General features: G+C 45.1%; 1 protein-coding gene and 1 pseudogene across 1 annotated transcript; both read right to left on the bottom strand.

The window, feature by feature from the left end:
* Nucleotides 1-2,814: 2,814 nt before the first annotated feature.
* On the bottom strand, nt 2,815-4,024 carry LOC120935269 (annotated as a pseudogene).
* A 27,582-nt stretch (nt 4,025-31,606) lies between these two features.
* On the bottom strand, nt 31,607-70,169 carry LOC120936009 (3-galactosyl-N-acetylglucosaminide 4-alpha-L-fucosyltransferase FUT3-like). The gene is made up of 2 exons (XM_040348084.1): nt 70,070-70,169; nt 31,607-32,908 (listed from the first exon to the last, which is right to left on the bottom strand). The coding sequence occupies exon 2, from the start codon at nt 32,836-32,838 to the stop codon at nt 31,702-31,704; it is 1,137 nt and encodes a 378-aa protein (XP_040204018.1). The 5' UTR covers nt 32,839-32,908; nt 70,070-70,169; the 3' UTR covers nt 31,607-31,701.
* Between the last annotated feature and the right edge of the window lie 1,920 nt (nt 70,170-72,089).

The raw sequence follows: 72,089 nt of genomic DNA, 5'->3' as shown, positions 1-72,089 counted from the left end.
AGCCTTCAAAGCGCTGCTCATCCTCCTGCAGCATGTACGCAGCACTGTGGTCAGTTCGGGGGGACTCCTCAGGAGGACATGGCGGGGCTAGGGAAGGAGTGACTGATGCCATTGGGAAGAGGCCGCGTTGGCAGCTGCTTTGCCAGACAAAGTACCCTGAGCCTGGGTGAGAGAGGATGAGGACAGCTTGGTCATCCACTCTACCAAGTCTTCGGCATGTTGCGGCTCAACGCGGCCAGCTGTCGAAAATAAAGGACGAGCGTGTCCCGCGGCCACGTGCTGATAAGGATGCACTGTGTCCATGACCAGCACTGTTGCCTCTGGACGCAGAGCCTGCTTGCCCTTTTTTATCGGCTCGTGACTCTCTGCCTCTCCTTGTTGTCCTTCCAGACATACTAATGGCCTGCAGGGAGATGTAGCTGCACAAATACTGACAATACCTGCTGATCCCTGCCTGTGGTATTAATATGAGCAGATCTCTGCCTGTAGGAATTAAGATGAGAACACCAGCTTTACGTAGCTTTAGGTGCACACTGTGCAGAGGACACAGACAGTACACCACGTGAAAGTACTTGCAGAATGATCCCCTGCCTGTGGTATTAATATGAGCAGATCTCTGCCTCTAATATGAGAAACACCAGCTTTACGTGCACACTGTACAGAGGACACAGACAGTACACCACTTGAAAATATTGCAGCTAGTACAATCACCTGCCTGTCAGTATATTAGGAAGAGCGCATCTAGCTAAACTCAATACAGTGTATAAAAAATTATATATATATATATATATATATATATATATATATATATATATATTATATACACACACACACACACACACACACACACACACACAACACCTGGGATGCATATATATCCTCTACACACTAACTCTGACTAGCCTGCCTGCCTGCTCTATCTAACTGCAAAAAATTACACTCTCTGTCTCTCTCGTCGTCTCTGTAAACCACTGCAACACACTATACAAGGCTGCCAGGGAGGCGGCCTTATACAGTGTGGGGCGTGTACTAAACCCCCTGAGCCATAATTGGCCAAAGCCACCCTGGCTTTGGCCAATTATGGCTCTCCGTTTTTTGCAAGCTGTGATTGGCCAAGCATGCGGGTCATAGTGCATGCTTGGCCAATCATCAGCCAGCAATGCACTGCCATGCCGCAGTGAATTATGGGCCGTGAAACGCCACTCGAATTTGGCGCGAACGGGCCATAAGGTTTGTTATTCGATGAACGGTCGAACATACGATGTTCGACTCGAACACGAAGCTCATCCCTAATGACCACCTGGTATACTGCCACCTACTGGAGACTTGAGAAATGTGATTGTATATTCACTTTATACACTTATTTTTATTGCGTTTTAAAAAAAAACTACACTCCGGTAATGGCGTTCTTCCCCCCCCCCCCCTTTTGGCATTTACAGTGTAGTTATCAAATTTGTTTAGCTTTCAGTCCTAGGCAGTGCAGGGCCACAAAGGTCACCCTGGTGTTCCGCCACCATAGAGGGGCCCATAGAGGGGCCCCAAGGCAGCAGGAACAGAACCCACTGCAGAACATTTGAAAGGGTCCCGCTGCAGTTCACACTGGTGCCATGACCCTTAAAGTCGTGCAACTTGACTTGCTTGAGACCTTTGTGATTTAACATTGCAGTCTATTGCAATCAAAACCATTAAGACGGCACCTATTAAAACAAATGCATTTTGACTTGTCATGCGACAACGTACCACAAGTCGCATGACAGGTCACAGCAGTGTGAAATGGAGCTGATAAAGGGCGTCAGCGGGAAAAGGGCCCCAGGATCAGTGGTAAGGGCCCTGGCCTGGGGGGTTGCCACTTAATCAAGCCAAGCGCAAACACTTTAAAGGATTGCAACAATTTTTATTTTTTGTAGCATACAAAATATAGTACAAATAGATGCAAAAATGTTAAGGTGCTGCACCAAAAATGCATGGTATTTGGCAAACATACATTTTGCCGCAGAAAAATGACCGCAAAAGCAAGGCGTGTGGTTGTGCCATTAAGACTTAATGGTACCACTGCACACCTGCAAAAGGGCCGTGTGTGTTTTTGTGCATTGCAGCAGTGCACACAATTTCCTACAATCCAAAACTGCCCACGTAGGGTAGGGAGTAATCAATTGAAATTCAAGGAGGTCCGAATTGCGCTCTAAAAAACAAAGTAGGCCAATCACATCCACATTTCAAGTTAAAGCAAATAAAACCACCTTATATCAGATTTGACACACACACACACACACACACTTACATCAGGTGTCCCTCCACGCAGAGTTGCCCTGCCCCCCCTTTACTCACAGATCAAACTGCAAAAGCAGCTCCCCCTTCATCTCTCCAGTCATGATAAGTCACATGACAAGGGGAGAGAGGAAGGACAGACTTTCTTCACTCCCCTGAAGTGCCACACTGAGACTGAGGCAAGTTTTGCACCCCCATCCCTGCAATAAACCATTGTGCCCAGGGCAGCTGCCCCTCCTCCTGCCCATCCCTTGTCCCAGCCAGGGGCAGACTGACAACTCAATGGGCCCCCGGGCAATAGATTATGGGGTCACACACACACACACAGAAAAGGTACTGGAGAGGCGTGGCAGCTATAATCTTGGGATAAAAAATACAATTTTTTACATACTATTCCCGGTTTTACCGAGGCTGGCAACCCTGATGGGGGCCCCCGAATGGTCAATCTGCCCCTGGTCCCAGCCCTGTACCTCACCCACCTAATCCCACAACACCATCCAAAAAAGGTTTTAGACGCACTTCGTAAAAAAAAAAAAAAAAAAAAAAAAAAAACATTAGCCCATGATAAACTGACCCTTTCATGAATCTGGTTATCTGTTAGCTACAACACTTGATTTTGGATAGACAGGGATGCAATAAGCTTATTTGAACCATTCAGCAATACTTGGTATTGTCCTATAAAGAGGAGCCTCTTTCAATGCTCCACATATTTTGCAGTATGCGGACAGAAAACCAGTTTTGGAGAGCGTTGGCCGATATCTGAACCTCCAGTTAAAATACTTTTGGTATCTTTTCTCATCTTTATCCAAACCCAGAAGATATTCAGCCAGTAATTGGGGAGATGAAAAGTCATCAACATGAATAAAAGCGTCGGGTGGAATAAAACGCTCATATTTTTACGTGGAGGACCCATGACGATGGGCACAGTTCCTACCATCAGTGAATTTTTCCAGAACTTTTCCGTGATGTAATCCTCATGTACGGAATTCTCAAAGGCAAGGTAGAACTTATATGTGGCCAGAGTTTGCAAAGTCTCGTTCCGCGGAAGAGGCAAGCCGTTTTTTCCATAGATGTCGATTGGAATGTATTTCTTTAACTCCTCACAATATTGGGTTCTCCTGTACTTTGTCTTCCAGTTGCTCACCACCCAGGCCACCAACTTAGACTTTTGGGGGATTGTAAAATTTATTTTTCCATCAACTTTTTCTAGCCCTCCACTCGGAACATATATATCTGAATCAAGTCGGTAGGACATGGTGAGGTTTATTTTGTTGTCCATGAGGTTTAAATTTGGGCAGTTGGTTGGAGACTCCATGCTAAACCAGATCCAGTATTGGTCGGATGGTCTTGGCTCTGGAGGTAAAAGCTTTTCTGACTTGTATACATCCCGATGACTAACAACAACAGCGTCTGCTATGGAGTATGCATTTCGGTTCACGGTGTAGAAACAACCAGAGTTTTCATTTCTTGGACACCTATTTAGAGGAAACTGATAACCTAATGGCCACGTCCAAAGTAGGATGGTCATCAGGGACCTATTGAAGGTCTCCAATGTCTCAGTTGGCGTTGGTGACTTTGTCACAGTCAGTTGATTTGATGTCACCGAGAACTCTGTCACAGAGTCTGTCGTCACATTTGGCCTGTGTTTTATTTCAACATCTGTGACCGATTGTCTTTCTAGACGAAAATAAGCAAACGAAACGTAGGCAATGCCTCCCAGTAATAACATGCCGAAGTAGACCAAAGTCCATTTTGAGGATCGTTTTAGGAAATCCATATGGAAGTGAAGTGGGTTCTTGTATACGAATTTTACATGAGAGCTCACCTTAATATTTAGCTCTGTGTTCCTGGGGGACACAAAAATAAATACATATAAGTGGCATGTAGAAACACACACACACACACACACACACACACACACACTTTCGAGGATTACCTTTATGTGTGTCTCAATTGAAGTTTCTGTTTAGTGACAAACCAAAGAAGAAAAAAAAAAAAGTTGAGCTGGGGGATAAGAGCTTCCAGGTTCATTTGTTGGGGGGGGGGGGGGGGGTGAGCGATTTTTTTACCGATTGAATAGTTTGAAAATGATACCAAATGAAATAAACCATTTTGTTCAGAGATTCTGATGCATCTGAATCTCTGAATAACCAAAAATTCATCTGAATTTACATTTGGACCGAAACGAATTGCACGTGTCTAGCTGGCAGTAAGGAGGAGTAGGAGGATATGGGCCATGCGTCTGGGGAAATGCATCAATCCTTCCCAGACCTTGAGTATTGTACATTGATGGGGTGACATCGCCGACACTGGATTCTGACTCCTCTGAGGGCAATTTGTTGAAAATGGGCCTTCATACCGAAATGCCTGTGCAAGGACCCCAGGATTTATGAAAATAAAGAGGGACCATTTCTGGGTGGCAAAACTTACCAGCAAGAGTGATGGGGTGAGTATTACCGCGCTTACCAAGAGAGTGGGGGGAGGGGGAAAGAGAAGGGGTACAGCTGCTGCACTGAATGGTGTATCAAACCAGGAACAAATGAAGAATAAAAGGGGTAGTGCTGCGCTGTGAATAGGGGATAGGATAAATGTGCAGAGGAAGTGTGGCAAAAACCTTATAAATGAAAAAATAGAATCTAACTACTAATCATAATAGCAATAATAAGGAATGATACTGGTATACATAACAAATAGATATCATCAAAATAAACATGCTACAAAGAAGCTAAGGCTAGCTGACAAAATGTAGAGTAATACAGAGTGACATTTATAAGGTTTTTGCCACACTTCCTCTGCACATTTAAAACTTACCAGCAAGAGGCTGTCCTTTTGAGAGCGCCCCACAATGGGACTGGTCAGGTTTTTTATTTTTAAACCACTTAAGACCAGGACCAATATGCAGGTAAAAGGACCTTGCCCCTTTTTGCGATTCGGCAATGCGTCGCTTTGACAATTGCGCGGTTGTGCGACATGGCTCCCAAACAAAAAATTCCCCCTACAAATAGAGCTTTCTTTTGGTGGAATTTGATCACCTCTGAGGTTTTTATTTTTTCTGCTATAAACAAAAAGAGTGACAACTAAAATATTGCTTTTTTTTTACTTTTTGCTAAATATATATAAATAAAAAAAAAAAAAAAAAAAAAGTTTCCTCAGTTTAGGCTGATACATTCTACATATTTTTGTTAAAAGAGAAAAAAAAACCCGCAATAAGCGTTTATCGATTGTAAAGATAAAAAATAGCCTACACAGAAGCCAACTGATCGATGTATGGAGAATCTCAAATCCTGGACACAGAGACTATACTTTTTATTCACAGGTACACGGAAGTTACTCACGGATCGACTATTTTCTTGTAGACCACAGCATACTGGAGATGGTAGTCGAAACGAAAATTGGAGTAATCACAGTATCCGATCATGCTCCAATTAGTATATCCCTGAGAATCGCGGGAAATCAGAGGCCGAGCCAGATTTGGAGACTCAACGAGGGGTTACTGACGGAGGAAACCAGCTTAATAAGGGTAAAAAAAAAGATCTAGAAGAATTCTTTAGGATAAACGATACAGAGGGAATATCGACAGCAACTTTGTGGGATGCCCACAAAGCTGTAATTAGAGGGACCCTAATATCAGAAGGAGCCAGGAAAAAAAAGAAAAAACCTGTAAAAGGGAAAAAATTAATAACGGAGATATACGAATTGGAACGAAAACATAAAACAGCGGAAACGAAACGAGAACTATACCATGACTTGGTGAATAAAAGAAACGAACTTAAAGAACTTGTGGACCAGGAAACGAGAAGAGAGAGTTTAACCTTATTGCGAAGGAAAGATATATGTGGGGAAATAAATAAACACCTCGCTAGGATGGTACAGAAAAATAAATCAAGGAACTACATTGAGAAGATCAAAAACGAGAGAGGGAAGGAGGTACACACAACAAAAGACATTGCGGAAACCTTCAGAACATACTATGAAAAACTGTATGCAGTGGAGCAGACGACCCGACCAGAGGAGGAGAAAAGAGACAAGATCTCAGAATTCCTAGAAGAAGCCGGACTGACAAGAATAAATCAAAATAACAGGATACTGATGGATCGGCCTATTACAGTTAAAGAAATTCAAACAGCTTTGACCGGCCCTGGGCTTTTGCCTGGAGCACTGCCTGACGGCTTTACAGCCTTGTACTATAAAAAAATGTAAGGAGATCCTTCTCCCAGTACTTTGCAGATACTTTAATGGTCTTGGAAAAGATAACAGTTTAAGCAGAGAAGCCTCGGAGGCAACTATTACAGTTATACCCAAGGAAGGTAAAGATATAAAAAGCTGTTCAGGCTAAAGACCAATAGCTCTGCTAAACGCAGATATTAAATTGGTTTTCAAAAGTACTGGCAGAAAGAGTTAAATTAGAGATGGGTAAGCTGATCCACCCGATCAGACGGGTTTCATCAAAGGAAGAGAGGGAAGAGACAACGGTGTCAAAGCCTTGCTGATCCTCCAAAAAATAAAAGAAAATGAGTCCCCAGGTCTATTCCTGTCGATTGATGCAGAGAAGGCATTCGACAGGGTAGACTGGGGACTCATGATACAAATCTTGGAAAACATGGCTTCGGTCAGAGGATGTTAGAATGGATCAGGGCCCTCTATCGGTCTCCAACGGCCAAGATAAAAATAAATGGCAGTTTATCTGAACCCTTCGTGATGAAGAATGGTACAAGGCAGGGATGTCCCTTGTCCCCTCTCCTGTTTGTATTGTCTTTTGAACCTCTACTGGCCAGGGTCCGCAAAAATCCGAACATCGAAGGAGTCAAAGTCGAAAAAGAGGAACACAAGTTATCTGCATTCGCAGATGATGTCCTCTTTTATGTGGTGAACCCCATAACATCAATTCCCAAGTTGATGAACCTATGTGAGCAATACGGGGAAATCTCAAACTTTAAATTAAATCTCTCTAAAACAGAAATTCTGAATGTAAACATCAATAGGATAGAGGAAAGACTTTTGAGAACAGTTTTCCGATTCCCATGGGTGAAGGAACTCAAATACCTAGGGATTCGCCTGGCAAATACAACCAAGAAAATTTACGAGATCAATTATTTACCTCTATTGGATGAAATAAAGGCTGAAATCAAAAGGGTAAAAAACCGACCAATCTCATGGATTGGGAGAATAAATTTTTGTAAAATGGTCCTACTGCCTAAAATTGTATACAAATTTCAAATGATCCCCATGGCCCTACCAAAGCCTCTGCTCAATATGCTAAAAAAATTGACCATAACTATGTATGGAACTAGAAGAAACATAGAATCTCTCTACAGACTCTGAAACAACCAAAAAATAAGGGTGGACTCGCTGTACCGGACATAAAAAAATACTATGAAGCAGTTGTCATATCGCGGGTAGTGGAGTGGGCCAGGGCCAACAAAGAAAAAAGGTGGGTTAGTTTGGAGAATGCACTATCCAAGGTGAGATTAGACACAATAATATGGAACCCCCCCCCCCCCAATATAGAAAAATTAAGCACGAAAATACACGCGATAACAAAAAATGCACTTAGAATATGGGACACAGTAAACAAAAAAAGGGAGAGGAAATTCAACTCACCCCTTATAGCACTAAAAAACAATGAATACTTTGCACCAGGGAAAACACAAGTGGGAGGAAATTGGATAAAGGAAGATACGGCACAATTAAGAGACATAATTAAAGAAACATTTTTGGAACTAAAACAGAAAAAAAGCTTGATGGAAATTGACAAGATATGAAAATCTACATTGATCTACCTTGTATATTTACTAGGGTTAGAATGTAAAATTGAATATCTTAGACAGAACAGTAGGGTAGAGGTCTCCCATATTCTGTCTTTTCCCTGCAAATAAGCTTATGTTTCTAAATTCTATTTGGTATTACACATTGCAATATATTGCAACATATTCTCAACATATTCTCAATAACATGTTTTTCCCCTTCTCATGGCCGAACAAATGTCTCATGTAAAATAAGAGATGTTCCGCCTTAATGAGTTGATAAGAAGTCTATGTAAACAGTAAACAGTGTGTCTGGAAAAACCCTTCCATTCCTTTTTTTACTTGGTAATTACACCGCACATATAATCCATCTCTCTAACTATCAAAATAACCATTTCACATGATGCGCTAATTAGGTCAGGATGACCGAATGTCAGTTTTACTCATTATATATGTGTGATTTATGGAATCTGTGTAACCCAAACATTGGGCTTCGTGCCCTGTGTAGACTCTCATGTTATCAATTTCCTATAAAATGTCTGTATAAACCTTATGTATCATCACAACCCTCCCCAATGCTTTGGGAGGTGTTTGATCCTGTATACAGTGTATTCTGAAGTAAACTTACATTGAAGACGAATGCAATTGTCTGCTGTCAATGACTTACATTCAAAGACTGACTTATCAAAATCAATAAATGGAGGTATCAACAACTCAGTCGGTTTGTCCAGAAATTACCATCCTCATTGAGATCAGAGGAACAGCTAACAGAGATGGAAAAATTATGCTCAACGGAAAGCGCTAAAAGGTACCATCTCAAAGGTATATAGGATTCTATTGGAAAATGACGAGCGGGAGATACCACCATTTATTGAAAAATGGGAAAGGGAACTTAAAACACAGCACGACAGGACCCAACTAAAGAAAATGTTGAAACTGACACACTCCTCGGCAGTAGATAGCCGAACAGCGGAAATGAATTACAAATGTATTGCCAGATGGTATATAACCCCGAACAAACTAAGCAAATTTAAAGAGGGTCAATCAGAAAATTGTTGGAGGGGATGCGAGACCCCAGGAACTATGGCACACCTATGGTGGGAGTGTCCCAAAGTAAAGATATACTGGGAGAAGATATTGGAGTTTGTAGAAGAGATTACAAAAAAATAAAAATAATAAAAGACCCATGGACGGTGTTATTTCACGGAGGTGAAGTAGGGTTAAGAAGATATAAAGAATCAATGGTCCCAAATTTATTGAACGCAGCAAAGAGGCTAATTCCCTGAAAATGGCAAGAGACAGAATGCCCCATGACTTGGGAGTGGATCGACGCCGTCAAAGAGACATACACGATGGAAGAACTAAGGGAAGGGCTAGAGGGGAATAATAAGGGTCAAAGTAAGAAATGGGATGATTGGAGGGCTTTTAAGAGGTCATGGAGCTATGCTGAAAACCTGAGGGCCGACATAGGAGTTCCTGGAGGAATTCTATAAAGTGGCCAAATTTGGTGAGGGGGGGGAGGGGGAGAATATTAGGGGGGGGGAGGGTATTGGAAATTTAAATGGGAAGAAACAGGATAGCACACTTTGTAATCTTTCATAATTAAACTTAAAAAAACTCGAAATAAAATAACTTACTTTATGAAAAGAAAAAAAAAAAAAAAGTAATGAGTATAAAGGAGATAAAAGTACACCTTTACTAATGATGTAAAACCAAAATAGAGATGTTACGTGGGCTGGCAAAAACAAAAGCCGAGCGCTCTAAAGAAACTACGAGGTGGAACCTGAAGTAAAGGTAAAAAAAATAAAAACGAGTGCGCATGCGTGAGCGGCGGTGATGGACGCCTGATCCGTGCGCTCCGCTCCAGGCCCGGACAGCGGCGCCCCTAGCTCGGTTCACGGCCGCCGTTGCTAGTAACGGACGATACGAGCGGACTCCTCGGGCTATCGGGCACATTTTGACCCCTTCGGCGAACAAAACGGAGGAAGACTCGGGCAGTTATAGGAGAAGGAAAACTGTGAGGTAAAATCAAGATGGCCGCCATGCAGCAGCCTAAAGCCCTCACACACAGCCTGATTGAGAAGGGGACACACAGGCCAATGCAGCCCTTCCTCCCCCCCCAGCAGTTTTCCCCAGAGGCAGTGGGGAGTTCCCCTCAGAGGTGCTCTCTGTCTCAGGAGGCCATAGGCTTATTAAAATCGCCAGAGGGGGCTGAATCACCTCCCTTACAATTGGGAGCTAACATGCTGCTGACACAAAATCCCCTCAGCCATGACACGCAGCTACAGGGCTCTGCAGCTTCAATGGATGACCTATTCCTCAAATTCTCTATGCTTCTGGAGAGAGGACTGTCTCAAACTGCTGCAAAAATAACAGGTGATTTGAAGGCAGACTTTCACTCACTAGGCTCCAGAATTGAAGCTATTGAAAGCAAAATGGAGGAGACAGTTGCTGCTACTTCACAGAACTTCAGCCAATTACAAACACTACAAGACCAACTGGACATTGCTATGTCTCGTATCGATGACCTCGAGAACAGATCGAGAAGAGCGAATATTAGGATCCGTGGGCTCCCTGAGACCATTTTGAATGTGCCAGAAGCAGTGCAGGACCTTATAAAATATCTCGTCCCGTCTGTTGCCCCCCATCATTTGGAGCTGGATAGAGCCCATAGAGCCCTGGGACCTCCCAGGAAAGACGGTTTCCCTAGGGATATCATTGCCAAACCCCATCATTACTTCATAAAGGAAGAGGTCATGAGGCAAGCAAGATCTAATCAAAACATAATGTGCCAGGGACATCAGGTACAACTTTTCACCGATCTATCTCCATCCACCATCCAGAGACGTCGATCCTTGAAGCCCCTGCTCCTAGCTCTTACCCAGAAAGTGATCAAATATAAATGGTCCTTCCCTTTTGCAGTCAAGTTTGAATTCAAAGGCAAATCCTACGCTTTTTCCAATCTTCCAGACGGTGAGGCATTGCTCCTTCGCCTGAAGATCATTGCACAAGAAGCGGAAATGGACACGTCCAACACAGGACAGGGATCTAATAAACGAGCCATTCCCACTAGCCCTCCATCTCCATTATGGGTGAAGAACAAAAACAAGAAGGCTAAAGATGATGGAACTACCTGAAGTAGTACTTCTCCTGCTTGAATAGCAGGTTTTTGTTCACCGTTGTGCTAAACCTTGGCTGAGCTGAACAAACTGACTTGATTTGTCTCACTCGATTTCTTCCATTGTGTGGTGTTTCTTCTCTTCTAATTTTTTCTCTCCTAGTCTCTACTAAAATGTTGGATTCTAGGTTCAAGTGTGCTCTATACTCCCAGATATGCTAGACCGGTTGTCTTTTTTCTATGTCTCCCTCCTGGTTACTTTATATTGTCCCTTTTACTACAGCTGAACCCTTTGGGTATTGGGGAGGCTACTTTTTAGGCTTACTAGAGGATTATCTGGGTTTTGCTCAATTTTTTTTTTTTTTTTTTTTCCGCGGGGGAGGGCCCGCGAAGGCATTCGGGGGTTTCTCACTCTTACTCCCAGGTTATGGATGTATTGTATGTCGTGCACCGTTCCATTATTTTTATGTGATCATTCCTTTTTCATGGGCGCCCGGTCTGGGCCTGGTCCCTATGCGCCTCCTTCCAGCCTTCGGTCGACTTATGGTCCCCGAGGGATGGAATTAACTCCCCGATTAAACGAAGGAAGGTATTGGATCAATATAAATCTCTCCATTTTGATGTCATTATGTTACAGGAGACTCACTTTCCTATCCGATACAGCCCTACTTTTCTTCATCAGCATTTCCCCCAATTTTATTTAGCCAGTGCAGAAAACAAAACGAAAGGGGTGGCTATTCTTTTCTCCAAAAAATGTGCATTTGTTAAGACTTCCGACATCTCTGACCCGGATGGGCGGTTTTTACTTTTAAAAGGGAGGATAGGGGATCAAATATTCTCATTTGTATCTTATTACGCCCCGAATAGGGGACAAGCAAAATTTTTCAAGGAGATGCTTGAGGCCCTATCCCCTAATTTAGAAGGTACTATAGTATTTGGTGGTGATTCCAATATGGCCCTGGATCACGGATTAGACAAAACTAAACCGCCTGGGTCTAGACTAATACGTCCGTCGAGAGAAAGCCTCAAAATCGCCAGGCTTCTGCATAGCTTTGGCCTTGCGGATGCCTGGAGGGAACTCAACCCCTCTAAGAGAGACTACACTCACTTTTCCCACCCACATCTCACATATGCTCGCATTGATCACATTCTTACACCCTCCACCACCTTACCGGCTGTACTGTCTGCTTCCATACGGGACTCTGCTATATCAGACCACTCCATAGTTCTTATCACACTTAAACTAGGCCTCAGGGTAGGCTCGCGCACGTTATGGATATTGAATGAGTCGCTACTTTCTGAGCCGGCCAGAGTCAAGGAGATAGGATCTGCCCTATTAGACTATTTTAAGCTCAACGATACTGGAGAAGTGTCGGAGGAAACACTCTGGGCGGCCCACAAAGCCTATATCAGGGGTAAGCTTATACAGATCTCCTCGCGGGTTAAGAAGGAAAGATTAGCTGATATAGAGAAATTAGAAAAGGAATATTCTTCCCTCAAGGAAATGCATAAAAAGAATCCGACGGGAGTCCCTACTACCCTGCTTGATAATGCCAGGTTGGCTCTGAACCTAGCTCTGACAACCCGAGCAGAAAAATCACTTAGATGGGGTGCACACAAATTCTTCACCAAAGCTGACAGAATCGGACCCATGCTCGCATCCAAACTTTCCCCCAAAACCAAACTGATCTCCATGCCTAAAATTAAAATAGGGGGGGATCCTCCCACGACCAATCCCTCCAAGATTCTGGAAGCTTTTCATAGCTTTTATTCAAGCCTCTATGACTCTCATACACCGCCCTCGACGAACCTACATTCAAAATTTTTTGATGGCCTCCCCATCCCTTCTATCTCGAGGGCTCATAGGGAGATAATGGATTCCCCAATCACAGGGGATGAGGTGAGGGAGGTGATCAAGGGTCTCAGTAAGGGGTCAGCTCCGGGACCGGATGGTCTTTCCATCCCTTATTATAAATCCTTTGTAGATATACTCACACCCCATATGGTCAGATTCTTTAACTCCAAAACCATGGGCAGCCCTTTTGACCCCCAGATTAACACGGCTTTCATTTCAGTTATACCCAAACCTGACAAAAATCCAGAAGATGTCCATAATTACCGTCCAATTTCCCTTATTAACAATGACCTTAAGGTCCTCACAAAAATTTTAGCCAACAGACTGGCGGGGTTTATTGGACAGTATGTACACAGTAACCAAGTGGGATTCATACCGGGCAGACAAGGCCCAGATCAAATTAGACGGGCAATAGACTTAATATCGATCCTACAAACCAATTGGACGGGAGGGACCCCCCAGAAGGGGTTTTTATTGTCACTGGATCTCCAAAAGGCCTTCGATTCTGTTTCCTGGCCTTACATTTTCAACGTTCTCGAACGTTGGGGGTTTGGGTCCGGGTTTCTAGGTATAGTCAGAGCACTGTATGCACACCCTAGGGCGATTGTTCGGATAAATGGCCACTACTCCAAACCCATAGAAATTAAGAGAGGCACGAGACAGGGCTGCCCCCTGTCGCCATTATTATTTGCTATTGCGATAGAATCTCTCGCTATTGCCATAAGACAGAATCCCGATATATTAGGAGTCAAGTGCGGGGAACAGATCCATAAATGTGCGCTCTTCGCGGACGACATACTATTGTTCTTGACTTCTCCCATTACCACCCTCCCCAACCTATGTCGTACTCTAGACAACTTTTCTAAACTATCGGGCCTCTCGGTCAACTACTCCAAATCTCAAGCACTAAATATATCTCTAAGTCCCCAAGAAGTTCAGGGCCTCCAACATTCCTTTAAATTTATCTGGAGTGAGTCGACTATAAAATACCTAGGCATCACCTTAGCAGCCAAGACCGAGGCTCTCTATAACCTTAACTATCCCCCCCATATACAAAAAACTGGAAACTGACATGCTTAATTGGTCTAAATTAAACCTTTCCTGGATTGGTAGGATCAACTCGATCAAAATGACTCTGTTCCCCAAACTCCTATATTTCTTTCGCTCCCTTCCTATCCCAATCAGAAGGAATCACTTAAAATCGTTTCAAAGTAAACTACTTAAGTTCGTATGGGGCGCTTCGGGGTATCGTATACCCCAGGACACACTCTTTCGACATAAACGGAAAGGTGGGCTTGGTCTTCCCGATCTATACAACTACTTCCTCTCAGCTAGATTAGTACAGCTCTCATCTATATATGACAAACACAATATACCGGATTGGGTCAACATTGAGGAACAAGCAGTCCCCAACATACCACTGGACTGCCTTCTATGGATTCCTATTAAATCTCGCCCTTCTATCTTATCCCCAGTGTTGTCCCAATCTTTTGCCTTATGGGATCGCCTTAGACAAAACACCAACCTTACCTCGTCTATCCGTCCTTTAGCTCGTATTTTTAATAACCCTGATTTTCCTCCCGGAATGCGATCTGAGGAGTTTCAATGGTGGTTGGATAAAGGGCTGTATCGGATAGGACAGTATTTTACCCCTAGTGGTCCTATTTCCCTTTCTTTCTGTATTCACACCCTGAAACTACCTGAATCGGAGAAGGCCCACTTTCAGCAGATTTCACATTTCCTGCATGCCATTTGGAAATCAAAACCTCTACCCCCCTAACTTTACATCATATGAAATCTGGTGCGGCCAAGCCATGGAGCGAAGAGGTGGTATTTCGGCAATCTATGCGGCCCTCACTCATCCATCAACCAAAACACCCTATATGGAGGCCTGGGAGGCTGACTTCCGTATGGATATTAGCCAAGAATCCTGGCATAAAGCATTCTTTAGATCATTCCGGGGTATACAGGGAACGTCCTTGATGGAGGCTAGTGTTAAAGTCATTACTAGATGGTATCTCACACCCTCCAGATTAGCGGTCATGTACCTAGGTGGAAACCCGAATTGCTTTAGGGGTTGTCAGCTGAGAGGCACTATGGCTCATATATGGTGGGAGTGCCCTAGGATTCGCTCCTTCTGGAGAATCATCTTCAACATGATATTCACAGTGACCCGGATTCCTAGGTCTCCAGAGGTAGCTCTCCTGAATGCCCATATCCCTCTACTGGCCAAACCTACTCAAAAATGAATGCACTTTATTCTGCTTGGTGCCAAAATAGCCATTGCAAAATCCTGGAAGCAACCCAAGCCGATGGTATCGGTTGCTAAGCAAAAAATTTCATGGGTCATGACCCAAGAAAAGTTATCCAGCATTCTGGATGATTCTTTTGAGATGTTTCTTGAGACCTGGGGACCTTGGGCTGACTATATCGGTGTTCCTCTGGCACCCGTTTAAGTCACAGCTTGACTGCCGCCTAGCCCTATGTTAGACATTCTATATCCCCTCCCTTCCCTGACCTCTTTCCCTCTTCTTCTATCTATTTCCTAATCTATTACCTTTATGTGACTATCCCTTTGGTACTAGATCCTCTTGTTTTCTTTTTTTTAACCAAGCGATCTTTATAGGATTACGGTCGATGATACTGACACTTTAATGTCTTGTTAGACTCCTCTATTTATAGCAAATGTTGTAGGGGGAATTTCATAGTGGGTTTTTCGCATCCCGCTGCACTCCACTCGCCCGCACTAGTGAGAGTGGTGCGGGGGGGGATGGCGAGGAACGGGGGTCGGGGACCTTTCCCTTAGCACAGCAGGATCCCATACGGGGTGCTGAGGGTCTGGTCTCCGCGTTGCCCTCGAATCCGAGCCACAGTTTACTCAGAATGACCTTCTTGGGTCATGAGGATAGTTAATTTTACTACTTTATTTAGCCTACCAGACAGTCACTACTTCTTCTGTTTTTTCCTCAAAGAATTATTTTATTTAATTGTATTAAACGTTACAAGATTTATTAGCATTCGGCTATGTGATGATTCTAGGTGCCATATCTATTTTTGAAAAGTATATATGATGACTGTATTCCTATATGAAATATTTAATAAAAACTTATTGAAAGTAAAAAAATAAAAACATAGGAACAAGGTGCTTTAAGGGGGTATCCACCAAAGCACCCTCCCTCTTGTTAAGGCCATGTAGTCTGATATGGTTCGGGGCGGGGGGGCGCTCGCCACATCCCCTTTCCAAGGGTTTGGTATAGATTTTGGGGGTGACCCCATGCCATTTTTTTTTGACATTTTGGCATTGGATTCCCTTCTAAAATCCATACCAGACCTTAGGGGCTATAAAAAAAAAAATTCCAAGACAGGTCTTCTCCCACTCACTTAAAAGTCAGCAGCTACAAAAACTGTAGCTGCTGACTTAAATCACACACACCCCCTTACCTGTCCCACTGTCCAGCGATGCGGGTGCACGGAGCCCCGCTCCTCTCCAAAGGCACCAACATTCTAACTGGGCGCCCGGCTGCGGCTTCACAGCCAGGCATGCACTGCGCCAGCCGCGAATGGCCGGGCAATATTCTGGGACCTGTGACGCGAAGATTGCAGGGAGGCGGGGGAGGGACGAGGTGGATACCCACTCGCCCTCTTTTTATAAATATGACATGCAAAATGTGGCATTTCAGGGAGTCACCAGCACTTAAAGTGGAAGTTCCATTTTTGGTGGAATTCCGCTTTAAGGTCGCAGCAGCCGCCTGCTCCTTTACCGATTATTCCGAATGGAACAAAACAAATTCCAAAATCAAAACCGGTTAAAAAAAAAAAAAAAATCACTCCTGTTACCCTGCACTCTGTATGTAGCACACTCCTGAACTTTGTATTCTGTATGTATAAAACTTATTTATTGCCCTTTAAGACACTTTCACTCTTTGTGCAATTTAGCTTTGGGGTGCACACCCTAATGCAATTGGCCACACACACACACACCTATGCAAGCACATAAATCACACTGGGGGATGCCATTATAGCAACAAAACAACAACATTAAAAACTCAATTTCATTTGATGGACACCTACCATTAGGGACTGACCTAGTTTTAATACTCCTCTCCACCAGCACAGCAGAGCCCTTTCCATTTAGGGTCAAGCCATCTAGAGCATATAGGTTGCACCCAGATGAAAAGTTAGCCCTGTGCTCTAGAAACCCAAATCCCTCCTCCTTGTGCAGCGCCTGGTTACTTTTCAGAACCGGTGCTGGTATAAATTTAGAGTGGGTCAGAGAGTTACGCGACTCTGACCAGGTTAATCTGTCTAAAATATGGAGCCTCTGTCCCAGCTTTGGCTGTGCTGTGGGTTCATGCGGTCGTTTCTGGGGTGCTGGTCACACCCCAGGCCGACAGGTGGCAGCAGCGGAGCAAAGGGTTTGGATGCTTCTTCCCGGCAGCCTATCAGGAGGAGGCTTCCTCGCTGTGCATGCTGGGGAGGGGTAGTTATGGGGCAGACGCCATTTTCTTGGGTCTTCTTCCCGTGTGGCGTCCACCTTCAGGGTAGCCATTCCACGGCACCCCAGCAAATGGCCTTCCGGGCCGCGGTGTGCGTGCTACGAAGTGATCCTGGTGCCGGGACCACGTTGGCCCGAAGCATCGGATCTGCCGATGGGACAAAGTAAACGACTGGGTCCCCAATCCGCTGAGGTCCTGAGCTGTCCGTCCTGTTGGAGGAAGCTGTCCGGTGAAGAGTCTGCCTGGGGAGTGCCAAGAGGCTGGTGTTCCAATAGGGGCCTGACCATCCATGGGGGACCAGGAAAACCGGGAACTGAGGCTGGATGTTGGTCCCTCCTTCCCATCACAGGCCCCGCCCATAGCCCTGTCATCCCATCACATCCTGCCCCCACCCACAACTGTGTCCCTCCTTCACAACCCCCCCATAGCTCTGTCATTCCATAACCCCCCACAGCTGGGTCCCTCACATCACAGCACAGCCCCCCCACATCACCGCCTCCCATAGCTCTGACATTCCATCACTTCACCCCCCCCCCCCCCCCAAGCTGTGTCCCTCCTTCACATCACAGCCCCCCCCCCCAGCTGTGTCCCTCACATCACATCCCCCATAGCTCTGTCATTCCATTACATCTCCCCCCCCCACAGCGGTGTCCCTTACATCACAGACCCCCCCCCCACATCACCGCCTCCCGTAGCTCTGTCATTCCATCACTTCAGCCCCCCCCCCCCCCACAGCTGTGTCCCTCTTTCACATCACAGCCCCCCCCCCACAGCTGTGTCCCTCACATCACATCCCCCCATAGCTCTGTCATTCCATCACACATCCCCCCACAGCTGTGTCCCACCTTCACATCACAACACCCAATCACCACCTCCCATAGCTCTTTCATTCCATCACTTCATCCCCCCTCCCCAGCGGTTTCCCTCCTTTACATCCCCCCATAGCTCTGTCATTCCATTACAATCACCCGCCCCCCAAATGTGTCCCTCTTTCACATCAAATCCCCCCATAGCCCTGTCATTCCATTACATCCCCCCCACAGCTGTGTCCCTCCCTCACATTACATCCCCCCCACAGCTGTGTCCCTCCCTCACATTACATCCCCCCCACAGCTGTGTCCCTCCCTCACATTACATCCCCCCCCACAGCTGTGTCCCTCCCTCACATTACATCCCCCCCACAGCTGTGTCCCTCCCTCACATTACATCCCCCCCACAGCTGTGTCCCTCCCTCACATTACATCCCCCCCACAGCTGTGTCCCTCCCTCACATTACATCCCCCCACAGCTGTGTCCCTCCCTCACATTACATCCCCCCCACAGCTGTGTCCCTCCCTCACATTACATCCCCCCCACAGCTGTGTCCCTCCCTCACATTACATCCCCCCCACAGCTGTGTCCCTCCCTCACATCCCCCCCACAGCTGTGTCCCTCCCTCACATCCCCCCCACAGCTGTGTCCCTCCCTCACATCCCCCCCACAGCTGTGTCCCTCCCTCACATCCCCCCACAGCTGTGTCCCTCCCTCACATCCCCCCACAGCTGTGTCCCTCCCTCACATTACATCCCCCCACAGCTGTGTCCCTCCCTCACATTACATCCCCCCCACAGCTGTGTCCCTCCCTCACATTACATCCCCCCCACAGCTGTGTCCCTCCCTCACATTACATCCCCCCCCACAGCTGTGTCCCTCCCTCACATGACATCCCCCCCACAGCTGTGTCCCTCCCTCACATTACATCCCCCCCACAGCTGTGTCCCTCCCTCACACTACACCCCCCCACAGCTGTGTCCCAACTTCACATCACATCCCCCACCAACAGCTCTGTCATCCCATCAACCTTGCTAGCACTCATTATCCACAATTACAATGTTACTAACGGGAAACGTCACTTACAGGTTAGATGTTTTCTTCCCCTGCTTTCACCTCCTGCTTGTCCCATCTGCTCATGTTCCAGCCAGAACCATGGCAATCCCTACAGACAGATATATATTACCTGCAGCACCTGTCACCAATTAACTACGCCCCTTACTTAGCAGCCAGTACCATGGCAATCCCTACAGACAGTTATATATTACCTGCAGCACCTGTCACCAATTAACCACGCCCCTTACTTAGCAGACTGAAGAAAGGAAAATGTTATAAGTGACAAAAAGGTGTGTGTGTGTTTTTTTTTTACACTTTGTGAAAATTCTGTCTGTTATTTTCAACTTCATTTAACTCCTTGCCTACCGGGCACTTATACCCCCCTTCCTACCCAAGCCAAATTTTCAGCTTTCAGCGCTGTCACACTTTGAATGACAATCGCGCGGTCACGCAGCACTGTACCCAAATTACATTTTTATCATTGTTTTGAGACAGACAGAGCTTTCTTTTGGTGGTATTTACTCACTACTGGGTTTTTTATTTTTTGCTAAACATACAAAAAAAGACTGAAAATTTTGATTTTTTTTTTCAGTTTGTTAACAGGTCATTTGTCTCCTTCACTGATGGGTGCTGATAGATTGCACTGATGACGCGGCACTGGTATGACTGCACTGATAGGTGGCACTGATGAGGCAGCACTGAAAGGACATGACTGCACTGATAGGTGGTACTGATGGGCACTGATGAGGCAACACGGGTGGGCACTGATGAGGAGGCACTGATAGGTAGCACTGATGAGTCGGCACTGATGAGGCAGCACGGGTGGGCACTGATGAGGAGGCACTTATAAGACTGCACTGATAGGCAACTCGTCTAAATCTCCAATTACTGATGGTTTATAGTAACCGGAAGTGACGTGATTGGAGATCTCGACGAATTGGCCATTTTGACAGAACACCTGCACTAATGGGCACTGACGAAGCTGCACTGATGGGCACTGAGTGGCAATGGTGTACACCGATAGGGGGCACTGATAGACTGCACTGATGGTTACTGACGAGGCAGCACTGATGGGCACGGATGAGGGGGCACTAATAGGCGGCACCAATCGGCACTGATAGGTAGCAATGATAGGCAGCACTGATGGGGATTTATAGGAGGCACTGATAGGTGGCAATGATAGGCGGCACTGATGGGGATTAATAGGAGGCACTGATGGGCACTGATAGGTGGCAATGATAGGTACTGAGTGTCAATAGTGTAGACTGATATGCGGCACTGATAGGTGGAAATGATAGGTGGCACTGATAGACTGCACTGATGGACACTGATGAGGTGCCACTGATGGTTACTGATGAGGGGGCTCTGATGAGCATTGATGAGGCGGCTCCAAGGGGCACTAATGAGGAGGCACTGATAGGCGGTACCAATGGGCACTGATAGGTGGCAATGATAGGCGGCACTGATGGGGATTAATAGGAGGCACTGATGGGCACCGATAGGTGGCAATGATAGGTACTGAGTGTCAATAGTGTACACTGATATGCGGCACTGATAGGTGGAAATGATAGGTGGCACTGATAGACTGCACTGATGGACACTGATGAGGTGCCACTGATGGTTACTGATGAGGGGGCTCTGATGAGCATTGATGAGGCGGCTCCGAGGGGCACTAATGAGGAGGCACTGATAGGCGGTACCAATGGGCACTGATGGGGATTAATAGGAGGCACTGATAGGTGGCACTGATTGTCAATAGTGTACACTGATATGCGGCACTGATAGGTGGAAATGATAGGCAGCACTGATAGACACTGATGAGTTGCCACTGATAAGGCGGCACTAATGAGCATTGATGAGGCGGCACTGATATTTGGTACTGGGCACTGATGGGAATTAATGGGAGGCACTGAGGATCAGTGTATATGTCCACTTTCACATTGGCCGGTTACCAGCTCTCCTCATGTGCTGTCAGCATGAAGAGAGGACTGCCGATAACCGGCCAATCCTGTTTACACTGTGATCAGCTGTGATTGGACACAGCTGGTCACATGGTAAAGAGCCGCTGTGATTGGCTCTTTACCCCGATCTGTGATCAGCTGTATCCTTCAGACAGAGCGATCACTGAGAAGTGCAATCAAGGAAGAACGTCAAAAGACGGCCTCTTAGAAATGTGTGACTGCACTGTAGCCGTCACTGGGCTTTAGCATGGCTGTGAAGAGGCTTACTTTCTTTTTCATACTGTACCCAAGTTTCCTAACAATTTTTTCTAGATCTCCTTTTTTTTTATTTTTTTTGGTGTTATGTGAATTAAATACATCTTCAAGATTAACATTTCTTTGTTTGATAAAAAGGAGAAAACCTCCATGGTGGCTGCAAGTGTATTGTGAATAACAGTGACTGTGAATAGTGAAGGTGTAATTCCTGCACTACCAGTGAGTAAAAAAATAAAAAACACAAAATAAAATGCACTGCTCAACAAAATTCAAGGAACACTTTTGATTCAGAGCTCCTGGGATATTGATCTGGTCAGTTAAGTAGCAGAGGGGGAGGGTGTATACAGAGGGGAAGGGGTGTATACAGAGGGGGATGTTAATCAGTTTCAGCTGCTTTGCTGTAAATTGAAATTAACAACAGGCGCACTAGATGGGCAACAATGAGACGACCTCCAAAACAGGAATGTTTTTTCAGGTGGAGGTGTGACTTTTTTCCCCCCCTACTCATCGTTTCTGACTGTTTTTCACTAGTTTTGCATTTGGCTAGGGTCAGTCTCACTACCGGTAGCACGAGGCGATACTTGGACCCTATAAAGGTTGCACAGGCAGTCCAACTCCTCCAGGATGGCACATCAATACGTGTCATTGCCAGAAGGTTTGCCGTGTCTCCCAGCACAGTCTCAAGAGCATGGAGGAGATTCCAGGAGACAGGCAGTTACTCTAGGAGAGCTGGACAGAGCCATAGAAGGTCCTTAACCCCTCAGCAGGACCGGTATCTGCTCCTTTGTGCAAGGAGGAACAGGATGAGCACTGCCAGAGCCCTACAAAATGACCTCCAGCGGGTCACTGGTGTGAATGTCTCTGACCAAACAATCAGCAACAGACTTCATGGGGGTGGCCTGAGGGCCCGACGTCCTCTAGTGTGCTCTGTGCTCACTGCCAGACACTGTGGAGCTCGATTGGCATTTTCCATTGAACACCAGAATTGGCAGGTCCGCCACTGGTGCCCCATGCTTTTCACAGATGAGAGTAGGTTCACCCTGAGCATATGTGACAGACGTGAAAGGGTCTGGAGAAGACGTGGAGAACTTTATGCTGCCTGTAACATCGTTCAGCATGACCGGTTTGGTGGTGGGTCAGTGATGGTCTGGGGAGGCATATCCATGGAGGGATGCACAGACCTCTACAGGCTATACAATGGCACACTGACTGCCATTAGGTATCGGGATGAAATCCTTGGACCCATTGTCAGACCCTACGCTGGTGCAGTGGGTCCTGGGTTCCTCCTGGTACACGACAATGGCCGGCCTCATGTGGCGAGAGCATGCAGCCAGTTCCTGGAGGATGAAGGAATTGATACCATTGAATGGCCCCCACGCTCACCTGACCTAAATCCAAAAGAACACCTCTGGGACATTATGTTTTGGTCCATCCGGTGCCACCAGGTTGCACCTCAGTCTGATCAGGAGCTCAGTGATGCTCTGGTCCAGATCTGGGAGGAAATACCCCAGGACACCATCCGTCGTCTCATTAGGAGCATGCCCGACGTGGTCAGGTATGTATACAAGCACGTGGGGGCCATACGAATTATTGAGGACCATTTGAGTTGTTGCAATGAAATTTCAGCAAAATGGACTAGCTTGCTGCATAATTTTTTCACTTTGATTTTCGGGGTGTCTTTGAATTCAGCCCTCTGTAGGTGGATAATTCTCATTTCCATCAAAGGATGTGCCACCCTTTCATTCCTAACACATTGCCCCGTCCATATCAGTATAGATCCCAACACATTACCCCATCCATATCCGTATAGATCCCAACACATTACCCCGTCCATATCCGTATAGATCCCAACACATTACCCCGTCCATATCCGTATAGATCCCAACACATTACCCAATTCATACCAGTATAAATGCTAACAGAAATCCTCACTTCCTGTTCTTCTGTCTGTAACTCCACACAGTAATGTGAGGCTTTCTCCCTGGTGTGGAGGGTCGTGCTCGCCCCCTCCCTTGGACTACAGGAGGGTCAAGACGATCTCTACGTTGCAGATATAGAAGCTGTGTGTTAGTGGGCGTCCTGACTCTCCTGTAGTCCAAGGGAGGGGGCAAGCACGACACTCCACACCAGGGAGAAAGCCTTGCATTACTGTGTGTAGTTACAGACAGAAGAACAGGAAGAGAGGATTTCTCAGAAGAAATAAGGACATTTAAAAGCAAAAAAATCTAAGGATGAGGTAAGTGAAGGAGGACTGCACTAAAGTAAAGTAAGCTATTTAGGAAAAAAAATTGTACCTTTACAACCCCTTTAAGGTTTGCCTATGGGTTTAATACAGTTTTAATTTCCCCATCTATGTATTCTTACACCTAGTGGTAAAATATAAAACTACACATAATACGCTTCAGTGTTAGTCGCTGTTCTGACTACAACAGTGATCTCTAATGACCACTAGGGATGAGCCAAACACACCCCCCCCCCCCCGTTCGGTTTGCACCAGAACCTTCGAACGGACCGAACATTCCTGCAAACTTTAGAACCCCATTGAAGTCTATGGGACTCGAACGTTCGAATTCAAAAGTGCTTATTTTAAAGGCTAATTTGCAAGTTATTGTCCTAAAACGGGTTTGGGGACCCGGGTCTTGCCCCAGGGAACATGTATCAATGCAAAAAAAAAAAAGTTTTAAAAACTGACTTTTTTTTTAGGGAGCAGTGATTTTAATGATGCTTAAAGTGAAAAAAAAATATTGAAAAATTACTTTAAATATCGTACCTTCTGGGTGTCTATAGTATGCCTGTGAAGTGGCACGTGTTTAGAACTGTCCCTGCACAAAATGACATTACTATAAGAAAAAAGTTATTTTAAACTGCTTGCGGCTTTAATGTAATGCAATATGGATGAAAATCATTGAGAAAAATAGCATGCATTTCCCCCCCTCCCCCCAGGTCATTACCAGCCCCTTTGACCCTATATAATTTGAACAGCATTATACAGGCGGTGCAAACAAGACAGGGACTGTAGGTTTGTTGTTAAGTAGAATCTGTTTGTAATTTTGAACTGGTACTTTTTTAAAGTGTAGCTCCAGCCAAAAAATCTATTTTTAAGCTTTTCGGAAAACATAGAGAAGGGTCATCACCCCTGTAACATTTGTTTTGCTGTCTGTGTGCATCTGTTCAGAAGATTGCAATTCACTTTCTGTCCCAATGACAAATGATTTTTTTTTTTTTTGTGAAACAAGGATTGGCGATAAAGCCTCAGTGGACAGGAGACACCTCTTACAAAAGAGAATTTCCCTTCCTAGGGGTAGATTTCCTCTCACATCCTGTTGTCTCCTTCCATTTGCAAGTAGGAGTCGTTTGTAAGTTGAATGATTGAAAGTAGGGGCCTGCCGTATATACTCTGCAGAAATTGGGCCCTAGGTGTTGCCACAACACTGTAAGCCCTCACAGTTAGTCTTGGTGGGCGCTGGAACGCCCTGCTGTGTGAACTATTATATCAAGAATTGTAATTACATGCCAATGTTGAACAGTGGTAGAAAAAATTGGGCCTTTGGTGCTGGCGCTGGTGCCACAACTCTGTAAGTCCTCAGAGTTACTCTTGGTGGGCGCAGGAATGGGCCCTGCTGTGAAATATTAGATCAAGAATTGTAATTACATGACCCTGTTGAACAGGTGCAGAAAAATTGGGCCTTTGTTGGTGGTGGTGCTGGTGCAACAACACTGTATGCCTTCACATATACTCAAGTATTGCATCAAAAATTGTAATTGCAAGCCCCTGCTAAACAGGGGCAGAAAAATTGGGCCTTAGCCACTGATGGCAGTGCCTAGAACCAAAAATGTTCTTACAAGCTATCAGCATGATCACTGAGGAGGAAAAGGATAGTCACTCAGCATAACAGGATAGTCACTCAGCATCAGCATAGGCAGTCTTGAAGGGATCTGACATTTCAAAAAAAATTATTCAGTTACATCAGCATCAGGTGCTTGGTAGCTGGTGGTGGTCCAAGCCTGATTCATTTTTATGAAGGTCAGTCGATCAACCGAGTCGGTGGAGAGGCGCACCCTGTGGTCTGAATGTGCGTTCCGAAAGAACGCTGGATGCAGGACAGGCCAGTAGCTCAATTGCATACTGTGCAAGCTCTGGCCAGTGATCCATCCTTAAGACCCAGTAAGCCAGAGGATTTTCAGTGGGAAAGGTGTCCAAGTCTGATCTTGCCCCTAGGTATTCCCGCACCATGTAAAACAGACGCTGGCGATGGTTGCTAGAACCGGTCATACCTTGGGGCTGCGGACTAAAAAAATTGTCTGAACGCATCGGTCAGACGGCCACCTTCTCCACCGCTCCTTCTGTGACTGACCAAAGCCTCAGCGTGTTGCTGAGGCTTTGGTCAGTCACAGAAGGAGCGGTGGAGAAGGTGGCCGTCTGACCGATGCGTTCAGACAATTTTTTTAGTCCGCAGCCCCAAGGTATGACCGGTTCTAGCAACCATCGCCAGCGTCTGTTGTCCAGGACCAGGATTTTGTAACCTCCCAGTCTCTGGGAACGCGTTGGACAGACCTTTCTGCAAGGCCTCCCGAAGATGTTTCATCTTCTGCTCCCTCTGCGCCGGCAAGATAAGGTCCGCAACCTTACCCTTGTAACGTGCATCAAGGAGGGTTGCCAGCCAGTAATGATCCCTCTCCTTGATATCACGAATACGAGGATACTTCCGCAGGCTTTGCAGGATCAGGGAGGCCATACAGCAGGGGTGCCCAACCAGTGGCCTGGGGGCCACATGTGGCCCGCGGAGCCCTCTGATGTGGCCCGCGGAGCCCTCTGATGTGGCCCGCGACCTCCTGCTCTAGGATGAAATAGAATACTGTTAGTAAAGGTCAGTTTATTACTGTTCTGCATTGGTTACTTGGCTGCTTTCAAACTGATCTGCAGGTGCAGAGCAGTTTACCTGCACTGAGCGATAAACTTCTGTTATTACCTGCGAGTTTAGTGAGCTTTCTGAAAGTGCACTAAACCTGCAGAATATAATAGAAGTCTTTTGCAAAAGTGCAGGAAAGCCAAAAGGTACACTGCATTGCACCCGCGGTGCAGGAAAACCACAGCGCATCAGCGTGAAAGCAGCCTTAGGCCGCTTTCAGTCAGTCCGAACAATTGGACCCACCATTCACCTCTAAGTAGTGGCAGACATAAACCGTCTTGTGTCTTACCTCCAATACGATTCGCAAAAAATATTGTGGGTTGTGTCCTTGTCCGGCTCTGCACACGCAGAGCAGACACGGACATGCCATCCACCCACTCCTCTCTCCTATCAGGCACGCACGTGGAGTCAGTGACCTCATCATCCCCTCCCTCCTCATCACTGTAGAAAACCTGGCAGTATGCTGCAGCTGGGGGAACATGACTGCCAGATTGCAGTCCTTCTTGGGCACCCCCTCTCTCTGGGCTCACATTGCTGCCTTCCTCTAGCTGTGTACCATCATCGGAGCCTTCAAAGCGCTGCTCATCCTCCTGCAGCATGTACGCAGCACTGTGGTCAGTTCGGGGGGACTCCTCAGGAGGACATGGCGGGGCTAGGGAAGGAGTGACTGATGCCATTGGGAAGAGGCCGCGTTGGCAGCTGCTTTGCCAGACAAAGTACCCTGAGCCTGGGTGAGAGAGGATGAGGACAGCTTGGTCATCCACTCTACCAAGTCTTCGGCATGTTGCGGCTCAACGCGGCCAGCTGTCGAAAATAAAGGACGAGCGTGTCCCGCGGCCAGGTGCTGATAAGGATGCACTGTGTCCATGACCAGCACTGTTGCCTCTGGACGCAGAGCCTGCTTGCCCTTTTTTATCGGCTCGTGACTCTCTGCCTCTCCTTGTTGTCCTTCCAGACATACTAATGGCCTGCAGGGAGATGTAGCTGCACAAATACTGACAATACCTGCTGATCCCTGCCTGTGGTATTAATATGAGCAGATCTCTGCCTGTAGGAATTAAGATGAGAACACCAGCTTTACGTAGCTTTAGGTGCACACTGTGCAGAGGACACAGACAGTACACCACGTGAAAGTACTTGCAGAATGATCCCCTGCCTGTGGTATTAATATGAGCAGATCTCTGCCTCTAATATGAGAAACACCAGCTTTACGTGCACACTGTACAGAGGACACAGACAGTACACCACTTGAAAATATTGCAGCTAGTACAATCACCTGCCTGCCTGTCAGTATATTAGGAAGAGCGCATCTAGCTAAACTCAATACAGTGTATAAAAAATTTTTTTTTATATATATATATATATATATATATATATATATATATATATATATATATATATATATATATATATATATATATATATATATATATATACACAGTGAGGAAAATAAGTATTTGAACACCCTGCTATTTTGCAAGTTCTCCCACTTGGAAATCATGGAGGGGTCTGAAATTGTCATCGTAGGTGCATGTCCACTATGAGAGACATAATCAAAAAAAAAAATTCCAGAAATCACAATTTATGATTTTTTAACTATTTATTTGTATGATACAGCTGCAAATAAGTATTTGAACACCTGTCTATCAGCTAGAATTCTGACCCTCAAAGACCTGTTAGTCTGCCTTTAAAATGTCCACCTCCACTCCATTTATTATCCTAAATTAGATGCACCTGTTTGAGGTCATTAGCTGCATAAAGACACCTGTTTGAGGTCATTAGCTGCATAAAGACACCTGTCCACCCCATTCAATCAGTAAGAATCCAACTACTAACATGGCCAAGACCAAAGAGCTGTCCAAAGACACTAGAGACAAAATTGTACACCTCCACAAGGCTGGAAAGGGCTACGGGGAAATTGCCAAGCAGCTTGGTGAAAAAAGGTCCACTGTTGGAGCAATCATTAGAAAATGGAAGAAGCTAAACATGACTGTCAATCTCCCTCGCACTGGGGCTCCATGCAAAATCTCACCTCGTGGGGTCTCAATGATCCTAAGAAAGGTGAGAAATCAGCCCAGGACTACACGGGAGGAGCTGGTCAATGACCTGAAAAGAGCTGGGACCACCGTTTCCAAGGTTACTGTTGGTAATACACTAAGACGTCATGGTTTGAAATCATGCATGGCACGGAAGGTTCCCCTGCTTAAACCAGCACATGTCAAGGCCCGTCTTAAGTTTGCCAATGACCATTTGGATGATCCAGAGGAGTCATGGGAGAAAGTCATGTGGTCAGATGAGACCAAAATAGAACTTTTTGGTCATAATTCCACTAACCGTGTTTGGAGGAAGAAGAATGATGAGTACCATCCCAAGAACACCATCCCTACTGTGAAGCATGGGGGTGGTAGCATCATGCTTTGGGGGTGTTTTTCTGCACATGGGACAGGGCGACTGCACTGTATTAAGGAGAGGATGACCGGGGCCATGTATTGCGAGATTTTGGGCAACAACCTCCTTCCCTCAGTTAGAGCTTTGAAGATGGGTCAAGGCTGGGTCTTCTAACATGACAATGACCCGAAGCACACAGCCAGGATAACCAAGGAGTGGCTCTGTAAGAAGCATATCAAGGTTCTGGCGTGGCCTAGCCAGTCTCCAGACCTAAACCCAATAGAGAATCTTTGGAGGGAGCTCAAACTCCGTGTTTCTCAGCGACAGCCCAGAAACCTGACTGATCTAGAGAAGATCTGTGTGGAGGAGTGGGCCAAAATCCCTCCTCCAGTGTGTGCAAACCTGGTGAAAAACTACAAGAAACGTTTGACCTCTGTAATTGCAAACAAAGGCTACTGTACCAAATATTAACATTGATTTTCTCAGGTGTTCAAATACTTATTTGCAGCTGTATCATACAAATAAATAGTTAAAAAAAAATCATACATTGTGATTTCTGGATTTTTTTTTTTTTTATTATGTCTCTCACAGTGGACATGCACCTACGATAACAATTTCAGACCCCTCCATGATTTCCAAGTGGGAGAACTTGCAAAATAGCAGGGTGTTCAAATACTTATTTTCCTCACTGTATATATATATATATATATATATATATATATATATATATATATATATATATATATATATATATATACACACACACACACACACACACACACACACAACACCTGGGATGCATATATATCCTCTACACACTAACTCTAACTGACTAGCCTGCCTGCCTGCTCTATCTAACTGCAAAAAATTACACTCTCTGTCTCTCTCGTCGTCTCTGTAAACCACTGCAACACACTATACAAGGCTGCCAGGGAGGCGGCCTTATACAGTGTGGGGCGTGTACTAAACCCCCTGAGCCATAATTGGCCAAAGCCACCCTGGCTTTGGCCAATTATGGCTCTCCGTTTTTTGCAAGCTGTGATTGGCCAAGCATGCGGGTCATAGTGCATGCTTGGCCAATCATCAGCCAGCAATGCACTGCCATGCCGCAGTGAATTATGGGCCGTGAAACGCCACTCGAATTTGGCGCGAACGGGCCATAAGGTTTGTTATTCGACGAACATACGATGTTCGACTCGAACACGAAGCTCATCCCTAATGACCACCTGGTATACTGCCACCTACTGGAGACTTGAGAAATGTGATTGTATATTCACTTTATACACTTATTTTTATTGCGTTTTAAAAAAAAACTACACTCCGGTAATGGCGTTCTTCCCCCCCCCCCCTTTTGGCATTTACAGTGTAGTTATCAAATTTGTTTAGCTTTCAGTCCTAGGCAGTGCAGGGCCACAAAGGTCACCCTGGTGTTCCGCCACCATAGAGGGGCCCCAAGGCAGCAGGAACAGAACCCACTGCAGAACATTTGAAAGGGTCCCGCTGCAGTTCACACTGGTGCCATGACCCTTAAAGTCGTGCAACTTGACTTGCTTGAGACCTTTGTGATTTAACATTGCAGTCTATTGCAATCAAAACCATTAAGACGGCACCTATTAAAACAAATGCATTTTGACTTGTCATGCGACAACGTACCACAAGTCGCATGACAGGTCACAGCAGTGTGAAATGGAGCTGATAAAGGGCGTCAGCGGGAAAAGGGCCCCAGGATCAGTGGTAAGGGCCCTGGCCTGGGGGGTTGCCACTTAATCAAGCCAAGCGCAAACACTTTAAAGGATTGCAACAATTTTTATTTTTTGTAGCATACAAAATATAGTACAAATAGATGCAAAAATGTTAAGATGCAAAAATGTTAAGGTGCTGCACCAAAAATGCATGGTATTTGGCAAACATACATTTTGCCGCAGAAAAATGACCGCAAAAGCAAGGCGTGTGGTTGTGCCATTAAGACTTAATGGTACCACTGCACACCTGCAAAAGGGCCGTGTGTGTTTTTGTGCATTGCAGCAGTGCACACAATTTCCTACAATCCAAAACTGCCCACGTAGGGTAGGGAGTAATCAATTGAAATTCAAGGAGGTCCGAATTGCGCTCTAAAAAACAAAGTAGGCCAATCACATCCACATTTCAAGTTAAAGCAAATAAAACCACCTTATATCAGATTTGACACACACACACACACACACACTTACATCAGGTGTCCCTCCACGCAGAGTTGCCCTGCCCCCCCTTTACTCACAGATCAAACTGCAAAAGCAGCTCCCCCTTCATCTCTCCAGTCATGATAAGTCACATGACAAGGGGAGAGAGGAAGGACAGACTTTCTTCACTCCCCTGAAGTGCCACGCTGAGACTGAGGCAAGTTTTGCACCCCCATCCCTGCAATAAACCATTGTGCCCAGGGCAGCTGCCCCTCCTCCTGCCCATCCCTTGTCCCAGTCAGGGGCAGACTGACAACTCAATGGGCCCCCGGGCAATAGATTATGGGGTCACACACACACACAGAAAAGGTACTGGAGAGGCGTGGCAGCTATAATCTTGGGATAAAAAATACAATTTTTTACATACTATTCCCGGTTTTACCGAGGCTGGCAACCCTGATGGGGGCCCCCGAATGGTCAATCTGCCCCTGGTCCCAGCCCTGTACCTCACCCACCTAATCCCACAACACCATCCAAAAAAGGTTTTAGACGCACTTCGTAAAAAAAAAAAAAAAAAAAAAAAAAAAAAAAACATTAGCCCATGATAAACTGACCCTTTCATGAATCTGGTTATCTGTTAGCTACAACACTTGATTTTGGATAGACAGGGATGCAATAAGCTTATTTGAACCATTCAGCAATACTTGGTATTGTCCTATAAAGAGGAGCCTCTTTCAATGCTCCACATATTTTGCAGTATGCGGACAGAAAACCAGTTTTGGAGAGCGTTGGCCGATATCTGAACCTCCAGTTAAAATACTTTTGGTATCTTTTCTCATCTTTATCCAAACCCAGAAGATATTCAGCCAGTAATTGGGGAGATGAAAAGTCATCAACATGAATAAAAGCGTCGGGTGGAATAAAACGCTCATAATTTTTACGTGGAGGACCCATGACGATGGGCACAGTTCCTACCATCAGTGAATTTTTCCAGAACTTTTCCGTGATGTAATCCTCATGTACGGAATTCTCAAAGGCAAGGTAGAACTTATATGTGGCCAGAGTTTGCAAAGTCTCGTTCCGCGGAAGAGGCAAGCCGTTTTTTCCATAGATGTCGATTGGAATGTATTTCTTTAACTCCTCACAATATTGGGTTCTCCTGTACTTTGTCTTCCAGTTGCTCACCACCCAGGCCACCAACTTAGACTTTTGGGGGATTGTAAAATTTATTTTTCCATCAACTTTTTCTAGCCCTCCACTCGGAACATATATATCTGAATCAAGTCGGTAGGACATGGTGAGGTTTATTTTGTTGTCCATGAGGTTTAAATTTGGGCAGTTGGTTGGAGACTCCATGCTAAACCAGATCCAGTATTGGTCGGATGGTCTTGGCTCTGGAGGTAAAAGCTTTTCTGACTTGTATACATCCCGATGACTAACAACAACAGCGTCTGCTATGGAGTACGCATTTCGGTTCACGGTGTAGAAACAACCAGAGTTTTCATTTCTTGGACACCTATTTAGAGGAAACTGATAACCTAATGGCCACGTCCAAAGTAGGATGGTCATCAGGGACCTATTGAAGGTCTCCAATGTCTCAGTTGGCGTTGGTGACTTTGTCACAGTCAGTTGATTTGATGTCACCGAGAACTCTGTCACAGAGTCTGTCGTCACATTTGGCCTGTGTTTTATTTCAACATCTGTGACCGATTGTCTTTCTAGACGAAAATAAGCAAACGAAACGTAGGCAATGCCTCCCAGTAATAACATGCCGAAGTAGACCAAAGTCCATTTTGAGGATCGTTTTAGGAAATCCATATGGAAGTGAAGTGGGTTCTTGTATACGAATTTTACATGAGAGCTCACCTTAATATTTAGCTCTGTGTTCCTGGGGGACACAAAAATAAATACATATAAGTGGCATGTAGAAACATTTATGGCAAAATAAAATCAAAAAAAAAAAAAAAAAAACAAACACACACACACACACACACACACACACACACATTAAAAATGCATAGACCCAACAGACTTTCGAGGATTACCTTTATGTGTGTCTCAATTGAAGTTTCTGTTTAGTGACAAACCAAAGAAGAAAAAAAAAAAAAAGTTGAGCTGGGGGATAAGAGCTTCCAGGTTCATTTGTTGGGGGGGGGGGGGGGGTGGCTATATTTAGCCATTCCTTATACAGAATTAAAAATTGAGCGATTTTTTTACCGATTGAATAGTTTGAAAATGATACCAAATGAAATAAACCATTTTGTTCAGAGATTCTGATGCATCTGAATCTCTGAATAACCAAAAATTCATCTGAATTTACATTTGGACCGAAACGAATTGCACGTGTCTAGCTGGCAGTAAGGAGGAGTAGGAGGATATGGGCCATGCGTCTGGGGAAATGCATCAATCCTTCCCAGACCTTGAGTATTGTACATTGATGGGGTGACATCGCCGACACTGGATTCTGACTCCTCTGAGGGCAATTTGTTGAAAATGGGCCTTCATACCGAAATGCCTGTGCAAGGACCCCAGGATTTATGAAAATAAAGGACCATTTCTGGGTGGCAAAACTTACCAGCAAGAGTGATGGGGTGAGTATTACCGTGCTTACCAAGAGAGTGGGGGGAGGGGGAAAGAGAAGGGGTACAGCTGCTGCACTGAATGGTGTATCAAACCAGGAACAAATGAAGAATAAAAGGGGTAGTGCTGCGCTGTGAATAGGATAAATGTGCAGAGGAAGTGTGGCAAAAACCTTATAAATGAAAAAATAGAATCTAACTACTAATCATAATAGCAATAATAAGGAATGATACTGGTATACATAACAAATAGATATCATCAAAATAAACATGCTACAAAGAAGCTAAGGCTAGCTGACAAAATGTAGAGTAATACAGAGTGACATTTATAAGGTTTTTGCCACACTTCCTCTGCACATTTAAAACTTACCAGCAAGAGGCTGTCCTTTTGAGAGCGCCCCACAATGGGACTGGTCAGGTTTTTTATTTTTAAACCACTTAAGACCAGGACCAATATGCAGGTAAAAGGACCTTGCCCCTTTTAGCGATTCGGCAATGCGTCGCTTTGACAATTGCGCGGTTGTGCGACATGGCTCCCAAACAAAAAATTCCCCCTACAAATAGAGCTTTCTTTTGGTGGAATTTGATCACCTCTGAGGTTTTTATTTTTTCTGCTATAAACAAAAATAGAGTGACAACTAAAATATTGCTTTTTTTTACTTTTTGCTAAATATATATAAATAAAAAAAAAAAAAAAAAAAAAAAAAGTTTCCTCAGTTTAGGCTGATACATTCTACATATTTTTGTTAAAAGAGAAAAAAAACCTGCAATAAGCGTTTATCGATTGTAAAGATAAAAAATAGCCTACACAGAAGCCAACTGATCGATGTATGGAGAATCTCAAATCCTGGACACAGAGACTATACTTTTTATTCACAGGTACACGGAAGTTACTCACGGATCGACTATTTTCTTGTAGACCACAGCATACTGGAGATGGTAGTCGAAACGAAAATTGGAGTAATCACAGTATCCGATCATGCTCCAATTAGTATATCCCTGAGAATCGCGGGAAATCAGAGGCCGAGCCAGATTTGGAGACTCAACGAGGGGTTACTGACGGAGGAAACCAGCTTAATAAGGGTAAAAAAAAGATCTAGAAGAATTCTTTAGGATAAACGATACAGAGGGAATATCGACAGCAACTTTGTGGGATGCCCACAAAGCTGTAATTAGAGGGACCCTAATATCAGAAGGAGCCAGGAAAAAAAAGAAAAAACCTGTAAAAGGGAAAAAATTAATAACGGAGATATACGAATTGGAACGAAAACATAAAACAGCGGAAACGAAACGAGAACTATACCATGACTTGGTGAATAAAAGAAACGAACTTAAAGAACTTGTGGACCAGGAAACGAGAAGAGAGAGTTTAACCTTATTGCGAAGGAAAGATATATGTGGGGAAATAAATAAACACCTCGCTAGGATGGTACAGAAAAATAAATCAAGGAACTACATTGAGAAGATCAAAAACGAGAGAGGGAAGGAGGTACACACAACAAAAGACATTGCGGAAACCTTCAGAACATACTATGAAAAACTGTATGCAGTGGAGCAGACGACCCGACCAGAGGAGGAGAAAAGAGACAAGATCTCAGAATTCCTAGAAGAAGCCGGACTGACAAGAATAAATCAAAATAACAGGATACTGATGGATCGGCCTATTACAGTTAAAGAAATTCAAACAGCTTTGACAGGCAGTGCTCCAGGCAAAAGCCCAGGGCCGGACGGCTTTACAGCCTTGTACTATAAAAAAATGTAAGGAGATCCTTCTCCCAGTACTTTGCAGATACTTTAATGGTCTTGGAAAAGATAACAGTTTAAGCAGAGAAGCCTCGGAGGCAACTATTACAGTTATCCCCAAGGAAGGTAAAGATATAAAAAGCTGTTCAGGCTAAAGACCAATAGCTCTGCTAAACGCAGATATTAAATTGGTTTTCAAAAGTACTGGCAGAAAGAGTTAAATTAGAGATGGGTAAGCTGATCCACCCGATCAGACGGGTTTCATCAAAGGAAGAGAGGGAAGAGACAACGGTGTCAAAGCCTTGCTGATCCTCCAAAAAATAAAAGAAAATGAGTCCCCAGGTCTATTCCTGTCGATTGATGCAGAGAAGGCATTCGACAGGGTAGACTGGGGACTCATGATACAAATCTTGGAAAACATGGGCTTCGGTCAGAGGATGTTAGAATGGATCAGGGCCCTCTATCGGTCTCCAACGGCCAAGATAAAAATAAATGGCAGTTTATCTGAACCCTTCGTGATGAAGAATGGTACAAGGCAGGGATGTCCCTTGTCCCCTCTCCTGTTTGTATTGTCTTTTGAACCTCTACTGGCCAGGGTCCGCAAAAATCCGAACATCGAAGGAGTCAAAGTCGAAAAAGAGGAACACAAGTTATCTGCATTCGCAGATGATGTCCTCTTTTATGTGGTGAACCCCATAACATCAATTCCCAAGTTGATGAACCTATGTGAGCAATACGGGGAAATCTCAAACTTTAAATTAAATCTCTCTAAAACAGAAATTCTGAATGTAAACATCAATAGGATAGAGGAAAGACTTTTGAGAACAGTTTTCCGATTCCCATGGGTGAAGGAACTCAAATACCTAGGGATTCGCCTGGCAAATACAACCAAAAAAATTTACGAGATCAATTATTTACCTCTATTGGATGAAATAAAGGCTGAAATCAAAAGGGTAAAAAACCGACCAATCTCATGGATTGGGAGAATAAATTTTTGTAAAATGGTCCTACTGCCTAAAATTGTATACAAATTTCAAATGATCCCCATGGCCCTACCAAAGCCTCTGCTCAATATGCTAAAAAAATTGACCATAACTATATATGGAACTAGAAGAAACATAGAATCTCTCTACAGACTCTGAAACAACCAAAAAATAAGGGTGGACTCGCTGTACCGGACATAAAAAAATACTATGAAGCAGTTGTCATATCGCGGGTAGTGGAGTGGGCCAGGGCCAACAAAGAAAAAAGGTGGGTTAGTTTGGAGAATGCACTATCCAAGGTGAGATTAGACACAATAATATGGAACCCCCCCCCCCCCCCCCAATATAGAAAAATTACGCACGAAAATACACGCGATAACAAAAAATGCACTTAGAATATGGGACACAGTAAACAAAAAAAGGGAGAGGAAATTCAACTCACCCCTTATAGCACTAAAAAACAATGAATACTTTGCACCAGGGAAAACACAAGTGGGAGGAAATTGGATAAAGGAAGATACGGCACAATTAAGAGACATAATTAAAGAAACATTTTTGGAACTAAAACAGAAAAAAAGCTTGATGGAAATTGACAAGATATGAAAATCTACATTGATCTACCTTGTATATTTACTAGGGTTAGAATGTAAAATTTAATATCTTAGACAGAACAGTAGGGTAGAGGTCTCCCATATTCTGTCTTTTCCCTGCAAATAAGCTTATGTTTCTAAATTCTATTTGGTATTACACATTGCAATATATTGCAACATATTCTCAACATATTCTCAATAACATGTTTTTCCCCTTCTCATGGCCGAACAAATGTCTCATGTAAAATAAGAGATGTTCCGCCTTAATGAGTTGATAAGAAGTCTATGTAAACAGTAAACAGTGTGTCTGGAAAAACCCTTCCATTCCTTTTTTACTTGGTAATTACACCGCACATATAATCCATCTCTCTAACTATCAAAATAACCATTTCACATGATGCGCTAATTAGGTCAGGATGACCGGATGTCAGTTTTACTCATTATATATGTGTGATTTATGGAATCTGTGTAACCCAAACATTGGGCTTCGTGCCCTGCGTAGACTCTCATGTTATCAATTTCCTATAAAATGTCTGTATAAACCTTATGTATCATCACAACCCTCCCCAATGCTTTGGGAGGTGCTTGATCCTGTATACAGTGTATTCTGAAGTAAACTTACATTGAAGACGAATGCAATTGTCTGCTGTCAATGACTTACATTCAAAGACTGACTTATCAATTGGTGACCCCGAAACGTGTCTTCTTGATCGCATCTCCTCCACCGACCCTCACCCCGCTTCAGGAAGGACAGCAACATCAAGGCCTCAGGTGAGAAACTTTTATTCTCATATAGATACTTTCTTTTCTGTGAGGGTTGAGGTGCCGGGTGGGGAGTGCGGCCACAGAAGGTAATACGTTTCCTTTGTATTTATACGCATTCTGTCTATGTATGGTTACTTAGAATGAAATAACATGGTACCATTTTTTTAAAGCTATGCAAGTAAATGTAATTATCATACGTATGTACCTTTTCTCTTTACCCCCAGAAATGACAATACATGTATAGACATTTGTATTTTAAAGGGATGGTTAAATGCAGGTACCAAAAATTTCTGTGAAAGCATGGAAGTTGATGAATGATTGACTTTTTGTGTAAAAGTTTTTGAACGTTTGTGGTCCTAAGGCGGATAGGTTTGCCTTCAGCGGATAGCCACAAACGGGTGATTGACCTGCTGTATGTTCTTTGGAGTAGGGAGCCGAGAGGCTAGCCTATTTCCACTCAGCAAGGAGACGTCCTTCTGAGAATAGAACAAGATAGATATTACAAGGTATTGTAATTGGCTGCTGGTACACAGCCGTGGTGATAAACCAGGGAGCTCTACATCCCGGAGTTCGAAACATATTGTCATTTCTCACAGGGAGTAACAAGAAAAATATAAATTATGGGAAATGTATTTGATAAAAATGTTTTGCCCGTCATGAAAAGCCTGGGGCTAACTAAAGATAGAGCCAAGAGGTTATTGAAGATAGCAAAAGCTACAGGATTAAGTGTTGTTAAATTAACTCCGGGTGCACCCATCATCAAAATGATGGTGAGTGGAGACCCGGATGCTCTCAGACATCATGTTGAATGGTGTAAGATTACTAAAAGGGAGTACAAGGATGATCCCACTAAATGGTGGCCACCAGAGGGCTCCCTTAATACTCCTAATATCGATGCACTATTTGATCTGCTGTTTGAAATGTCTGATTGTGGGGGAATTGAGTGTTTGGTAGGATGGGAAGAAGCATCTAAAAAGGATGTTAAAACACCCCCATAACTCAGTTGCCCTTAAGGGAGGTTGCTTTACCAGGGGAAATGGCTGGCGGGGTGTATGTTCCGAAAATAGCAAAAGTTTATGTCCCATGGAAACCTAATGAGATAAGGGCCATAGTTAACGATTTACCAAACATAGAAAAATGTCCCAGAAAGTGGTATAAAAAAATGATGTGGATGGAAAAAACGCAACAGGCCAATTACATAGATATGTGGATCCTGATTGACTGTGCTATACCTGAAAAGTATGTAGATGCATAGGGTGACTTTGCTAAAGGGAAAGGTGCCACTGAAGAGGGGGTAGTAAAGGATGAGCAGGCAGTACAGAAAGAATATGAGAAGGAGTCTACACGTTTAAATGAAATTCTGAGGGAATGGGTGACAACCACCTTTGATAAAGGACAAGACATGCGTGTATTGATGGATGTGGTTCAAAGGAAGGGTGAGGATGTGTTAGATTATTGGGACAGGTTTAAAGATGCTATGCAGAAGCATACTGACTGGAAGGCAGATGATAAAGTTGATATGAAGAGGCCAGAAGTGGTGAATGTGTTGGTAGGAGGGAAATAAGGGAAGAGATAGAACTACGTACAACAGGTTGGAGAAAGATGGAGGCATCAACATTAATTGAGATAGCACAGGTGGCTTATGATGTACTACAGAAGAGAAAAGATAAGTTAGAAAAGAAAGAAAAAACTAAGATAATGAATATGCAAACCCCTGAGGTTAAAGAGAAAATTCCTGAGTCTAAAGGAGTACCAGTGTCCACAGTACAGGTGACACCCCAGTGTGTGCCAGTGGCAGCAACTTCCTACCCTCCCTCAGGAGTAGTGTATATTTCTAACTATGGGATGCCACAAAATAAGCGCAGTACTTGGAAGCAAAATGGGGATCAGCGCAGGGCCCCTAGGGTCCAGCCTAGATACCAGAAAATCATTCCAAATCAGTCTGGTTTCCCCACGCACCAGCCTGGCTTTCCTCCAAACCAGCTGATGCAGCCCCGTGCCCCTCCCACTTGTTTCAAATGCAGGGTGGGTGGCCATCTGGCAAGGGATTGTAGGAGGCGCTAGGATGAGGCGGAATGTGGTGAGGATACAGAAGATTTTTTGAATGTGTACTCTGCTCTAGCTGTGATTGAAATTGACTCTGTTCATAAACCAATGATTGAGATAAATGTAAATGGAATTGATCTCCCTTGTCTGGTCGACACGGGAGCACAGCGGAGTTTGTTGAATGTTCATGGTCCTCACTTGCCACTCTCCAACGAAAGAATTTCTTTGATTGGGGTAAGTGACAATGTTATCCTGGCAGGTGTTACGGAATCTGTACCTGTAACAATCGGTGAACATTCAACAGAGCATTCTTTTGTATTGTCTCCACATTCCCCCTGTAATTTAATAGGTCGAGACCTGCTCTCAAAAATGGGAGTTACTATTGCCCTGTCCCCAGGTAAGACCATCATTGATATACCATACAAAGTACATGATGTAGCTGCTGATCTCCTCTTCATGCCTCTAATTGTAGCAGACATGGAGAGTGGAATACCGGAAGAGATCAAACAAAGGATTGACCCATCTCTATGGGTAATGGGAGCAAACACTCCTGGACTCATGCAGGTTACCCCGGTACGGTTACAAAGGGACCCCACACTGCCAGTACCTAGACTACCTCAGTATCCTTTATCTCCAGATTCAGTAGAGGGGATTAGGCCAGTCATAGAGGAGTTACTACAGGAGGGAGTTTTAACCCCTTGCAGAAGTCAGGCTAATACACCGATCTATCCAGTACCCAAACCAATTAAGCAAGGAGAAGATCGCTGTCGCTGGAGACTGGTACATGACCTACGAGCAGTCAACAAGGTAATTATACCATTGGTGCCTGTAGTGCCAAATCCGTCTACGATCTTGGCAGCTATACCCCCTACTGCCACACACTTTACTGTAATTGATCTTGCATCAGCTTTCTTCAGTGTACCAATCCATCCAGATGACCAATGGTTACTGGCCTTCACCTTTGAGAAAAATACCAGTTACACTTACGGTAGCTGTTTTTCTGTAAGTCTTACAGGACGGCACCTTGAGAGTAGTGGAAAAATGGATATTACCGCGCTTATCAAAGGAGGGGAAACAGAGAGGGGAAGAAAGGGGGAGGGGAAATGAAAGTGATGAGAAGTGGAGGTACAGCTGCGGCACTGGAAGGTGTATCAAACCATAAGCAATTGAAAATGGGGAGGGTAGTGCTGCGCTAATCAGTGGTGAATGGATAAGTGAATAAACAGGTGGGGGAGGGGAATGAAAGTAGGTGTAATTGAAATGAGGAGCAATATAGCCCAAATGGCATCAGCATAAAAATAAATATAAATGATCAGTGAACAATAACAGTAATGGTGCAAATCATATAACTACACAGGTTCCTCTTAATGTGATGAAATACACTATAAATAATGGTGCAAAAAAATCCCAGGTAACTGTGCTAAGTGACACTCCTATATTGGTGATAAACAGTCCATCAACAGAGTTTGAAAAATATTAGCAAAAAGTATAAGTAAGATTTCAAAAGTCCAAGAAAGCAAAAGTGCAAGTGTAGGTCCGCAATATGGAGTGAGAGGAAAATGGGTATCCAGTGATCCTTTTAGGGTAAGTAAGGATGTCCCCTTACCTTACTGCTGTAAGGTAACAGCATATAGATCCAACCACATTAGATGGTTCACTCGATGGGCTCTGATCCAACAACGGCAGGTCCTCCTTGGAGTTCTCGTCCCAGATTGGTCAGTTTCTCGCCCCAAAGAAATAAAGCATCGATGGTGTGATACCGTTTTAAAAATTTTAATTCTCAAAGAAAATAGACAGGGGTACTCACATAATCCAAAATACAATTGAGCATGTAAAAAAGAGGGGCAATCTGTCGCCAACGTCACCTCCGATACCTTTCAGTGGACTCATGCGCATTCGTCACTATCATGTGACTTCCTCAGGAGTAGTGAGAGGCATAAATGGGATCCTTTTTATAAGGTGACTTGTTTAGTAGGCTGTGAGTAAACTCAGCTGTTTGCCATGTAAATAATGCAGCTGCAGCCATTTTCCCGTAGTCTGCTAGGCATTTAATAGTAAAATCAAAAATTTTCGCCCAGCATATAAAATATTTAAATTAGTAGCATTCAAATGGTGGGTGACAGATATGACATCTCATTTATATGGTTAACAATGGAAAAAATTGAAAAAACTTAAAAGCTTCAGCCAGGGGACGGAGACCATGGGGGGGGCAAACACAGAAGTCCCATTGTACCATCATAACATTCTGTGTTGACAGTACACAGCGTTCTACAGGAAGTCTGGCAGCCGCCATTTTGTTGTAGCTCAAAAGACGTCCCCAGCATCTCACAGAGCGCTGGGGATACGTCTTACAAAAGTGAGCCATTCTGTCTGATGTCTGGTCGGGGGCCTGCATGGGGCCCCCCGACCTCGGCCGGCATCCCAAATAGGCTTCCATCACGTATCGGCGGCGTCTATCAAAACGAGCGCCGCCGGAAGTGGAGCTGCAGCCACCTTGCAGCCACCGGAAGTGGAGCCGCGGCCATTTTTTTTTTTTTTTTTTTTTTTTTTTGAAGCCAATGCTTGTTAAATGGTGACACACGGCGTCCTCACAAGGGAGCACTCGAGGGAAACAATTAAAAACACAGGGGAGCAGGAATTTATGTGTATATACACACTCATAATGCACCGAGAAGATTGAGGCTCAATTGGTATATTAAAAAATATTGAGAGCCAGAATAATTTGTTAAAAAATATATATATGTTAAAAAGTATAAAAATTTTAAATGAATGTATGTCGACATATTTAATTTCATTGAATGGATATGCCACATAAGGTTAAAAGACGTAGATGACGTGTGCGAACAGATCCACATATACAGATTAAAAACAATCTACGTCATCAATATTAGATAGCGAAAAGGAGAGAACAGAGAGGGTAAGTGAAGCAAGAAATAAATCAAAAAATAAAGTCTTATCGGTCACTTAAAAAACAATTAAGATCAAAATCTATGTTAAGACCTCGGGGAGCAAAAGTATCCAGAGTAAATATCCAGCGAGATTCTAACTGGCTCAATGTTCTAACTTTATGCCCGCCTCGCCAGTGTCTCACATAGGGCTCTATGCCCCAAAATTTAAGATGTGTCGGATCTTTATTGTGGTGGGTAAGGAAGTGTCTTGATACACTATGTTTATCGAAACCTTTAAGGATGTTTTGGACATGTTCTTTTATACGTACTCGTAATGCTCTTTTTGTCCGGCCTATGTATTGTAGACCGCAACTGCATTCGAGTGCGTATACAACTCCCTCTGTGTTACAGCAGATAAATTCTTTTATTTCGTATACATCTCCTGTACTAGTTGCAGTAAAATCTTTCCTCTTCTGGTTCGGTTTGTGAGTTCTCAAACATGCGTAGCATCTTTTGCATGGAAAAAAACCTTTACCAGTGAAAAAAGAGAGGAAGTTGTTTTTATTTTTAGGCGGATCAGGCACATTTTTAACAATTTTGTCCCTAATAGTAGGTGCCCTTTTATATACGAACTTTGGAATCGGTGGAAGGACACTCCCCAGTTCTTTGTCAGCCAGTAGTATATTCCAATGGCGTCTAATGACTTTTTCAATGCATTTATGTTGTATACTGTAATCGAAGATGATAGGCATCAAGTCTTTATGCATTTTTTGTTTAGGCTTATCACTCATAAGAGTCTGTCTATCCATTGTTGCCACTTCTGCAATCTTCTGGTTAATAAAGGAATTGTCGTATCCTTTTTGTTTAAACCTTTCTCCCATGTCTTTTGCTTGGGTGAGAAAAGTATCTTTTTCTGTACAATTTCGTCTTAGGCCAATTGAGCCTCAATCTTCTCGGTGCATTATGAGTGTGTATATACACATAAATTCCTGCTCCCCTGTGTTTTTAATTGTTTCCCTCGAGTGCTCCCTTGTGAGGACGCCGTGTGTCACCATTTAACAAGCATTGGCTTCAAAAAAAAAAAAAAAAAAAAAAAAAAAAAAAAATGGCCGCGGCTCCACTTCCGGTGGCTGCAAGGTGGCTGCAGCTCCACTTCCGGCGGCGCTCGTTTTGATAGACGCCGCCGATACGTGATGGAAGCCTATTTGGGATGCCGGCCGAGGTCGGGGGGCCCCATGCAGGCCCCCGACCAGACATCAGACAGAATGGCTCACTTTTGTAAGACGTATCCCCAGCGCTCTGTGAGATGCTGGGGACGTCTTTTGAGCTACAACAAAATGGCGGCTGCCAGACTTCCTGTAGAACGCTGTGTACTGTCAACACAGAATGTTATGATGGTACAATGGGACTTCTGTGTTTGCCCCCCCCCATGGTCTCCGTCCCCTGGCTGAAGCTTTTAAGTTTTTTCAATTTTTTCCATTGTTAACCATATAAATGAGATGTCATATCTGTCACCCACCATTTGAATGCTACTAATTTAAATATTTTATATGCTGGGCGAAATTTTTTGATTTTACTATTAAATGCCTAGCAGACTACGGGAAAATGGCTGCAGCTGCATTATTTACATGGCAAACAGCTGAGTTTACTCACAGCCTACTAAACAAGTCACCTTATAAAAAGGATCCCATTTATGCCTCTCACTACTCCTGAGGAAGTCACATGATAGTGACGAATGCGCATGAGTCCACTGAGAGGTATCGGAGGTGACGTTGGCGACAGATTGCCCCTCTTTTTTACATGCTCAATTGTATTTTGGATTATGTGAGTACCCCTGTCTATTTTCTTTGAGAATTAAAATTTTTAAAACGGTATCACACCATCGATGCTTTATTTCTTTGGGGCGAGAAACTGACCAATCTGGGACGAGAACTCCAAGGAGGACCTGCCGTTGTTGGATCAGAGCCCATCGAGTGAACCATCTAATGTGGTTGGATCTATATGCTGTTACCTTACAGCAGTAAGGTAAGGGGACATCCTTACTTACCCTAAAAGGATCACTGGATACCCATTTTCCTCTCACTCCATATTGCGGACCTACACTTGCACTTTTGCTTTCTTGGACTTTTGAAATCTTACTTATACTTTTTGCTAATATTTTTCAAACTCTGTTGATGGACTGTTTATCACCAATATAGGAGTGTCACTTAGCACAGTTACCTGGGATTTTTTTGCACCATTATTTATAGTGTATTTCATCACATTAAGAGGAACCTGTGTAGTTATATGATTTGCACCATTACTGTTATTGTTCACTGATCATTTATATTTATTTTTATGCTGATGCCATTTGGGCTATATTGCTCCTCATTTCAATTACACCTACTTTCATTCCCCTCCCCCACCTGTTTATTCACTTATCCATTCACCTTGAGAGTAGACTGGCTCCACCTGACAGGAAACACAATCAGAAAGAGGTTTAAAAGCCCCGCCCCTCCCTGTGCACCTCAGTTAGTGATAAAGTAACCACCATTAGAGCACGGGAACCAGTATATAAAAATACAAACCATATAAATTCCTCAGGGTGGGAAATAGGCCTGCCGTCCTGTAAGACTTACAGAAAAACAGCTACCGTAAGTGTAACTGGTATTTTCTCAAGTCGTCTTCCAGGACGGCACCTTGAGAGATAAGCAAGTAACCCTCAGGCCTACCTTAGGGCGGGACCACTGCCTGCAGGATTCTTCTGCCAAACGTCAAGTCTTGGGGTGACAGAAGTTCCACTCGGTAGTGTTTGAGAAAGGTGTTCTGGCTTGACCACGTTGCTGATCTACAGATTTGTTCCACTGAAACTCCTGCTCTCTCTGCCCAGGAGGTTGCTATAGATCTCGTGGAATGTGCCTTGACTTTAGGTACTGTTTTGCCAGCCTTAATGTATGCTAATGAAATTGCCTGTCTTATCCACCTAGATATAGAGGCTCTAGATGCTTGGCAACCCTTTTTCTGTCCTGAAAAATTAATTAGCAAGTGTGATGAGCGTCTGAACTCGCTCACCCTTTCCAAATAACTTAACAAACAGCGTCTTACATCCAAACAGTGGAAGGTCTTTTCCCTTTCATTCTGTGGATTTGCGCAAAATGAAGGAAGAATAATTTCTTGTGACCTATGAAATTTCGTTGCCACCTTAGGTAGGTACAGGGGATCCTGACTTAGGACTACCCTGTCTTCAAAAAGACGAAAATAAGGCTCTTTGATTGAGAGCGCCTGCATGTCTCCTATTCTTTTGGCCGTAGTAATAGCCAGAAGAAAGGAGAATTTAAATGTCAACAGCCTAACCGGAATGCTGTCTATCGGTTCAAACGGAGGTTTGGATAAATGGTCTAGTACCAAGGTGAGGTCCCAGGGGGGAACCCTGGAGATTTGAATAGGGGATAACCTATCCCTAGCCGACAGGAACCTCTTGATCAGCGGATCCAGGGCCAGCCTCTTGTCTAAAAAGTAGGACAAGGCGGCTATTTGTACTCTTAAGGTTCTTGTGGCTAGTCCTAGATAAACTCCTTCCTGGAGAAATTCCAGGATGACAGATATTTCAGGTAGTGGGGCTTGCCTGGCTGCACACCAGCGTGAAAAGATCCCCCAGGTCTTAGCATAAATCTTTCTAGTGACCTCCTTATGACTAGCCAAAAGGGTATTTATTACCTTCTCCGAACATCCTCTCCGCTGCAGGTTCCACCTCTCAAGTACCAGGCCGTCAGACTGAAAAAGTCGGGCTCTGGGTGAAAGATCGGTCCCTGCCGCAGAAGGTCCACTCGGACCGGGAGAGGAAGGGGGGGGGGGGGAAGAACTGACCAACATTCTAACATTGGGAACCAAGCTCTTTTGGGCCACTGGGGAGCGATCAGGATCAGCTTCCCTCGTGAGCGACTCAGTTTCTGTAGGACCCTTGGGATCAGACTCAGGGGAGGGAAGGCATAGGCCAGCTGAAATGTCCAGGCCTGTGCCAACGCGTCCACACCCTCCGATCCCTGATCCCGGGAGAGGGAGAAGAACCTTTCTACCTTCCTGTTCGCGAAGAGGTCTATCTCTGGGTTGCCGAAACGATGTCGAACCCAGTCGAAGACTTCTCAATTTAATTCCCACTCCCCCTGGAGGATGGGTTGGCGGCTTAGAAAGTCCGCTTCTAGGTTTAGGACTCCCCGTATGTGGATAGCTGAAAGGGAGAGGACTCTGTTCTGCCCAACCCAGAATTTCTAAGGACAGCCTTAGGAGGGAACGGGACCTGGTGCCTCCCTGGTGATTTATGAACGCCACCGTGGTTGCGTTGGAGAGAATCTGTATTTCTTGGTTTATGACTCTCTCCTCGAACGCCTCCAAGGCCTTCCCGACCGCTAATAATTCGCGGAAGTTGGAAGAGGACCTGCTCTGTTGTCGATCCCAGGACCCCTGGGCCTGGAGACCCGACATGTGGGCTCCCCATCCCCAGGAGCTGGCATCCGTGGTTATCCTGAGTGGATTTGTCTGGTTCCATGGGAGGCCTTCCTCCAAATTCTGAGAAATGAGCCACCACCCCAGTGTGCATTTTACCGACTCCGGGATACTGACCCTGGAGTCTAGGGATGAGTCCTTCCCGTCCCAGGAGGAGAGCAGGAAGGCCTGCAGGGTTCTGTAATGAAGCTGGGCCCATGGGACCGCTGGGATGCATGAGGTCATCAGTCCCAGTAACCTCATGATCTGTCTGAGGGAAATTTCTATTGAACCCATGACGGACCTGACCACTGACCCGAGTCTCTGGATCTTCTCCTCTGGAAGAACCAGCTTTTTCTCTACGGAATCTATCAGGAACCCCAGATACATTTTTCTCTGTTCTGGGAGGAGAGAAGATTTTTCTCTGTTTACAATCCATCCCAAAGATTCCAGAGTAGTCAGGACGGTGGTCAGATCCGAGAGAAGAAGTTCTCGGCTGGGGTTGAAAAGCAGTAGGTCGTCCAGGTAGGGGACAAGGGAGATCCCTTTCAGGTGTAGAAAGGCGACCACCTCTGCCAGGACTTTCGTGAAAACCCTTGGGCTGGAGGCCAGACCAAAGGGGAGTGCGGTGAACTGCCAGTGCTGAATCCCCCGAGGGGAGGCAATGGCAAATCGGAGGAACCTTTGATGGTCCCCGAAGATTGGGACATGGAGGTAGGCGTCCCTCAAGTCTATGGTTACCATAAAGACTCCTAACAACAGTCCTTTGAGACTGTAAATGTTTTCCATGCGGAACTTCTTGTAGAGGAGGAAGGTATTTAAAGGTCTTAAATTTATGATCAATCGGAATTTCCCCGAAGGCTTGGGCACCATGAAAATATGTGAATACACCCCCTGACCCTGTTGTCCTGGCGGAACTGGGATTATGACTCCCTGCTGAGCTAGATCTGCCACATTTCCCAGAAGGGCAGCTGCCTTGAGGGGATCTTGGGGTAGATGGGTGAGGAGGAATATTGGGGGGGGAAGTTGGCGGAATTCCAATCTGTAACCTTCCCTCACTATTTGCAAAATGTGAGGACTCCGCGTTATACTCTCCCAGGCTGGAAAAAATTGGGAGAGTCTTCCCCCGACTCTTAAGTCACTTGGAGTCCTTACCTGCGGGTTTGGGATCGGGGAAAAGGATACCCCCTTTTGGCTTATCCTTTCCCGCGATCCATCGCTTATTAAAGGCCGATCTTCGGTCAGAAGGTCGGTTTTTATTCTGGGGGCCTCGAAAAAATCTTCTCCTGTTAGGTCTGGGTTTTGGGGGAAACCGTTTCCCCTTTTCTGAGGCCCTAGTTAGAGCTTGATCAAGTCCTGCCCCAAAGAGAAGAGTGCCTTCAAAGGGCAGGGCACATAGACTGGTCTTGGAGGCAAGATCACCTTCCCACGATTTGAGCCATACCGCCCTTCTGGCGGCGTTGACGAGAGCACCCGTCTTAGCAGAGGATCGGACTGTTTCAATCGATGCATCTGCAAGATAGGCTACCGCACTGCCTATGACTAAGAGAATCTCTAATTTCTTTAAACTTGGAGGTCTGAGGTACATGCTCCAGAAGTCTGGTTAACCAGGTATCTGCATTCCTAGCGATGCAGGAAGAGGCCAAAGCGGGTCCAAGAGCGGCCGCATTAGCCTCCCACGCCCTGCGAAGGGAGGTGTCTGCCCGCCTGTCTAAGGAATCCTTTAAGTTCCCTGCATCCTCAAACGAGAGGTCAGACTGCCTGGAGAGTTGTGCTAGAGATGCATCTAGTTTAGGAGTTTTAAACTAAGTATTTTCTAACTCCTCCTTAAAGGGACAGCGCCTCTTCCAGGTCTTGTACCTTAGTTTCTTTTCAGGCTCAGCCCATTCCCTTTAGAACTATATCTTTAAGTGACTGATGGACTGGAATAACCTTTGGCTGGGGTTTAGCTAGACCCTGGTACATTCTGTCCTGAGGCGACACCAGCTCTGCTGGCTGTTGGATCCCCTCAGAGGCATAGACAGCAGACCCCCCCCATGTCATCTGCAGAAAAAATATATTTGCCTGATCTGGCATCCTCATCCTCAGAATGGCTATCAATTACCCCATCTTCTGCAGCCTCTGAATCTTCGGTGTCAGATAGGAGAGACTCCCTGGCCCTGGAAACTCGTGGCACTGGGGTGGATGAGCTCTCTTGGGAAGAGGGGCCGGCTGCTATGGGCTCAGGATCCCTATTTTTTAAGGTGTCCTTAAATTCCTTTAACGTGGAGAGCATTTGGGATTGGACAGTTAGGAATTCTTTCATAATCAGAGAAGTTTCCTTTCCTGCCAGTTTTTGTATGCATTTGGCACAAAGAAGTTTGGAGTAATCTGCAGCCAGCTTAATGCTACAGTTACCACACCTCTTGGTTTTGGAAGTGTGTTTTAGGGAGAGATTAGCAGCTTCCCCCTGGGCAGAAACCTCCTCCCCTGTAAGGGGAGAGAAAAAATATTACAGTCCATACATCAAGTGTGAGAGGAGGGGGGGGGGAAAGAGAGGACCCAGTCCAATATGCCCCCCTAACATTCTGAGGCAGACTCACCCTTGGTGGTGTCCTCGGCAGCGGCTGTTAGCGAACGATCCTCGCGCTCCATAGCGAAGTCGTGCAGGCGCCACTCTCCTCCTTGCTGCAATGAGAACAGCGCGGAGCCGACGCCGCTGGAGGCCGCCATTTTGGTGAAGACCGGAAGTGTGTCATCACCGCGCGCCGCCTGTGACGCGGCGTCGACTGCTGGCTCCATCCGAAAATGTCCCCGGGAGGACAGCACACCGGAGCCACGCTGAGGAAGCCCTCACACCCGCCCAGCAGGTAAGGGGTCCTGGAGGAGAGGGAACATGGCCAAAATAGGAGTACTGGGATAGCCACTATCCCAGGGATTCCTACAGAAAGGAAAGAAGGGGGGTATTGTGCAATCTTCCTCCCCCCCCATATAACACGGGGAAAACCCCCCGGGACAGGCATGATACCTTTAGCTGAGGCAGGGACGCCCAGGACCCACTGCTCAGTACCCGGAGGGGGACCACCAGCCCCAGGCCTTAGGTCTAACAAAAAATAATAAACTGTTTCGCTGGTGGGAAACACAATCAATAACTGAGGTGCACGGGGAGGGGAGGGGCGGGGCTTTTAAACCTCTTTCTGATTGTGTTTCCTGTCAGGTGGAGCCAGTCTACTCTCAAGGTGCCGTCCTGGAAGACGACTTGAGAAAGACAGCTTACCTGGACTCGGTTGCCAATGGGCTATCATGACTCCCCTAGCTGCTTTTCCCAGGCGTTGAAGGACAAATTAGATGAATGGCAGCCATCGGGAGATTCAATTCTAGTGCAATATGTTGATGACCTCTTGCTTGCCTCCCCCGATGCATATGCCTGCACTGAGGATTCAGTGTCCTTAATGAACTTTTTAGCCAGGATTGGGCAGAAGGTTGATGCAACAAAGGTTCAATGGGTTAAGAAAAAAGTCCAGTATTTAGGACATTGTGTTTCCCAGGGAATCAAGCACCTTACAGATAAACGAAAGAAGGTAGTTGCTAAACAGCAAATGCCTAAGACCTTGAAACAGTTGTGAGCATTTTGGGGTTGGTAGGTTATTGCAGGCAATTTTTGCCCCAATACTCTCAATAATTCTTGTAAGGGACCGATTATTGTAAAGGACATACTAAAAGCAATTACAAATTCACGGTAGATGAATTAACCCCAGCAGTCCAAGACGCTTTTAGATTAATAAAACAATCGTTACTGACTGTGCCCAGTTTGGGCTTACCTGACTATAGTAAAGACTATTACTTGTTTTGCACAGAAGTTAATGGACATGCCAATGGTGTCCTGACACAGCATTTCTGTGCCCGCCACTGTCCGGTTGGATACTACAGTTATCCACTGGATAGTGTGGCCAGAGGCCTACCTGGATGCTTGAAATCAGTAGCGGCGGCTGCCCTACTGGTTGAAAAAACTGTTGACATTGTCCTAGGTAACACTTTGTATTTAATGTGCCATCATGACTTGGAAGCCATGTTGAATAGTGCTTATACTAAGCATTTCTCTGTTCAGAGAATAACTCATTACCATCTGGTTCTGTTATCCGCTTCCAACCTCAAAATTCAGCGCTGTCAAACTCTAAATCCTGCCACTTTCTTGCCAGAGGATGATAGCGATGAAATTGAGAATTCTGACTACTTAACCCATGACTGTGTTACCTCCATTGATGAGGTGACCAAACCAAGAGCTGACTTACAGGATGAGCCCATCCCAGGATTGCCTCCTTGTGCTGACCTGTTTGTGGATGGCTCATCCATCAGACGCCCAGATGGACCGACTTTGGCTGCGTGTGCAGTGGTGAATGGTGAGCATAAACTACTGCATGCTGAAGTTCTGACTGACTCCAGATCTGCTCAGGCAGCGGAGCTTACCGCTCTCTGCATTGCTTTGGAGTTAGCAGAATGTGATACGGTTAACATATACAGTGACTCAGCCTATGCGGTAGGGATCCTGCATAGTTTTGCACAGCTCTGGCAGGAACGAGGTTATCTAACTGCTGCAGGAACCCCCATACAGCATAAAGGGTTAATTGTTCGCTTGTTGGCTGCAGTCCAACTGCCTCTAAGAGTTGCTGTGATTAAATGTAAAGCACATACAGGTTCTGATGATTGTGTTTCTATGGGAAATGCTATGGCTGATAAACATGCTAAAGAAACTATATACTCTTGTCATCCATCAGCACTGGCAATACCTGCATTTCCTATGGTAGACCTCCAGGTGGACCCGGTTGTTCTTTCAGCCCTGCAGGAAAGCTCTCCCCACAAAGGATCCTGGTCTACAAAAGGAGCTATTTGTGGAGATGATGGCCTGTGGCGAATGAAAAACAAATTGATTGCTCCCCCAACTCTTTTTCCTTCCTTGTTCTCTTTGAGCCATGGGCCTTGCCATGTCTCAACAGGAGGGATGAGTCGGGCGGTGACCAAACAATGGTGGGCACCTGGGTTTCATACATATGCTGCTAAGCAAATAAATGAATGTGCAATATGTCAAATGCATAATGTCGGAAGACCAGTCCCTACACCTATGAAGCATATTCCGCATACTGAGGAGCCATTTCAGATTGTGCAAATAGACTTCTCAGACATGCCACCTTGTGGTAGATTTAAGTACTTACTAGTTTGTGTGGATCAATTCTCGGGTTGGGTAGAAGCATACCCAACGGCGAAAAATGATGCCAGGACAGTGGTAAAATGCCTTACTAGAGAGATGATTCCCAGGTTTGGGATAGGAAATATATTCTCATCAGACAGAGGTACTCATTTTGATAACAAACTTATGGCTGAAGTGGTAAATATTTTAGGGTTAAAGCAGCACCCCTTACAGACCACAGGCTAGTGGGATGGTAGAACGGACTAATCAAACAATCAAGGTATTTGGCTAAGATAACTGCTAATGGGAAAAGCTCATGGGTAGAGGCCTTGCCAATAGTCTTAGCAACTATCAGAACCACCCCCAAGGAGAAACATGGGTTATCACCTTTTGATATTTTGTTCGGGCGACCACCCAAAAGACTTCCTGCTACATTGATACATCCTGAAACAGTGACTTTAGGTAATGGTCAAGATGCCATGATTGAGTATGTACGCAAATTGGCAAACGTGTTTTCTGATACCTTTTCCAGAGCCAAAGCAGGACAACCGGTGGATACGAATGAGACAACTCATGGACTAAACTCAGGAGATTGGGTGTTGTAACGGCTACCCACTGGTGTGAGGGTCTCAGCCGTTGGCGACGTCCTTTTCCCTGGGAAGCTGCGATATGCAAGTACCGCCGGTATATCCCATCGAACGCCCTTTCAAGAAACGAGACGTGCTACGTTTGCAGAGTCAAGCAGACTGACTTTTAATGTCACATTTTTCCTCCTTAAATCTGGTTACAACTGTACAGAAACAAATGACACCCCCCCCCCAGGGGGGACTTCAATACACACACTTTGAAACAATGACCTTCCCTTGAGCCAATCAGCTGCTAGCCATTTCGGCTCCTCAACTTAGCTTGATCAGACAATAGAATTCAATTAACCTTTAAAACAATTATCACTCACACATAATCCCCCTCAGCATACACCTCACAGGAGGCTGTTATCTCCACAAGAGAGTTCATTAGCTATGCGAGGGGTACATTAGCATTCAGCAGTGACAGAGACCCTTGTCCAGTTAACCCTTTGAGCTCAGAATACAATGTGGTACATCCACTTGTGACAAGCCATGCAGTTCCTTGTAGTCCCCCTGCACGAAGATCATAACTGTCCCGGCAGCATGCATGTGTCCGTTACACTACTCCCCCTTTGTGGAACACTCCGGCAGACCCGGATTGATCCTTTTCGGATCAACTTGGGGGATGTCCGGTCTGCTGTTAGGGTAAAAGTTCCGTTTGCCTGGACAGTCCGTCGGCCTTCTCATTGGCTTACCAGGTCGGTAGCTGATGGTGAAGGTGAATAATGGAATTCAGTTCTGGAACAGTCACTTGCTTTGCTCTCTCAATGGCTCCCAAAACCTGTTGCTGATGCTCTTGGGACAAATACCGCACCACCTGGATGCAAATCCCATTTAATCTTTTGACAATTTCCGCCTGTTTGTGCATTTCAATGTTCAAGCCACGTGACATCTCATAATACATGACATAGTGTCGTTGCATCTCTGATTTCTCACTGGCCAGCTTGTCACATTCCCATTTTAGACTGATATTGTGCCGGATCTACAGTACATGTCGGGGAAGGTAGTCTTACCCGGTTCTCAGCAGCAAGCGGGTTGATTCCAGCAACGCGGGTGGTCACGGGATAAGCAGCAGCAGGTGTAGGTAAATAAGCCGAAGTCAGAGGGCCAATGTCGTTGCCCAGCACCACCTCGGCAGGTAGGTTGTCCATGATACCAACTGTGGTCTTTCCTGACCCGGCTCCCCAGTCTAAGTGCACCCGGGTGGTGGGTACGCGAAATACAGCACCCCCTGTGACCCGGACGGCAACTGTGCGAGTGGACACGTTCTCTGGCTTTACCAGATGTTTTTGAATCAGAGTGATAGTAGTCCCGGAATCTCTTAAGCCTTGTGCTACTTGTCCATTCACCCGTACCTCCTGACGGTGATGCTGACGGTTATCTGGAGAGGCCGCTTGTATTGGGTCTGCCTCATACCAAATTCCCAGACATTCCTCCGGGCCCCCCTCGGTCTCCAGGCAGTGGGCCGCAGAGGGACGTGATGGAGTGACCTCTGTGTTGGGTGTTGTGCGTCTCCAATTGTTATTTGTAGCTCTCAAAGGGCAATAACGAGCAATATGTCCCGTGTCGCTGCAGTGATGGCACGTCACCCTAGGCGAATCCCGGGGGTAGTTGCTAGGCCCCTGAGGACGTGGTGGGACTGGAGCCCGAAACTCTGGGCGTGGGGTGACGGTTGGAGTACGCGGTTCTACCTTATGAGCCAGCCGTGTAGTACCCTGGCTTACTTTTCTTGTTTCCGCGTACTCATCTGCTAGCCGAGCCGCCTCGTTTAAGTTAGCGGGACGGCGATCTCGTACCCAGTCTTGTATGTTTGCGGCCAGGTCTTGGAAGAAATGTTCCATTAGGAACAGCTGCAATACTTCCTCCCCGGTGTTGGCCTTGCACCCTTGGACCCAAAGGGATGCCACCCTTTGTAACTGGTTGGCCCATTCCATGTGGGAGTCCACAGCCATCTTCTTGGACTCCCGGAAGCGCCGGCGGTAGGCTTCTGGCGTTACGGCATATCGGGTTAGCAACGCCTTTTTAACTTGCTGATATTGTAAAATATCCTCTGGAGCGAGAGCCCGAAAGGCTTCATTGGCTTTGCCCGACAATTTCCCCGACAAAATAGTGACCCATTGGTCTGGTGGTACCTGGTGTAGTGAGCACTGCCTCTCAAAATCTGCCAAATATCCATCGATTTCCTCCTCACTTTCTTCAAAAGCTTTAAATGCAGTGAATGGTATTTTCTTTCCTGTAGCAGCAGGTGGGGGGGGTAGGAACTGCAGGTGTAATGGGCTGTCTCGCTCTTACCAGTTCCAGTTCTTGTCCCCTCTTCGTTTGTATCTCCTCCCTTGCTTCCCGGAACAGCTGGTTGATTAGTTCCACGGACGTTTCTGGATACAAGGATAATCTCCGCTGTACAATCCCAGTAATTACATCTTCCTCGCTGACCGGTGCAAGGGGCTCAGTTCCTTCCATGGATCCATCCATTTCGTCCAGCTCCAGCAGTTCAGCTATCAGCTCCCTCCGTGGTCTGTTGCTGGCGCTCCTACCACGACTCTCTAATAAATCTTTCAGTGTGGATCTTTTCAGCCTGGCGTACTGCGACTCCATTCAGCACTTGCTCTTTGGATAAAAGGACCATCCCACTGCTACCAACCAATGTAACGGCTACCCACTGGTGTGAGGGTCTCAGCCGTTGGCGACGTCCTTTTCCCTGGCAAGCTGCGATATGCAAGTACCGCCGGTATATCCCATTGAACGCCCTTTCAAGAAACGAGACGTGCTACGTTTGCAGAGTCAAGCAGACTGACTTTTAATGTCACATTTTTCCTCCTTAAATCTGGTTACAACTGTACAGAAACAAATGACACCCCCCCCCCCAGGGGGGACTTCAATACACACACTTTGAAACAATGACCTTCCCTTGAGCCAATCAGCTGCTAGCCATTTCGGCTCCTCAACTTAGCTTGATCAGACAATAGAATTCAATTAACCTTTAAAACAATTATCACTCACACATAATCCCCCTCAGCATACACCTCACAGGAGGCTGTTATCTCCACAAGAGAGTTCATTAGCTATGCGAAGGGTACATTAGCATTCAGCAGTGACAGAGACCCTTGTCCAGTTAACCCTTTGAGCTCAGAATACAATGTGGTACATCCACTTGTGACAAGCCATGCAGTTCATTGTAGTCCCCCTGCACGAAGATCATAACTGTCCCGGCAGCATGCATGTGTCCGTTACAGGTGTATATCAAGAATCATACACCCCGGACTACTTTGTCCCCTAAGTGGAAAGGACCCTTCCAGATCATTCTTGTGTCTCCTACTGCTGTAAAGCTGAAAGACTATAAGTACTGGGTGCATGGTTCCCATTGTAAGAGAACAGTAGCTCCGAAAAGTAGCCAGTGTACCACTGGCCAGGATTATTCTTTACCTTTACCTTCCAGGTCTCCACCGCTGACACGAGCTTGAGCCAGAAGACAACAAGATGAATCTTCTAGGGCCTAAACCAGATGTTCAGCTCTGGTGTGTCATCCTCTGTGGAGGAGCGTTGGTGTGGATAACGGTTATGACGTATGAATGGACGCACCAGAAAGCGATGGGTCCAGAGTTAAGACCGCTCATGAAATGGTGACCCGGATTCCTGCGATTCTACCAAAAGACCCTGAGAACCCCCCGGAAGCATGAAATTTAACAGAGAATACCAAAGAATTCGAAACACAGGAGGGACTGACAAGATATGAAAATCTACATTGATCTACCTTGTATATTTACTAGGGTTAGAATGTAAAATTGAATATCTTAGACAGAACAGTAGGGTAGAGGTCTCCCATATTCTGTCTTTTCCCTGCAAATAAGCTTATGTTTCTAAATTCTATTTGGTATTACACATTGCAATATATTGCAACATATTCTCAACATATTCTCAATAACATGTTTTTCCCCTTCTCATGGCCGAACAAATGTCTCATGTAAAATAAGAGATGTTCCGCCTTAATGAGTTGATAAGAAGTCTATGTAAACAGTAAACAGTGTGTCTGGAAAAACCCTTCCATTCCTTTTTTACTTGGTAATTACACCGCACATATAATCCATCTCTCTAACTATCAAAATAACCATTTCACATGATGCGCTAATTAGGTCAGGATGACCGAATGTCAGTTTTACTCATTATATATGTGTGATTTATGGAATCTGTGTAACCCAAACATTGGGCTTCGTGCCCTGTGTAGACTCTCATGTTATCAATTTCCTATAAAATGTCTGTATAAACCTTATGTATCATCACAACCCTCCCCAATGCTTTGGGAGGTGTTTGATCCTGTATACAGTGTATTCTGAAGTAAACTTACATTGAAGACGAATGCAATTGTCTGCTGTCAATGACTTGCATTCAAAGACTGACTTATCAAAATCAATAAATGGAGGTATCAACAACTCAGTCGGTTTGTCCAGAAATTACCATCCCCATTGAGATCAGAGGAACAGCTAACAGAGATGGAAAAATTATGCTCAACGGAAAGCGCTAAAGGTACCATCTCAAAGGTATATAGGATTCTATTGGAAAATGACGAGCGGGAGATACCACCATTTATTGAAAAATGGGAAAGGGAACTTAAAACACAGCACGACAGGACCCAACTAAAGAAAATGTTGAAACTGACACACTCCTCGGCAGTAGATAGCCGAACGGCGGAAATGAATTACAAATGTATTGCCAGATGGTATATAACCCCGAACAAACTAAGCAAATTTAAAGAGGGTCAATCAGAAAATTGTTGGAGGGGATGCGAGACCCCAGGAACTATGGCACACCTATGGTGGGAGTGTCCCAAAGTAAAGATATACTGGGAGAAGATATTGGAGTTTGTAGAAGAGATTACAAAAAAATAAAATAATAAAAGACCCATGGACGGTGTTATTTCACGGAGGTGAAGTAGGGTTAAGAAGATATAAAGAATCAATGGTCCCAAATTTATTGAACGCAGCAAAGAGGCTAATTCCCTGAAAATGGCAAGAGACAGAATGCCCCATGACTTGGGAGTGGATCGACGCCGTCAAAGAGACATACACGATGGAAGGGAAGGGCTAGAGGGGAATAATAAGGGTCAAAGTAAGAAATGGGATGATTGGAGGGCTTTTAAGAGGTCATGGAGCTATGCTGAAAACCTGAGGGCCGACATAGGAGTTCCTGGAGGAATTCTATAAAGTGGCCAAATTTGGTGAGGGGGGGGGAGGGGGAGAATATTAGGGGGGGGGAGGGTATTGGAAATTTAAATGGGAAGAAACAGGATAGCACACTTTGTAATCTTTCATAATTAAACTTAAAAAAACTCGAAATAAAATAACTTACTTTATGAAAAGAAAAAAAAAAAAAAAAAGTAATGAGTATAAAGGAGATAAAAGTACACCTTTACTAATGATGTAAAACCAAAATAGAGATGTTACGTGGGCTGGCAAAAACAAAAGCCGAGCGCTCTAAAGGAACTACGAGGTGGAACCTGAAGTAAAGGTAAAAAAAATAAAAACATAGGAACAAGGTGCTTTAAGGGGGTATCCACCAAAGCACCCTCCCTCTTGTTAAGGCCATGTAGTCTGATATGGTTCGGGGCGGGGGGCGCTCGCCACATCCCCTTTCCAAGGGTTTGGTATAGATTTTGGGGGTGACCCCATGCCATTTTTTTTTGACATTTTGGCATTGGATTCCCTTCTAAAATCCATACCAGACCTTAGGGGCTATAAAAAAAAAAAAAAAAAAAAATTCCAAGACAGGTCTTCTCCCACTCACTTAAAAGTCAGCAGCTACAAAAACTGTAGCTGCTGACTTAAATCACACACACCCCCTTACCTGTCCCACTGTCCAGCGATGCGGGTGCACGGAGCCCCGCTCCTCTCCAAAGGCACCAACATTCTAACTGGGCGCCCGGCTGCGGCTTCACAGCCAGGCATGCACTGCGCCAGCCGCGAATGGCCGGGCAATATTCTGGGACCTGTAAAATAAGGGGAGAGGATCCGCGCTTAGGAATACTATTAAGCTGCTGCCTCCCTGACAAGCCTCAAGGAGACCTGGAATTAGCAAAGGAATGGGGTTTAGGGATGTTGGCGCTGCTTAGGTTGGTTGGTGAATATCCACGAGATGTCCTGTGTGTTGTGAATTAATTGTAGGGAAACTTCAGAATACTAGGAGAGACCAATGAGGATGAGTCTCCTAGACCTGTGCGTTATTATGGCCAAACGTCCAGGTACTGTCCCCTGTTAATGCTTGTATTCAGCACTGGTGACCCAATGATCTGTTGGTTCTTCCAGTGGGAATATTACATTTATATCCAAAGGGTGGGAAGGTAGCCAATAATATTAAATCTCTGAGCTAGCAACACTATATAATTGATTCCAATGTGTAGCCTCTAAATATGATGTGCGATGAGTGCACAGATCCAAATAATGGGTGTAAGATGTGAGACCTCCACAATTGTTTATAAAATAAAAAGAGATTATTTTTTGTAATAAATGTGTAAGATGGTTAGGTGTTCCCCGTGACACCGTGCGTTAAGTGATATTGCAATACTTCACTGTGGTTTAGATGAATAATCAAAAAATGATAGTAAATGAAAATAATTAAAGATGCATAGTCCAGGACCCTGTGCAGGTAAGCAAGGTACGTTGTGTTATAAAAGCTCCCGTGTGGGTCTGCTCTGACAAAGAGCGTGTATATAAAGGTAGGTATCTGGACAAAATATAATATAGAGTAAAATAACACCAAAAATTGAGACCGACAGTAAAAATCGTCGGGTAATAAACAGAATTATGTGCAAAACATCAAAAAAAATTGTTAAATGTATGTGTGAAAAAATGTGTATATCTTATTGATATATATTAACTGTATAGTGAAATTCCAAATAATTTTGGAGAGAAGCATCAAAAAATAAATAAGTATAAAAATAAGAAATGATATACACCGTCCAAGCTAGACCATATATGAATGAAAAATAAATAAATAAGTGGAAATAAACATTCTGGGAACCCTAATTGGGTGGTTGCTACAAGTTCTCTTAGTTAGTCGATGTCTCATGAGCTAATCAGAAAAAAGGAAACCAATGTGGAAACAATGTAGCACTGATGACAGAGTATATGTAGGAAAAATAGTGACTTCTTGTGATTATCTTCCTGATGCTTTTTGGCGTGACTTTTGTGCTCCCCCTGTTGTGTCCCCACTCACCAGATGTTGGCACCCCTCAGGGCAAAAGGCAATGGTGGTGGTACCTCGTCGTCAGTTGATGCGCTGGTTTTTAATTGTATAGCATAGGAGAAATCCTTCTCACCTCTCCAGACGGGGGGGGGGGTTAAATCCAATCAGCTTCCAGGTGTCCAGAGGGTGGCAATCACAAAAGAAAAAAAAGAAAGGATCCACATAGTGTGACACCGTAATTTGCTGAAAAAAGACCACTGTCTTTATTTAAAAAATATGTATCTATAAGTATCTTCTCTGCTGATTACAGATGGTTTAAACAAACCAAGCATCAATCCCAAACAGCATGGGTTAACTGTATGTATCAACAGGGCATGGTTTTTGTAACCGGATCCCAACGAAGATAAATTAGAAAAATAAAAAAGAAAAAAAGTAAAAAAAGGGAGGACCGTTCAAGAGACAAAATTACATAAATAAAAAAGGTTAAAAAAATATATATAATGAGCCACAAAGGCACAGTTAGTCCTTTTATCCGTTTATGCTCACGAGCTAAGAGCGATGCCTGTGTCTCACAGTAGCCGCCTTGCAACAGCAAAGGCGTCCGTGGCTTTCCGTACAGGTGATTCGCGGCTCGGAGGATAACGCTGCTGTCAGCTAGGAGGGCGTGCGTACGTGCGTGCTTGTCTAGGTCACCTGACGCGTTTCGTCATAGGACGTTATCAAAGGTGATTCAAGCAACAGACGTACGGTGTTGATTTTTATGCACGGCATTGGATGTGTCCCACCTTCAAAGGGGATGTTTAGTTCTGGCTGTACAATTACTTGCAGCCCATAAGCCTCCCATCCTTTAACCCTTGGTTGGATCCAATTATAATAAGGGGATTGACACAGCCGGTGCCGGAGATAAGAAATGCTCTACCTGTTGAAAGTTGTAATGGCATAACGAACCACCTCATCTTAACAACATGGTGGATTGATACTACCGCAATGTAACAGATACATATCGCAAAAGCCAAAATATATACATATGCAACAACGTTTGTAAAAAGTTAGAATAGAATCTTTTACCTATTAGATTATTGGTGCTACAGCACTACAATTATGTGTCCTAAGTAATATAATTCATTAAAGTGTAGGATATATACATATGCACAAAAATTAAAAAAATATAATGTAATATAAAAATATATGTATAGATAGAAGTATTGGTAGTGTGTATTCCTTGATTTTAAGACTTTCAGAGAAGATTTTTTGTTATATGATGCAAAAATATTTTCCAATTACAGAACGTGTGAAAGAGTGATTTCTAATTAACTTGTGTGACGAGAGTCAGAGTGTAAAAGAAAGGATACTGTATCTTGTTTCATAAATATAAAATGCTGTGAATCCTTATATACCCACTGAGGGCATAGGGGGGAAAAAAGGGGATCATATTCCCTCCAGGGAACCCCCATTCATTATTAGATTAACACGATTAGGTGATCGTGGAGGGGTAAGATTGGGGATTCTAAACGCTAAGGAGGCCAAATATTTAATATCTAAATCCACAAAGACACCTGTTATATACCAGGTGCCCAAAATTCATAAACGTCTACAGAAACCGCCAGGAAGACCGATCGTGAGCGGTATAAACTCAATTTTCTCGCGACTAGGAGAATACTTGGATAAATTCCTCAAACCAATGGTAACCAAAGGTAGATCCCACCTGAAAGACGGGACCCAATTAATGGTAGAACTAGGAAAAATGAAAGACATCGACAACTTATTGCTGGCAACAATAGACGTAGATTCGTTATATACAAGCATTAGGCAACAAGATGGACTAAAAGGAGTTGAAAAGGCATTACATGAACTTACTGAAATGAAGCAGGAACAAATTACATTCATACTAGAGGGCCTGAAGATGGCTATGGCCAACAATCATTTCTGGTACAAGAAACAGTTTTATGTACAGAAAAAGGGCGTAGCGATGGGGGCTCGCTACGCCCCAAGTGTCGCTAATTTGTTCATGGACATGTGGGAGGCGGAACATATATATGGACAGAATATACCCCAGCTACGACACTACAGAAGATATATAGATGATCTGATCATTCTCTGGGATGGGACAGAAGACAGTCTGAAAACCTTTATAGAGGAACTAAATAACAACAGGTTTGGGATAACCTTCACGGGGAGCTGGCATAACCAATCTGTTGATTATTTAGATCTACAGATCTTCAAACACAATGGTGAACTCTGCACAAGAACATTCTTCAAAAAAACCGACAGAAATGGATACATATCCACCTCTAGCTGCCACCACCCACAGTGGATAGGCAATATCCCCAAAGGACAATTGCTGAGGATCAGGAGAAACTGTCGACGACTGGAAGACTTTGATATACAAGCAGAAGTACTCATAAAGAGATTCCTTGAAAAGGGTTACAAAAAAGAACTGTTAACCAAACTAAAGAACACCATCAGACTTATGGATAGAGAAACACTGTTGAAGAAAAAGAAACCAACAACAGCATCCAACATAGACTTATCTTTTATTACTGGATTCAATAACCAGTACCAACAAGTGGAGAAGATTATTAGAAAGTACTGGCCCATACTCAGAGAAGACAGAACATTATCCAACATTCTTCCACCCCGCCCCAAGTTCATCTATCGTAGAGCTCCTACTTTAAGGACACACCTTGTACATAATGTACTGGATCCCCCACAGAACATCAACATTTGTCCAGACCTTAAAGGCTTCTATAGGTGCCAACGCTGCCTGCCCTGTAGAACCAACAGACCGCAACCCCGGAGGAAAACCACTTTCAAATCCACAGTGTATAACCAGGAATACCAGATAAAGGAATTAATTACGTGCAACAGCACACACGTAACCTACGTCATTGAGTGCCCATGCCACCTGCAATACATAGGCCGCACCACCAGGGCTCTGCATGTAAGAGTTCGAGAGCACATCAGGAACATAAGAAAAGGCTTTCCCAAACATAGTCTTTCGAGGCATTTCGCAGAGAAACACAATAAAGACCCTACCTGTATGACATTCTTTGGGATTGACATCATCAAGGACCACTGGCGAGGTGGCAATAAACAAGTACAAGTATCACAGAATGAAACAAGATGGATACACAAGATGGGATCCCTTGCTCCCAGAGGCCTCAATCTGGACATAGACTTGAACTGTTTCATTTCCAATTTTTAATGACAAAACACCTACTACTAGATGCCCCATAGAGATCAGAAAAAAAGTTTTTTGGATATAAAAAATAAAAAAACTTTTTTTCTTCCAGGTTACCATCCTTAATAACAGCCTGCCATGAACACCCTCTGACCACAGCAAATCGAACCAACAGATGAACTCAAATCCATCGACCTTTGCCTTCAGACTAAACTCATAGGCTACTACATACAAAGATTAAATATATGGAACAAAAACCAAAAACGAACTTCCTCTAATCATCCAATTCTAACAAGGGTGAGCTTGAATCCTTGATCCAGGATACATCCTACCCCTACACATAAAACTACCACATCTTACAACAGAAATAACATCAATATTCTTATTGGGGAGGAATAGAGATGACAGGAAACGGGCCAGCTCTCACTTGTAACAATTTACACTACACCAATCAGTTGATAGGCCTCACCTATAGAACATAACAACTATGTTTCGTGTGAATGGGTAAAAGCGATAGGCGCTATTCACATCCTTGTCTACAGTTTGTACTATATATATATTTAATCATTTTTTTTAAACACTCGCTCATTAATCCATTGTGCACCCCCTATACATTTATTTTAGGGAGGTCTAAGCAACCTCCCTCCTTGCCTCAAAGGGGGATTTCCCTCACCTTACCAACACTGCAGGGATGAAAAACTTGCAGATCACCCTAACAAGGGGATCACCTAATCGTGTTAATCTAATAATGAATGGGGGTTCCCTGGAGGGAATATGATCCCCTTTTTTCCCCCCTATGCCCTCAGTGGGTATATAAGGATTCACAGCATTTTATATTTATGAAACAAGATACAGTATCCTTTCTTTTACACTCTGACTCTCGTCACACAAGTTAATTAGAAATCACTCTTTCACACGTTCTGCAATTGGAAAATATTTTTGCATCATATAACAAAAAATCTTCTCTGAAAGTCTTAAAATCAAGGAATACACACTACCAATACTTCTATCTATACATATATTTTTATATTACATTATATTTTTTTAATTTTTGTGCATATGTATATATCCTACACTTTAATGAATTATATTACTTAGGACACATAATTGTAGTGCTGTAGCACCAATAATCTAATAGGTAAAAGATTCTATTCTAACTTTTTACAAACGTTGTTGCATATGTATATATTTTGGCTTTTGCGATATGTATCTGTTACATTGCGGTAGTATCAATCCACCATGTTGTTAAGATGAGGTGGTTCGTTATGCCATTACAACTTTCAACAGGTAGAGCATTTCTTATCTCCGGCACCGGCTGTGTCAATCCCCTTATTATAATTGGATCCAACCAAGGGTTAAAGGATGGGAGGCTTATGGGCTGCAAGTAATTGTACAGCCAGAACTAAACATCCCCTTTGAAGGCGGGACACATCCAATGCCGTGCATAAAAATCAACACCGTACGTCTGTTGCTTGAATCACCTTTGATAACGTCCTATGACGAAACGCGTCAGGTGACCTAGACAAGCACGCACGTATGCACGCCCTCCTAGCTGACAGCAGCGTTATCCTCCGAGCCGCGAATCACCTGTACGGAAAGCCACGGACGCCTTTGCTGTTGCAAGGCGGCTACTGTGAGACACAGGCATCGCTCTTAGCTCGTGAGCATAAACGGATAAAAGGACTAACTGTGCCTTTGTGGCTCATTATATATATTTTTTTAACCTTTTTTATTTATGTAATTTTGTCTCTTGAACGGTCCTCCCTTTTTTTACTTTTTTTCTTTTTTATTTTTCTAATTTATCTTCGTTGGGATCCGGTTACAAAAACCATGCCCTGTTGATACATACAGTTAACCCATGCTGTTTGGGATTGATGCTTGGTTTGTTTAAACCATCTGTAATCAGCAGAGAAGATACTTATAGATACATATTTTTTAAATAAAGACAGTGGTCTTTTTTCAGCAAATTACGGTGTCACACTATGTGGATCCTTTCTTTTTTTTCTTTTGTGATTGCCACCCTCTGGACACCTGGAAGCTGATTGGATTTAACCCCCCCCCCCGTCTGGAGAGGTGAGAAGGATTTCTCCTATGCTATACAATTAAAAACCAGCGCATCAACTGACGACGAGGTACCACCACCATTGCCTTTTGCCCTGAGGGGTGCCAACATCTGGTGAGTGGGGACACAACAGGGGGAGCACAAAAGTCACGCCAAAAAGCATCAGGAAGATAATCACAAGAAGTCACTATTTTTCCTACATATACTCTGTCATCAGTGCTACATTGTTTCCACATTGGTTTCCTTTTTTCTGATTAGCTCATGAGACATCGACTAACTAAGAGAACTTGTAGCAACCACCCAATTAGGGTTCCCAGAATGTTTATTTCCACTTATTTATTTATTTTTCATTCATATATGGTCTAGCTTGGACGGTGTATATCATTTCTTATTTTTATACTTATTTATTTTTTGATGCTTCTCTCCAAAATTATTTGGAATTTCACTATACAGTTAATATATATCAATAAGATATACACATTTTTTCACACATACATTTAACAATTTTTTTTGATGTTTTGCACATAATTCTGTTTATTACCCGACGATTTTTACTGTCGGTCTCAATTTTTGGTGTTATTTTACTCTATATTATATTTTGTCCAGATACCTACCTTTATATACACGCTCTTTGTCAGAGCAGACCCACACGGGAGCTTTTATAACACAACGTACCTTGCTTACCTGCACAGGGTCCTGGACTATGCATCTTTAATTATTTTCATTTACTATCATTTTTTGATTATTCATCTAAACCACAGTGAAGTATTGCAATATCACTTAACGCACGGTGTCACGGGGAACACCTAACCATCTTACACATTTATTACAAAAAATAATCTCTTTTTATTTTATAAACAATTGTGGAGGTCTCACATCTTACACCCATTATTTGGATCTGTGCACTCATCGCACATCATATTTAGAGGCTACACATTGGAATCAATTATATAGTGTTGCTAGCTCAGAGATTTAATATTATTGGCTACCTTCCCACCCTTTGGATATAAATGTAATATTCCCACTGGAAGAACCAACAGATCATTGGGTCACCAGTGCTGAATACAAGCATTAACAGGGGACAGTACCTGGACGTTTGGCCATAATAACGCACAGGTCTAGGAGACTCATCCTCATTGGTCTCTCCTAGTATTCTGAAGTTTCCCTACAATTAATTCACAACACACAGGACATCTCGTGGATATTCACCAACCAACCTAAGCAGCGCCAACATCCCTAAACCCCATTCCTTTGCTAATTCTGGGACCTGTGACGCGAAGATTGCAGGGAGGCGGGGGAGGGACGAGGTGGATACCCACTCGCCCTCTTTTTATAAATATGACATGCAAAATGTGGCATGTCAGGGAGTCACCAGCACTTAAAGTGGAAGTTCCATTTTTGGTGGAATTCCGCTTTAAGGTCGCAGCAGCCGCCTGCTCCTTTACCGATTATTCCGAATGGAACAAAACAAATTCCAAAATCAAAACCGGTTAAAAAAAAAAAAAAAAAAAAAAAAAAAAAAAACACTCCTGTTACCCTGCACTCTGTATGTAGCACACTCCTGAACTTTGTATTCTGTATGTATAAAACGTATTTATTGCCCTTTAAGACACTTTCACTCTTTGTGCAATTTAGCTTTGGGGTGCACACCCTAATGCAATTGGCCACACACACACACACCTATGCAAGCACATAAATCACACTGGGGGATGCCATTATAGCAACAAAACAACAACATTAAAAACTCAATTTCATTTGATGGACACCTACCATTAGGGACTGACCTAGTTTTAATACTCCTCTCCACCAGCACAGCAGAGCCCTTTCCATTTAGGGTCAAGCCATCTAGAGCATATAGGTTGCACCCAGATGAAAAGTTAGCCCTGTGCTCTAGAAACCCAAATCCCTCCTCCTTGTGCAGCGCCTGGTTACTTTTCAGAACCGGTGCTGGTATAAATTTAGAGTGGGTCAGAGAGTTACGCGACTCTGACCAGGTTAATCTGTCTAAAATATGGAGCCTCTGTCCCAGCTTTGGCTGTGCTGTGGGTTCATGCGGTCGTTTCTGGGGTGCTGGTCACACCCCAGGCCGACAGGTGGCAGCAGCGGAGCAAAGGGTTTGGATGCTTCTTCCCGGCAGCCTATCAGGAGGAGGCTTCCTCGCTGTGCATGCTGGGGAGGGGTAGTTATGGGGCAGACGCCATTTTCTTGGGTCTTCTTCCCGTGTGGCGTCCACCTTCAGGGTAGCCATTCCACGGCACCCCAGCAAATGGCCTTCCGGGCCGGGGTGTGCGTGCTACGAAGTGATCCTGGTGCCGGGACCACGTTGGCCCGAAGCATCGGATCTGCCGATGGGACAAAGTAAACGACTGGGTCCCCAATCCGCTGAGGTCCTGAGCTGTCTGTCCTGTTGGAGGAAGCTGTCCGGTGAAGAGTCTGCCTGGGGAGTGCCAAGAGGCTGGTGTTCCAATAGGGGCCTGACCATCCATGGGGGACCAGGAAAACCGGGTACTGAGGCTGGATGTTGGTCCCTCCTTCCCATCACAGGCCCCGCCCATAGCCCTGTCATCCCATCACATCCTGCCCCCACCCACAACTGTGTCCCTCCTTCACAACCCCCCCATAGCTCTGTCATTCCATAACCCCCCACAGCTGGGTCCCTCACATCACAGCACAGCCCCCCCACATCACCGCCTCCCATAGCTCTGACATTCCATCACTTCACCCCCCCCCCAAGCTGTGTCCCTCCTTCACATCACAGCCCCCCCCCCCCAGCTGTGTCCCTCACATCACATCCCCCATAGCTCTGTCATTCCATTACATCTCCCCCCCCCACAGCGGTGTCCCTTACATCACAGACCCCCCCCCCCCACATCACCGCCTCCCGTAGCTCTGTCATTCCATCACTTCAGCCCCCCCCCCCCCCACAGCTGTGTCCCTCTTTCACATCACAGCCCCCCCCCACAGCTGTGTCCCTCACATCACATCCCCCCATAGCTCTGTCATTCCATCACACATCCCCCCACAGCTGTGTCCCACCTTCACATCACAACACCCAATCACCACCTCCCATAGCTCTTTCATTCCATCACTTCATCCCCCCTCCCCAGCGGTTTCCCTCCTTTACATCCCCCCATAGCTCTGTCATTCCATTACAATCACCCGCCCCCCAAATGTGTCCCTCTTTCACATCAAATCCCCCCATAGCCCTGTCATTCCATTACATCCCCCCACAGCTGTGTCCCTCCCTCACATTACATCCCCCCCACAGCTGTGTCCCTCCCTCACATTACATCCCCCCCACAGCTGTGTCCCTCCCTCACATTACATCCCCCCCACAGCTGTGTCCCTCCCTCACATTACATCCCCCCCACAGCTGTGTCCCTCCCTCACATTACATCCCCCCCCACAGCTGTGTCCCTCCCTCACATTACATCCCCCCCACAGCTGTGTCCCTCCCTCACATTACATCCCCCCCACAGCTGTGTCCCTCCCTCACATTACATCCCCCCCACAGCTGTGTCCCTCCCTCACATTACATCCCCCCCACAGCTGTGTCCCTCCCTCACATTACATCCCCCCCACAGCTGTGTCCCTCCCTCACATTACATCCCCCCACAGCTGTGTCCCTCCCTCACATTACATCCCCCCCACAGCTGTGTCCCTCCCTCACATCCCCCCACAGCTGTGTCCCTCCCTCACATCCCCCCACAGCTGTGTCCCTCCCTCACATTACACCCCCCCACAGCTGTGTCCCTCCCTCACATCCCCCCACAGCTGTGTCCCTCCCTCACATTACATCCCCCCCACAGCTGTGTCCCTCCCTCACATTACATCCCCCCCACAGCTGTGTCCCTCCCTCACATTACATCCCCCCCACAGCTGTGTCCCTCCCTCACATTACATCCCCCCCACAGCTGTGTCCCTCCCTCACATGACATCCCCCCCACAGCTGTGTCCCTCCCTCACATTACATCCCCCCCACAGCTGTGTCCCTCCCTCACATTACATCCCCCCCACAGCTGTGTCCCTCCCTCACATTACATCCCCCCCACAGCTGTGTCCCTCCCTCACATGACATCCCCCCCACAGCTGTGTCCCTCCCTCACATTACATCCCCCCCACAGCTGTGTCCCTCCCTCACATTACATCCCCCCACAGCTGTGTCCCTCCTTCACATTACATCCCCCCCACAGCTGTGTCCCTCCCTCACATTACATCCCCCCACAGCTGTGTCCCTCCCTCACATTACACCCCCCCACAGCTGTGTCCCTCCCTCACATCCCCCCACAGCTGTGTCCCTCCCTCACATTACATCCCCCCCACAGCTGTGTCCCTCCCTCACATTACATCCCCCCCACAGCTGTGTCCCTCCCTCACATTACATCCCCCCCACAGCTGTGTCCCTCCCTCACATTACATCCCCCCCACAGCTGTGTCCCTCCCTCACATGACATCCCCCCCACAGCTGTGTCCCTCCCTCACATTACATCCCCCCCACAGCTGTGTCCCTCCCTCACATTACATCCCCCCCACAGCTGTGTCCCTCCCTCACATTACATCCCCCCCACAGCTGTGTCCCTCCCTCACATGACATCCCCCCCACAGCTGTGTCCCTCCCTCACATTACATCCCCCCCACAGCTGTGTCCCTCCCTCACACTACACCCCCCCACAGCTGTGTCCCAACTTCACATCACATCCCCCACCAACAGCTCTGTCATCCCATCAACCTTGCTAGCACTCATTATCCACAATTACAATGTTACTAACGGGAAATGTCACTTACAGGTTAGATGTTTTCTTCCTCTGCTTTCACCTCCTGCTTGTCCCATCTGCTCATGTTCCAGCCAGAACCATGGCAATCCCTACAGACAGATATATATTACCTGTCACCAATTAACTACGCCCCTTACTTAGCAGCCAGAACCATGGCAATCCCTACAGACAGTTATATATTACCTGCAGCACCTGTCACCAATTAACCACGCCCCTTACTTAGCAGACTGAAGAAAGGAAAATGTTATAAGTGACAAAAAGGTGTGTGTGTGTTTTTTTTTACACTTTGTGAAAATTCTGTCTGTTATTTTCAACTTCATTTAACTCCTTGCCTACCGGGCACTTATACCCCCCTTCCTACCCAAGCCAAATTTTCAGCTTTCAGCGCTGTCACACTTTGAATGACAATTGCGCGGTCATGCAGCACTCATACCCAAATTACATTTTTATCATTGTTTTGAGACAGACAGAGCTTTCTTTTGGTGGTATTTACTCACTACTGGGTTTTTTTTTTTTTGCTAAACATACAAAAAAAGACTGAAAATTTTGATTTTTTTTTCCAGTTTGTTAACAGGTCATTTGTCTCCTTCACTGATGGGTGCTGATAGATTGCACTGATGACGCGGCACTGGTATGACTGCACTGATAGGTGGCACTGATGAGGCAGCACTGAAAGGACATGACTGCACTGATAGGTGGTACTGATGGGCACTGATGAGGCAACACGGGTGGGCACTGATGAGGAGGCACTGATAGGTAGCACTGATGAGTCGGCACTGATGAGGCAGCATGGGTGGGCACTGATAAGGCTGCACTTATAAGACTGCACTGATAGGCAACTTGTCTAAATCTCCAATTACTGATGGTTTACAGTAACCGGAAGTGACGCGATTGGAGATCTCGGCGAATTGGCCATTTTGACAGAACACCTGCACTGATGGGCACTGAGTGGCAATGGTGTACACCGATAGGGGGCACTGATAGACTGCACTGATGGTTACTGACGAGGCAGCACTGATGGGCACGGATGAGGGGGCACTAATAGGCGGCACCAATCGGCACTGATAGGTGGCAATGATAGGCAGCACTGATGGGGATTTATAGGAGGCACCGATAGGTGGCAATGATAGGCGGCACTGATGGGGATTAATAGGAGGCACTGATGGGCACTGATAGGTGGCAATGATAGGTACTGAGTGTCAATAGTGTAGACTGATATGCGGCACTGATAGGTGGAAATGATAGGTGGCACTGATAGACTGCACTGATGGACACTGATAAGGTGCCACTGATGGTTACTGATGAGGGGGCTCTAATGAGCATTGATGAGGCGGCTCCAAGGGGCACTAATGAGGAGGCACTGATAGGCGGTACCAATGGGCACTGATAGGTGGCAATGATAGGCGGCACTGATGGGGATTAATAGGAGGCACTGATGGGCACTGATAGGTGGCAATGATAGGTACTGAGTGTCAATAGTGTACACTGATATGCGGCACTGATAGGTGGAAATGATAGGTGGCACTGATAGACTGCACTGATGGACACTGATGAGGTGCCACTGATGGTTACTGATGAGGGGGCTCTAATGAGCATTGATGAGGCGGCTCCGAGGGGCACTAATGAGGAGGAACTGATAGGCAGTACCAATGGGCACTGATGGGGATTAATAGGAGGCACTGATAGGTACTGAGTGTCAATAGTGTACACTGATATGCGGCACTGATAGGTGGAAATGATAGGCAGCACTGATAGACACTGATGAGTTGCCACTGATGAGGCGGCACTAATGGGCATTGATGAGGCAGCACTGATATTTGGTACTGGGCACTGATGGGAATTAATAGGAGGCACTGATGATCAGTGTATATGTCCACTTTCACATTGGCCGGTTACCAGCTCTCCTCATGTGCTGTCAGCATGAAGAGAGGACTGCCGATAACTGGCCAATCCTGTTTACACTGTGATCAGCTGTGATTGGACACAGCTGGTCACATGGTAAAGAGCCGCTGTGATTGGCTCTTTACCCC

The sequence above is a fragment of the Rana temporaria genome, chromosome 4 (genome assembly GCF_905171775.1).
Source record: "Rana temporaria chromosome 4, aRanTem1.1, whole genome shotgun sequence".
Lineage (NCBI taxonomy): Eukaryota > Metazoa > Chordata > Amphibia > Anura > Ranidae > Rana > Rana temporaria.
The sequence above is the reverse complement of the archived record's forward strand: the minus strand, read 5'-3'. Positions and strand labels throughout refer to the sequence as shown.

Coding starts and splice junctions, on each gene's coding strand:
- LOC120936009 (XM_040348084.1), bottom strand. CDS start 32,838: ATGGATTTCCTAAAACGATCCTCAAAATGGACTTTGGTCTACTTCGGC.